Source organism: Callorhinus ursinus, unplaced genomic scaffold (assembly GCF_003265705.2).
Source record: "Callorhinus ursinus isolate GAN/ISIS: 27379988/994484 unplaced genomic scaffold, GSC_fseal_2.0 scaffold95, whole genome shotgun sequence".
Taxonomy (NCBI): domain Eukaryota; kingdom Metazoa; phylum Chordata; class Mammalia; order Carnivora; family Otariidae; genus Callorhinus; species Callorhinus ursinus.
In genome coordinates, this window is record NW_027397157.1 from 2,096,423 (window position 1) to 2,168,511 (window position 72,089).

General features: G+C 38.7%; 1 protein-coding gene and 1 pseudogene across 2 annotated transcripts; one reads left to right on the forward strand and one right to left on the reverse strand.

Annotated features, from left to right (window-relative positions):
• Positions 1-12,675: 12,675 nt before the first annotated feature.
• LOC112817833 (cell division control protein 42 homolog pseudogene) lies at positions 12,676-14,781 on the forward strand (annotated as a pseudogene).
• A 9,104-nt stretch (positions 14,782-23,885) lies between these two features.
• Positions 23,886-53,068, reverse strand: FAM199X (family with sequence similarity 199, X-linked). 2 transcript variants are annotated; one of them, XM_073888785.1, is made up of 6 exons: positions 52,523-53,068; positions 44,254-44,473; positions 35,033-35,182; positions 34,622-34,783; positions 31,556-31,693; positions 23,886-30,135 (listed from the first exon to the last, which is right to left on the reverse strand). In XM_073888785.1, exons 1-6 carry the CDS (start codon positions 52,717-52,719, stop codon positions 29,965-29,967), a joined length of 1,038 nt encoding a protein of 345 aa, XP_073744886.1. In that variant the 5' UTR covers positions 52,720-53,068; the 3' UTR covers positions 23,886-29,964. The 2 variants fall into 2 exon arrangements, with proteins under 2 accessions (XP_073744886.1, XP_025720917.1); XM_025865132.2 differs by having other exon boundaries at positions 31,427-31,693; positions 52,523-53,067.
• Positions 53,069-72,089: the final 19,021 nt, after the last annotated feature.

Here is a 72,089-nt window from a genome sequence, read left to right on the forward strand (position 1 = left end):
CGCTCAGTGGGGTGTCCACTTAAAGACTCTCTCCCTCTGCCCCTCCCTCCACTCACTCTCTCTCTTTCTCTCTCAAATAAATAAATATTTTTAAAAAATAAATTTTTAAAAATCTAAAAGAATGAGAACAAGGCAAGAAGGAAGTTGAGGGAGTTGAACCTATTGTCTCAGTTTTCTCTGTGAAGGAGGTAATGTTCTCTGCCAATGCCCAGTCTTCTCAGTCTATCATTCTGATATTGTTCATTGTTATTGAAGAACAAAGAAGGAAAAGAAAACTTGGCTTTGGGCAAGTAATGTAGAGGCCAATCACTTAATAGCATTGCTTACTCTGCAATGATTCACTAAACATCACTGCCAAGCACTACACATGACATGAGATGCACCTCAAGGATTTCTGCTGTAGTGAGGCAGTAGTTCTCAAACTCTGGTATGCATTCAAGTCACCTGGGAGCTTATTAAAGTTCATATTCTTAGGCCCCACCTCCAAAAATTCTAATTCAGTAGATCTGGAATGGAGCCTGGGAGTCAGAGATTCCATGTTTTAAAAAAGTTTCCCCCAATCCCTGATCCTGACACAGGTGGTTCCTAGACTCCATTGGATAAATACTGTGGTAACGGTTATAAGACATCCTGAGTATGGCAACCTAATTTTGCTGTAAGGGCATTGGAAGACGACGCTCACAGTTTCCTCATGCTTCAGCTTCAGGATCATTTGTTTACAACAGCCTGGGCTGCAAAGACACACTCTTCTTCAAACTTTCCCTCCCCTGCCTCCAAGACAGCACTCTACCCTAGGCTTCCTCCCTTTGCTCTGGCTGCCCACTTGATTATTTTGATAAGGACTGGTTCTCTATTGAGACCTGTGACATTCTCAGAGGAAGAGGCATTTTGTGGATCACTCCCTGCTGAAATCATATTTGCTTCTGCTTCTCCACCTTCTTGGCCTGTACCTTCTCTCCTCAAATTCTGAAGGAGTCTGACAGAGTGGCACCTGCTGTTGGGATCATCTTTTTTTTTTTTTTTTAAGTAGGACTATCTGTGTAGAAAACCATAGACCACATTATATATGCAATTAACACCATTTAAGTCAAAAACAATTGTATGCAGTGAAAAGATACACTGGTAAATTGTCCTAAATTACAACTGTTTCTATCCACATTAATCTGCTTTGTACACGAAAAGTGCAGTTAAAAGAGCAGCATGATGTCTGACAAGCCCTGAAAAGTGGCACTTGCTGGAAGTAATTTAAATTGAGCACTATTATCATTTACAGATTTATTCTGTTTAGATTCAATAAGAAGGAAAGGCCTGAAAGCTTTAAGCTGATGCTAATCACTTTTGGTTCGGTAACTCCTTGCAGTTAAGTTATATATTTTTCCCTCTGTATCAGTCATTGTACCTTTTTGGGCAACTGAATATTTAAATGATCTTTAAATCTTTCACAGTTTCTCCCTTTTTTCCCCTCTCTTTCATCAAATTTAACATCTATAAATTTGTCATGATAGAAAACTTTGGGGAGAGTTGATCACAAACTCAAGGGGGGAAATGCAGCTAATAGAAACAGATCTCAAGAACAAAATAGGGCTGGTACCTAAGGTAATTTTATTATGCCCTATTGACATCCACTACTATCAGCATAGATCTTAGAATGAATATTGGTCTTGGAAGGACACTTAAGGATCATCTGGTTCAATCTCTCCTTTTTTGATCAGAAAATTAAAGCCAAAAAGGGAAGTGGCTTCCCCAGGTCCCAAAGATTGAAGTATTGCCTTTCTTCTTCCCTCTCTTCTTCGTTCCAACTGGCCTTCACTTGTCTCTGGACCAGCCTGGACTCTAAGGTTAGCCATTTAAGTCACATTATGTCTAGAACCCAGGAACCCCAACCCATTTGACCTGCTTTGTCAGTCCCTAAAACTGGGGAACCCCACTTGTTTGCATTTACTGAATCATACTTGACTCATTCTCTAGGACTTACACCAACCTACTGCCTAATCTAGTAATTCTACTTCAGTAGTATTGTCCAAATTAAACCCATGCCTTCCTAATTCCTACTGCCAACAATCAAGTTCAGGTGCTCATCGCCTCTCCCCTGAATTATTGTCACAAGCCTCCTAACTCTTCCCTATTACAGTTTCTCTGGCTCTGACTTCATCTCCCCTCCAACCCCAGCTCCACTCCATACATCTGGAAGGCTAACATTCCTAAAACCAAGTCATTTTATGACTCCTTTCCTTGAAACCTGTCAACGGCTCCCTAGAACGAGCAATATAAAGTCCCAACTCCTTGGTTCGGCATTCAAAGCCTGTTAGAATTAGTCTTCACTTAATTATCCAGCCTTTTCTATTCTCCTTGCTGTTATATTCCCCAAACTAGACTACTAGCCTTTTTCCAAATGTACCCATGTTTTCCCTTTTTCTCACCTTCACTATTAATCTTTCTAAGGACTAGGTTAAATGTTCCCCCTGACGCAGAACACACTAGAAAATCTCCATTCTCTTTCATAGCATTTGATTACAATACGCTTTTAGAAAGAAATATTTGATTCTTACATCCTTCCTACTCAAACTGCAAGCTTCTTGACAGTGTGAAACATCTGCTTAATCTCTCATTCAAGCAAACGTCATGGTTTAGCATGCAGCCACTGGAGCAGATCCGTGCAATGAAAATATGTGAACCACATATGTGATTTTTAATTCTCTAGGAGCCATATTTAAAAAATAAAAAGCACAAGTAAAATTAATTATAATCATATTTTAATTCATATTAAAAAATTAGCATTTCAACATGTGGCTATATAGACATATTATTGAGATATTTTATATTCTTCTTGAAATCAGGTGTGTATTTTAAATTTACAACACCTCTCAATTTGGACTATCTACATTTCAAGTGCTCAATAGCCCCATATGGCTAGTAGCTATTACATTGAACAATGAAGTTCAGGTGTCTTGTTGCCAGGGTTCAAATCCCAGCTCTGTAGCTTATAGCTGTGTGATCTGGGCTAATTGCTTAACCCCTCTGTGTCTCGATGTGAGTATCTGTAAAATGGGAACAATAAAATTACCTACCTCATAGGATTGCAATGAAGATTAAATGAGAAAATGTGATTAGAGAGCTTTGCAGCATGTAGTTTAGCACACAAGAAAGTGTTGTTACTAGTATCATCATCTTCCTCGTTACTGCAGGGTCCAGAGAGCATCCATGGTTGCCAACTAATACATATTTCTTGAATTGAACTGAATTCTGCTCAGAGTTCCTCAAATAGAAGAGCGATTAAAAAGTAATGCTTAAAAAATTAGCCTGAATATATGAGGTGTATTAAACTACAAAATCACGAGATATACTTGTCTTTTTAATGTATTTATTTTTGACCCCTCAAATTCTCTACACTTCTTCCTGGTCCCAGGGGAAAGGACCTGCTATCACTCCTATCACTGCTTATCAACCTTGGCTACATATTGGAATCACCTGAGGAGTTTTAAAATCTGTTACCTGGGTCTACTCCCCAGAGATTCTGATTTCATTGGTCTTGGGTGGGGCTGGACAATTGTTAGTTTTAAAACTCCCAGGGGATGTGCTGCCAAGGTAACCAGATCACCTTACTTTGAGCCCTTTTCTCAGAGTGTTCCATAGACCACTTGCATCAGAAATATCTGAGACACTTCTTTAAAATGCAGATTTCCAGGCTCTATTGCAAGCATCAATCAACAATATCGGGGAGTAGGAACCACCAGTCTACCTTTACAAGTTTCTCGCATGATTTTGCCTTCTTGGTATTCTTGCTACCTGTCCCCAGACACACAACTCTCCAGCTACTGTGTCACGTAACAACACTCTTCCAACTGCACATGCTCAGAGAGTGGCCTATTGTCCTTGATCTCTAGGCACAAAAGGCCCCTTTCCTGTTCAGTGGGGTATTCTCACCCCCACTCAACTCCCCTCCTCCCAAACATGGTGGCTGTGTGGTTGAAATTCTAAATTTATTGCTCTGACCCCTCCAAGGCCTGGGTCTCTCACATTCCCCCATCTCATAGCAACAGGGGGGCTGACATCTGTTAGAGATAGGGGGCATGAAATCAAGGAAGGCTTCACAGAGGGGGCTGCATTTGAAGTGGACAGAATTTCCTCAGGCAAAGATGACAGAAAGAGGCAACAGTTCCAGCAAAGATGTGACTTACTGTGGGAGATTCAAAGCATGGAATTTTGGGATGAGAGGGTCATAGGTTCACACTCTAGTCCTGCCCTTTTTAGCTCCATGACCCCACCCCTCTGACCCCAGCCCCTCTCCAGTCTTCTCTCCTCTATAACATACTTTAGTAGCTACACCTGCTCAGGTAGGTGCCTATGCTCCTTTATCTCTGGGCAGGGAAAGCCCCTGTGAGACTGACAACCATCCCTGCGTACTACGTCTCCCCCTTCTATACATGTGCCATTGTCTAGTGACAGCTGTTTTGTCTGACTTTCCTCCCAGTCTCCCGCGCTAACAGGACTTGCAGTGCTCTTTCTCAAAATGGTTGCCAAGTTGTTGAAATCATTGTTCTGACCAGTGAGTGCCCAGTTTGGTGTATTTTGTTATAGAAGGTTTATCCAGATTCCAGTCCTAATTGCCCCGCCCCCCCGGTTATTTGTATGACCTTAAATCAGGAGTTCTCAGTGTGGCCTGAGGAAGACAAGAATCAGAGTCACTTGGAGCTTTAAAATATACATTCCTAGCTCCCACCTAGACCTGCTGGATCATAATCTTCAGGCAAGGAGCCTGGGGATCTGACTTTTTTCTTTTTCTAAACAACTCTCAATTGCACGTTTGCTTGGGGAAGGAAGGAAGGGTAATGAGAATATGAAGGAGTCTATAGAATAAAAAGGTGGTAGTGTCAAAGAAAACGGTTGCTTATCTCACTCTTTTTTTACTTATTACTCTTCTTTTCCCCCTTAGCCATGAAGGGCAGAGATTCGGCAGTGGCAGAAATGTTGCTGGTTGTTCTGACTCTGCATTTCAAAGCTTACTGGGAAGCCTGGTCCCATGCCCAGGTTGTATAATCTTAGCACAATTTGATCAAGTTATAGTACCGTATTAAGAGAAAGTAATGGGATGGCATATTCCCCTTCCTAGGACTATATGCTTTTTAACAGGGATTCTAGGAAATAAATCTTAAACGCAGGAATGGCCCTATGATTGAATTTCAACCCTGCAGCAGACTGGTAGAAAGGAGAGGGAGCTACTGAAAGTTGGAGATATAGAGGGAGAAGATAAAGAGAATTGGAGCAGTTCTGCTGATATCGCGTTGGCAACTAACTCAAAAAAGGGACTAATTTTCTATGTAGCTCCCTGGAAACAACCCCCTTAGGGAATCACCAGGTGCCACTGGGTAGCATTCTTGTTAAGCCTGAAACCCCTGGCCTAAAGAGCATGTCTTCCCTAGGTAGTGGGAACCCCTGTAGAATGCATTGTGCATACGATTATGCCTCCAGGAGTCCAGCTGGACCTTGGCAGAGCCACAGGGCTTGGTTAGCAAAAGTGGCTGGTGGCCAACCAGATCTATCTGGGGGGCCTTAGCAGTTCTCCCTTCTCTTGTCTTGGTGGGTATTAGGTCAAATCTATTGTGATCAGTTATGTGTTTATATGAAAAGGATTTTTTTGTAATTTCATTTTATTTTATTTTTTAAGATTTTATTTATTTATTTGACAGAGAGAGACACAGTGAGAGAGGGAACACAAGCAGGAGGGGTGGGAGAGGGAGAAGCAGACTCCCTGCTGAGTAGGGAGCTTGATGCCGGACTCAATCCCAGGTCCCTGAGATCATGACCTGAGCTGAAGGCAGACACTTTACCGACTGAGCCACCCAGGTGCCCCTGGAAAGGATTTTTTTAAAACCATGAACTGTTTTGCTTAAAGAAAGAGTCATCACATTTTAACTTAAAAAAGCAATGGTAATGGGCAACCATCCTTATGTGTTCAACGGGAACCTGCAAAGCACCTATTTTGTATTCAGTACTGTGCTGTGCTGTCTCTTTGCCCTAGTGTGTCCTTTTGCCAGGAATGCATGACAGCCTCCTAATCTTGTCTTTTAGCACAAAGCTTAAATTTTTCCTCCTCAGTGTTCCCCAGTCCTAAGTGACCCATTTCACTGATCACTCTCCATCACATTGCCTGATTTTATCTTCTTTGTAGTGCTTTTGAGTACCTGAAATGATCCTATTTCCTTTCTCCCTCTGTTTCTCTCCCCCTGTCCCTCCTTCCCTCCCCATTCCTTCCCTTTCTCCTTCACCCCCTAGAATGTAAGCTCTAGGAAAGAAAGCAGGTCTTGGCTGTCTCTTTCATTTCAATATCCCCAGTGAGTAGCCACTTAAATCATATTTGTTGAATAAATGAGTGAGACACTTGGAAGATGGGAATCTTTGTCCAGGTCTTAAAGGACATGGCCATGGATAAGAAAGAAAACCAGCTTTCCAAGTAAGGAAGAAACTAGAGTAGAAGGATCAGTGGCCTGAGTTGACTGATGGCTGGAGGGGAGCAGCCAGCTCATAGCCCAGGGACCAGGTAGGGGAGTAATGAGTGCTGTCATTGGAGGAATGGGAAGCTTTGGAGGGAATACAAAATAGTGGGTAGGCTGCAAAGCCACAGATGCTGGGATGAGAATGTACATGATCCAAAAAGCAGTGAGAAAAAACTGTTTGGTTACTGAGTAGGAAGAAATGATGAAAATAGTATTCAACAGTTTATCCTAAAAGAACAAACCAGAGCAAAATCCAGTCATGTTCTACAAGTGTACTTCTTCTTCAAGTAAAACCTTGTTGGAGAACACAACCTAGAACAGATAAATGCCTTACCCCTCTCATGCTTCTCTTTTGCTTTTTATAAAATAGGAACTTAAGCAACATCATCAATAATAACAATACAATAATAATTCTATTGTCAGGCACTAATCTATACAACAGCCTTATGAGGTAAGTACTATTATTAGCCCCAGTTTAGAGATGAAGAAATAGAGTTTGGAGAGGAGATTACATAATTAGCCCAAATTCAAACCCAAATCTCGTCCAGGGTTCTATTATCCACCATCTATAACACTGGGGGTTTCAAAGATAAAAAATTCTATTTGTATACTTAATTGGGAAAAGATACCACCTTAAAAAAGGCAAAATGATATTAGAATAGGAGCTTTCTAGACACCAAACCCTGAAATGGCAATGCTATATTTGTACTCTGCTCTGACATGAAGCAGTCTAAATGATTATGAAATACTGCATACTCTAAATGTATTATGAGGTACATCACAAGTGTATTATGATGTAGTATTAAGAGCCAGGGCTTTAAGAATTGGGGACACCTAAATTTGAATCACAGCTTGACTACTTCTCAGGGGTATGATCTTTAACAGGTTATTGCACCCCTCTGAGCTTCAGCTGCTTCATCTATAAAATGGGGATGGTACTAGTACTGAGGTCATGAAGATGTAAAGATTAAGTAAGCTAACAAACGTAACCTGCCACTGCAGAGAACAAAAGCACAAGTTTTAGAATAAGATAGATCTGGGTGCAAACCTAGTGTGTGCCCTTGGGCAGGATACTTTACCTTTCTGAGTACTGGTTTCCATATGTGTAAAATGGGAAAGATAATATTTACAACTCATTCTTCCAACAAATATGTATTTTTTAAAGATTTTTATTAATTTATTTCAGAGAGAGAGAGATAGAGTGAGCACGCACACTGGGGGGGTGGGGCAAGGAGCAGAGGGAGAGGGAGAGAGAAACTCAAGTAGACTCTGCACTAAGCACAGAGCCCCACGCAGGGCTTGATCTCATGACCTATGAGATCACGACCTGAGCTGAAACCAAGAGTCGGATGCTTAACCAACTGTGCCACCCAGGCACCCTTCAACGAATATGTATTAAATGCTTGTAGTACTAGGTGTTCCACTCAGTTTGGACATTAAAAAATGAATAATCTTTGCCCTTAAGGGGTTTACAACTTTGTAATAGGAGACAGCAAACACATAAGAATAATATAGTATTACAAGTATTATGTTACAGTAAGGACCCAAAGAAAGGAGTCTACAATTCTATGTAGAGGAGTTAGGAAAGGCTTCATAGAAGAGATGAGCCAGTTGTGAGAGCTGAATAGGATAGGTTCTAGAGCATCAAAATGAACAATGAATGAAAGTAGGTTAGAAATGGATAATGATGGGGGAGGAGAGTGGAGGGATGGGTTAGCCTGGTGATGGGTATTAAAGAGGGCACATTCTGCATGGAGCACTGGGTGTTATGCACAATGAATCATGGAACACTACATCAAGAACTAATGGTGTAATGTATGGTGATTAACACAACAATAAAAAATTTTAAAAAAAAGAAATGGAAAATGATGTATAGAGATTTAATTTTTTATTATAAAGTATAACATATACAGAAAAGTGCACAGGAAGTAAAGGTACAGCTCAATGTATTTTCACAAAGTCACTATAAATGTATAAGTACCACACACATCAAGAAATAGCACCTCATCAGCACCCAGATGCTCCTCCCTGCCCTCTCCCTATGACTACTTCCTCCTTCTCCAAAGGCTACCATCACCTTCACTTTTTTTTTTTTAAAGATTTTATTTATTTATTTGACAGAGAGAGACAGCGAGAGAGGGAACACAAGCAGAGGGAGTGGGAAAGGGAGAAGCAGGCTTCCCGCGGAGCAGGGAGCCCGATGCGGGGCTCGATCCCAGGACCCCGGGACCATGACCTGAGCCGAAGGCAGACGCTTAACGACTGAGCCACCCAGGCGCCCTCACCTTCACTTTTTTTAATAAAGATTTTATTTATTTATTTGACACAGAGCACGCACAAGCAAGGGGAGCGGCAGGCAGAGGGAGAAGCAGGGTCCCTGCTGAGCAGAGAGCTGGATGCGGGACTCGATCCCAGGACCCTGGGAGCCTGACCAAAGGCAGGTGTTGAAGGCAGATGCTTAACCGACTGAATCACCCAGGTGCCCCCCATCACCTTCACTTTTAACAGCAGATTACTTTTGCCTGTTTTTGAACTTCATGGAAACTGAACCATACAATAGGTGCTCTTTTTGTGTCTAATTCTTTTGTTCCACATTGTAAATGTGAGATTGATCCATGTAGTTATGAGCATACATCATGGTATAGTATACTATTAACTAAAGATAACCCATTTGTAAATTTTCCATTCTGTTGTTAATGGAGATTTAGACTGTTCAATTGGGGATATTGCAAATAATGTGGCTCTGAATATTCCTGGTACACAAATGCAAACATATCTGTTGGTATATACCTACAGGTAAAGTTGCTGAATCACAGGGCATGTATATGTTCACCCTAAGTAGATAATGCTAAGCTCTTCTCTAAAATGGTTGCACCAAAACACCCTTTCACAAGCAATGCATGGGAGTTCCTATTGCTCCACATCCTTTGTCAACATTTGGTTTTGTCAGTTTTTTAATTTTACCTATTTGGAAGAGTACATAGTAGTATCTCATCATTTTAATTTACATTTTCCTAATTACAAATGAGTTAGAGCACCTTTTCATATGCTGATTGTCCATGTGGAGATCTTGTGAAGCACCTGTTCAAGTCTCTTGCTCAATTTCTAGTCTTTTTTCTAAATTCTGAATTTTGCCACATCACTTTTAACATATTAAGGACAGTTATTTTTTATTTCTTTTTTCTTTTTTTAATTTTTATTAACATATAATGTATTATTTGTTTCAGGGGTACAGGTCTGTGATTCATCAGTCTTACACAATTCACAGTGCTCACCATAGTATATACCCTCTCCAGTGTCCATCACCCAGCCACCCCATCCCTCCCACCCCCCTCCACTCCAGCAACCCTCAGTTTGTTTCCTGAGATTAAGAGTCTCTTGTGGTGTGTCTCCCTCTCTGGTTTTGTCTTGTTTCATTTTTCCCTCCCTTCCCCTATGAACCTCTGTCTTGTTATTTTTTAAAAGATTTTATTTTTAAGTAATCTCTACACCCAGAGTGGGGCTTGGTTAAGCATCTTCCTTCGGCTCAGGTCATGATCTTGGGGTTCTGGAATAGAGCCCTCTGTTGGTCTCCCTGCTCAGCGGGGAGCCTGCTTCTCCCTCTCCCTTTGCTGCTCCCCCTGCTTGTACTCTCTCTCTCTCTCTGTCAAATAAATAAAATCTTTTAAAAAATTATCAAATGTCTTTTTTTTTAAAGTTTTGCTTTTGACATGTTGAATTTGAGGTATTTAAGTGGAAATATCAAATAAAATGTTAGATAAATGAAGCTAAATTTCAGAAATGGTCTGGTTGATGATGTGAATTTGGGAAATGGTATTTAGGTAGTATTTCAAGCTAGGACTAGATGGAATCATATAGGGAAAGAATATAGGTAGAGAGCTGTTTCTTACAACCAAGACTTGAGATACCAACATTTAGATGTTGGAGAGAGGGAGATAATTCGGAAGAGTATAGTATAGTGTTTCTACAAACAGACAATGGACGGCCATGTGGAATGCTGCTGAGACTAAGATGAGGTAGGAAAATGGACCACTGAAGTTGGCAACATGGAGATCACTGGTGACCTAAAAGATAAGTAGGATTTTTTTTTTCAATGTTCGGGAGCAGACGCTAGAATGAAATGGGTATAAGAGAGAATGCGAAGTAAGGAAATAAAGATAGCCAGTGTAGAAACAACTGTTTTGAGGCACTGTACTGTGGAAGGGAGCAGAGAAATGGGGGTTAGTTGGAGGAGATATGGGGCCAAAGGAAATACTAGAGCCTGTTTGAAGTTTTTTAAGCAGGGTGGTGACCCCATTAATGCTTTAGGAAGACTGATCATCCTTATCTTCTGCTGCAGAATAGAACTTATGAGGAGAGATCCAGATAATTGACAATTACAGTCTCAACTAAGTAATGGTAATGAGAATGGAAAGAGGGGACAAATGCATTCTCTACTGTGTAGAATTGTTACCTTGACTTATTTCTTCGGAGATTTATATATATTAGCCACCCTTATCTTGATGCATTTCTTTCTCAAATATATAACTCACTTAAGGGACTTTTGTCTTTTCCTATGATACTTGAATTAGCACTAAATGTTTGCTACAAATGATGATTTTTTAAATTTTGTAATAATGTATTACTCAATGTGAATTATTTTGGTAGGTTTTTAACTGGTCATACTCCCTGTGGAAATAAATCTTTTTAATAACTGTCTTATTTAGATATAGTACACTGATGACAAGGCGATTTTCTGAAATGTACCTGAGATAAATGGAGTTAATACCACTAAGCAAACATGATATTTTTGTTGTACTGTGATCATAGATGAGTCATCAAGTAAAATGATTAATGACAAATCAATGTGACTAGGCTCTCTGAGTGACTATTCTTCCCTTGCAAGGCAGTTAGAAGCTCTAAATTGATAAGCTAATGTTTTTATTCTGGCTAGAAGGAGACACAAGCATCTGAGTATTCAGAAAATTTGTGTGAAATTACATAAAATGATGACTACCTTTTATTTTGGCATATTTTTTTTTTTTACCACTCAGGATATTGTACAAATATATAAAATGAAATCAACTACAGGTAAATTTTGGCTAATATAAAAGCAAGAGAACTAGTCATGAATCATCTTCATTTCATCAGTCTGTAAATGGCTTTGCTTTATTTTACAATGAATAGAACTTGTAACCTTAATAGGGAGCATTATCACAATCTAAATCATTTTGAAAGGAACAGAGATTTACAAAGAAACAAACAGTATTTGTGCTTTCAATAAATACTCTCTTAAAACAAGAGAAAATGAAGAATAATGGTGCTTAGATTTTTAAAATAACTCTGCTTATGGGGCACCTGGGTGGCTCAGTCATTAAGCGTCTGCCTTCGGCTCAGGTCATGATCCCAGGGTCCTGGGATCAAGCCCCACATTGGGCTCCCTGCTTGGCGGGAAGCCTGCTTCTCCCTCTCTCACTCCCCCTGCTTGTGTTCCTGCTCTCACTGTCTCTCTCTCTCTGTCAAATAAATAAATAAAATCTTTAAAAAAAATTTGAAAAAACACAGATCTCTTAAAAAAATAAAATAACTCTGCTTAAATGAAATCTCCATTAATTTCAGATTAACACAGCTATTACTAATATCAAATTAACAAAGTTCTTCGCACATGTGCAAGAAACCATGGAGTTGTAAAAATGAAAATGAGAACCAGTGGGGAAAACAAATAAACCTCTCTAATTATAAGGCAGAATAGCATACAAGCAAAATAAAGGTACAATAAACATTTTAATAGTGCTTAGAAAAAGTAATACACCCTACTTGGGAGGAATTAGGGTTGACTTAAAATGCACTAGAACTAGGACTTCAGAAATGCTTGAATGTGACCTATACTAGTCCATAATGAAGTTTTCACTGGTCTATAGCAAAATGACAAAAATGACAGTGTAGAAAAGGTTTTCATAAAGCTTCTTTAGATTATTTCCTTCCTGCTTTCTTGGCATTAAAAATAGGTTTCCTTTGGGGTACCTGGGTGGCTCAGTCGACAGCTGGCTCTTGATCTCAGCTCATGTCTTGATCTCAGGGTCATGAGTTCAAGCCCTGTGTTAGGCTCCATGCTGGGCCTGGAGCCTACATTTAAAAAAAAATTAGTTTTCCTTTAATGAAATGTATCTTGGTCTCTTTTAAAAAAATATTTTAGGCCAACGCCCCGGCGGAGAAGCTGAGGTCATCATCGAATTTGAAATATTTAAAGTGGATACAAAACTGTTTCAGCAATGCAGACAATTAAGTGTGTTGTTGTGGGCGATGGTGCCGTTGGTAAAACATGTCTTCTGATATCCTACACAACAAACAAATTTCCATCTGAGTATGTACCAACTGTTTTTGACAACTATGCAGTCACAGTTATGATTGGTGGAGAGCCATATACTCTTGGACTTTTTGATACTGCAGGGCAAGAGGATTATGACAGATTACGACCGCTGAGTTATCCACAAACAGATGTATTTCTAGTCTGTTTTTCAGTGGTCTCTCCATCCTCATTTGAAAATGTGAAGGAAAAGTGGGTGCCTGAAATAACTCACCATTGTCCAAAGACTCCTTTCTTGCTTGTTGGGACCCAAATTGATCTCCGAGATGACCCCTCTACGATTGAGAAACTTGCCAAGAACAAACAGAAGCCTATCACTCCAGAGACTGCTGAAAAGCTGGCCTGTGACCTGAAGGCGGTCAAGTATGTGGAGTGTTCTGCACTCACACAGAAAGGCCTAAAGAATGTATTTGACAAAGCAATACTGGCTGCCCTGGAGCCTCCCGAACCGAAGAAGAGCCGCAGGTGTGTGCTGCTATGAACATCTCTCCAGAGCCCTTTCCGCACAGCTGGTGTCAGCATCGTACTAAAAGCAATGTTAAATCAAACTAAAGATTAAAGATTAAAATTCGTTTTTGCAATAATGACAAATGCCCTGCACCTACCCACATGCACTCGTGTGAGACAAGGCCCGTAGGTATGGTCCCCTTCCCCCTCTCATTACTAGTTAATTTGAGTAATTGTGTATTGTCAGAAAAGTGATTAGTACTAGTTTTTGTTTTGTTGTTTCATTTTTTTTGTTTTGTTTTGTTTTGTTTAAAAGCAAGGCATGCTTGTGATGACTCTGTAACAGACTAATTTAGGTTGTTGAAGCTGCTCCTGGGCTCCATCCACTCTGGAGAATGATCTGGGACATTTAGGTTTTGTTTTGTTTTTCTTTTTTCTTTTTTTCTTTTTTCTTTTTTTTGCGGGGGAGGGAGGTGGGGTGCGGGGAGTGTGTGTGGGGTTTGTTTTTATTTAGTCATGTTTTTTAAATTCATTAACCATTGGACAGCCCTTAAGGGGAGGAGGACGGATTGATTCCACATTCCACTTCCTAGATCTAGTTTAGAAAACTTGTTCCCCACCTGGTGCTCTTAGGAAGGAGTATAGTAAATGCCTCATTTAATAACATACTCCTTTTTGAAAGTTGCCTTTTCTCTCCACCCTTGAGTAGGCCCAGTATTTGATGAAACTCATGAAAGTGGGTGGAACCTGTCTTGCCCCTCCTCTTTTTCTAGGATGCACTATATATGTGACTGTGACTTTCAAGGAAATTTGTTTGCCATTTGCTGATTTTTTTTTCCTGAAGTTAATTTCTAACTTCTTTCACTGATAAATGAAGAAAAGTATTGCACCTTTTGAAATACACCAAATGGATTGAGTACGTAATTAAAAAACATTTTTTTTTCCCTGTCAGTCATTGTCTTATATGCTTAGCATAGATGTCCAGCTTAATAGTGTATGATACGGTGTTCCTAGAACACAGCTAAAGACCTGGTAAATCGAGGAAATGTGAGGGGTGGCGCTAGGAGACAGATGTCTATGGAATGATGCACATCCTCTTTCAAGTTGGGAGGATGGAGACCTGCTTCATGAAGAAGCTGGGGGTGTGGGTGGGGGTGGGGAGAACATTTAACAACATGGGGACCAGTCAGGGGAATCCCCTTATTTCTGTTTTGCATATGAGGAACCCTAGAGTAGCTGGTTAAGGCTCTCTAGTTTAATAAAAAAAATCACGGAGTCTTATGAAGACTCTTCATAAGTGTTAATAGGGATTTTATCCACTTATTTTGGTTGCAGTTTCCAATTTTTAAAAATGTTTAGGTAATCTCCACCTTCCCCAAATCCTAATTCTTGTAGATTCATTAGTGTTGAACCAATGCTTTCTCATGTCTCAATTCTTTGTATATGCATTCTTTTCAGATGTATTAAACAAAAAACCCTTCACAAAAAAAAAAATATTTTATTTATTTATTTGAGGGGGGGGGAGAGAGAAAAAGCATGAGTAGGGGGAGAGGCAGAGGGAGAGCGAGAAGCAGGCTCCCTGTTGAGCAGGAAACCCACATGGGGCTCCAGCCCAGGACCCTGAGATCATGACCTGAGCTGAAGGCAGACATTTGACTGAGCCACCCAGGCGCCCCTTGGTCTCCTCTTTTGTAAGACTTTGAAAATCAATGCAAAAGAATACAAGTGATTTAAGGGCAGACAGACACTGTGCCTGCTTATTTACCATGTATCCCCTAGTGCTTAATACAGTGCCTAGCATATTAGTAGGCATCCAGCAAATATTGTTGAATAAATGAATGAGTCAGGAGCATCTGAAGATGAGAAGGAGGCAACAGGAAGTCATTTCATTGCACATTAAGTAAGTAATGTATTAGCTATCTATTGCTGCTTAACAAATTACCCCAAAATTTATCAGCTGAAAACAATACATTTATTACTTCCCAATTTCTGTGGGCAGGAATCTGGACATGACTTAGCTGGATGCTTGAACTCAGCCTTGGATCTGTCACAAGGCTGCAGTCATCTCAAGGCTCCACTGGGAAGGAAGCACTTCCCAGCTCACTCAAGATTGTTGGCAGAATTCAGTTCCCTATGGGCTCTTCTACAAAGGCCTCAGTCCCTCTGTGCCTTGCCATGTGGGCCTCTTCACAAAGCATGTCACAGCCTGGCAGTTTGTTTCATCAGAATGAGCAACCGAGAGGACAAGAGTACAAGTGAGATGATATGAGGAATTCTTAATCTCAGGAAACAAACTGAGGGTGGCTGGAGTGGTGGGGGGTGGGAGGGATGGGGTGGCTGGGTGATGGACATTGGGGAGGGTATGTGCTATGGTGAGCGCTGTGAATTGTGCAAGACTGTTGAATCACGGACCTGTACCTCTGAAACAAATAATACATTATATGTTTAAAAAAAAGAAGATAGTAGGAAGGGAAGAATGAAGGGGGGGAAATCGGAGGGGGAGACGAACCATGAGACTATGGACTCTGAGAAACAAACTGAGGGTTCTAGAGGGGAAGGGGGTAGGGGGATGGGTTAGCCTGGTCATGGGTATTAAAGAGGGCACGTACTGCATGGAGCACTGGGTGTTATACGCAAACAATGAATCATGGAACACTACATCAAAAACTAATGATGTAATGTATGGTGATTAACATAAAAAAAATAAAAGAGTACAAATGAGACAGAAGTCACAGTCTTTTGTAATGTAATCACAGAAGTGACATCCCATCACTTTTGCTGTATTCTATCAGAAACAAGTCTCTAGGTCCTTTCCACACCCAAGGGAAAGGAATTCAACAACGAAGTGAATCACCACAACCTTTGGGGGCCACATCAGAAGGTGACTACTACAAATGTTGAGTAGACTGGTTGGTTTGAGCATAAGGTAAATGGAGAAATGCATGGAAGATTAAGCTGAAAAGCAGACTGGGGTCAGGCAGACCATGGAGGCTCTTGAAATGTCCTAAGTTGTCTGCATTTTGTTCTGACACTCGCTGCTCAAAATGTAGTTCATGGCTCAGCAGCACTCCTATCACCTGGATACCTGCTAGAAATACAAAATGGGCCTCTTGAATTAGGATCTGCATTTTAACAAGATCCTATGTACATTAAAGTTTAAAAAGTGCTGCTCTGATTGCTGAGGAGACAATAGCTTTGGTGAAAAGTTGAACATGAAAAGAAAAGGAAGAGAAATTAATCAAAGATGACTACATTTTATGAGGATGCAAGATAGAATCTGGTCTGATAAAGGCATTAGGAGATTTACAGAAGAATATGGTTCATCCTCAACATCAGGGGTCCCCACACGTATTCTGCATTAGAATCACCTGAGGAGCTTTTAAAAAAGAAGTGTCCAGCTCCTTGAAGAAATGCTGATTCTAGGGCTGGAACATTGTGTAATGCCAGAAAATAAAGCACTCAAAATACAAATGGATATGGGTAGGTCAAAGGGACACTAGAAGCAACCTTCAAGAGTTCCAAATGTCCAAATCTGGAAAATTTTGAGTGATATCTTAGTATTAGGTTTTAGGCCAAAGTAGAAAATAAATATTCATGAATCCATACTGATATCAATGGCCAGGTAGATAAATACATGGAGAAGAGGCAAATCTTCCATAGAGAAATCCCAATAATATACGTAGATACTTCTTGCTCCAGGAAGCAAAGCCTATTTTCTCTCTCCTCCTTGAGTGTGAGCTAGACTGCAGGACTTGTTCCCAGAGTTTAGAAAGGGAAAAATAGTAGCTTTGCAGTGAAGAGCCTGGCAACCACAAGCCAAAGTTAACATTAACTAGGGTTAAGTCATATCTACATTATGTACCCTCAAGATAATGTGATAAGAATGGCACCTCACCTTTCTGGTAATCCTCCCTAAATCTCAAAATGCCAGTCTAATTGTGAAAAAAAACATTGGGCAAACCCAAATTGAGGATAACATTCCACAAAATGACAAATTCTCCTTATATTTGTCAAGATCATGAAAAACAAGGAGAGACTGAGAAATGGTCACAGACCCGAGGAGGCTAAGGAGACATGATGATGAAATACAATGAGGAATCTTGGACTGGATTCTGGAATAGAAAAGGGGTGAAATTAATGAAATCTGAATAAAAAATAAATAAGGAAATCTGAATAAATCTGCAGTTAACAGTAATATACCAATGTTAATTTCTTAGTTTTGACAAATGTACCATAGTTATGAAAGACATAACATTAGAGGACTAAGTAACAGGTATACAGGAACTCTCTATACTGTCTTTACAATTTTTCTATAAACCTAAAATTATTCCAGAATTCAATGCTTATTACAAAACAATAGATGCCCAGGCCTCACCTCTGAGATTGATTTGTCTGGGTGAGTAAGGATGGTAGTAATGTTTAAGAGCCATTATTTTCTAAAAGTTCCCCCAGATAATTCTGATGTTCAGCCAGACAATCATGACTCTATACTAGTGGTTCTCAAGCTTGAGTGTGCATCAGAATCTTCTGGGGGAGCTTGTGAAAACACAGAGTGCCAAGCTTCACACCAGGAGTTTCTGATACCATGGGTCTGTGGTGGGGCCTGAGAATTTGCACCTCTTACAAGTTCTCAGGTGATGCTGATTTTGCTGGTGTGGGATCCACACTTTAACCCAGTGCTCTATGCCAAAATTTGAAGGTGTTTTTCACAAACCACTGTGGAAAGTAGTAGCATGACATAAAGCAGTGTGATACAGTGGAAAAAGCACTAGTCTACAGCTCAAGAGACTTGGATTCTCATCCTTCATGTATCATCATTCAGCTATAGGGACCTGAATGAATCACTTCACTTCTCTTGGCCTCAAGCTTCTCACTTGCAAAATAAAGAGACTGGTTTAATGACCATTATGTCAAAAAGTCTATACCTCTTTCAAGTTTTCAGATTACCATCTAGTTCTGTTATCTCAGATTTGATGAACAAGTCTGTGAAATCTAACCCGATATTTCTAAAACATTAGTGGAAGATTTTTCTCTAGAATGCAAGTTATGATTATGAGGAAATGACTATTTTAATCAATAAGCCAGAGCTAATACATCCAAATCAATAACAACCCCATTCCATGTCATCACCATATATACACCTAATCCAATGATACTGTCATTGCCCAAAATATTTCTAGAACTCTTTTCGTTAATATACATCAAAGCCCTAGTTTTTAGGCCACATGAGAAGAGCCAGTCCTTACTTTTAAAATCATACCTCATTGACCAAATGTAGCAATTTCCAGGTTTCTTACACACATAAACCACCAGACAGCCTCCCAAAGGACCCTTGGTTATTTCTAAAAACCAAAATGGCTTTAAAGGACAGAATCTTAGCCATTAAGGGGAAGAAAACTCATTTGAGAACTTGATAAAAGATATGGAGCCCTCCTCAGAAAAATACATTGGCATGTAAAAAATAATTGCCAACAATTTTAATTCTGACACTCCAGATCTGAGAAACTCCAGATCTAGGGAAATAAAGATTTACCAGTATCAAGAAAACCCAAATGTTCAGAAAAGACTTGGAAGGAAGAATTTGGAGGCAACTACTATGAAAGAAACAAATGCACAATAAGAAAAGCATTGGACTTTTCCAATGTGAATAAGGCACCTCAAGATTTGGATTCTGATTTGGCCATGTCACTAACCAGTTTTGGGCAAAGCAGTCACTTTCCATTTAGTGTAAATTTCCTCATTTGCAAAAATAGAGGTAAGAGAAAAAGGGATTGAGCTACATCAGTGGTTCTCCTTGTGTTCACTGGACCAACAACATCAGCATTACCTAGGAACTCATTAAAAATGCAAATTGAGACTTACTGAATCAGAAACTCTGGGAGTGGGGCCTGGCAATCTGTGTTTTAACAAGCTCTCCAGGGGATTCGGATGCACACTCAAGTTTAAGAACCACCAAGCTAAATGATCTCCAAAGTCCCTTCAAGCTCCGAAATTCCAGATCAATGAAACTAGAAGCTGGTTCTTTGAAAGAATTAATAAGATCAATAAACCCCTGGCCAGGCTTATCCAAAAGAAAAGAGAAAGGACCCAAATTAATAAAATCATGAATGAAAGAGAAGAGATTATGACTGACACCAAGAAAATACAATTTTAAGAACATATGAGCAACTATATGCCAACAAATTAAGCAAACTGGAAGAAATGGATTCATTCCTAGAAACATAAACTACCAGAACTGAAACAGGGACAAATAGAACACCTGAACAGACCAATAATCAGCAAGGAAATTGAAGCAGTAGTCAAAAATCTATCTCCCAACAAACAAGAGTCCAGGGCCGGATGGCTTCCCAGGAGAATTCTACCAAACATTCAAAGAAGAAGTAATACCCATTCTTCTGAAGCTGTTTCAAAAAATAGAAAGGGAAGAAAAACTTCCAAACTCATTCTATGAGGCCAGCATTACCTTGATCCCAAAACCAAAGACCCCACCAAAAAGGAGAATTGCAGACCAATATCCCTGATGAACATGGATGCCAAAATTCTCACCAAGATACTAGCCAACAGGACCCAACAGTACATTGAAAGATTATTCACCACGACCAGGTGGGATTTATTCCTGGGCTGCAAGGGTGGTTCAACATCCACAAATCAATCAATGTGATACATCACATTAACAAAAGAAAGGACAATAACCATATGATCCTCTCAATTGATGCAGAGAAAGCATTTGACCAACTACAGCATCCTTTCTTGATTATAACTCTCCACAGTGTAGGAATAGAGGGAACATACCTCAATGTCATAAAAGCCACATACGAAAAGCTCACAGTGAATATCATTCTCAATGGGGAAAAACTGAGAGCTTTACCCTAAGGTCAAGAACAGGACAGGGATGCCCACTCTCACCACTGTTGTTCAACATAGTATTAGAAGTCCTACCCTTAGCAATCAGATAACAAAAAGAAATAAAAGTCATTCAAATTGACAAAGAAGTCAAACTCCCACATTTCACAGATGACATGATACTCTATGTGGAAAACCCAAAAGTCTTCACCCAAAACTGCTAGAACTCATACAAGAATTCAGCCACATGGCAGGTTATAAAATCAATGCACAGAAATCAGTTGCATTTCTGTACACTGAGACAGAAGAAAGAGAAATTAAGGAATTGATCCCATTTACAACTGCACCAAAAACCATAAGATACCTAGGAATAAACCTAACCAAAGAGGTAAAGGATCTGTACTCTAAAAACTACAGAACACTTACAAAAGAAATTAAGACACAAAGAAATGGAAAAACATTCCATGCTCATGGATTGGAAGAATAAATATTGTTAAAATGTCCTACACATTCAATGCAATCCCTATCAAAATACCATCGACATTTTTCACAGACCCAGAACAAATAATCCTAAACTTTGTATGGAACCAGAAAATGCCAGAGAAATGTTAAAAAAGAAAACCAAAGCTGGGGGCATCACAATGCCAAACTTCAAGCTATATTACAAAGCTGTAATCAAGACAGTATGGTACTGGCACAAAAACAGACAAACAGACACATAGATCAATGGGACAGAACAGAGAACCCAGAAATGGATCCTCAATTCTATGGTCAACTGATTTTCAACAAAGCAGGAAAGAAGACCCAATGGAAAAAAAGACAGTCTCTTCAACAAATGGCATTGGGAAAATTGGACAGCCACATGTAGCAGAGTAAAACTGGACCATTTTCTTACACCATACACAAAGATAAACTCAAAATGGATGAAAGACCTCAATGTGAGACAAGAATCCATCAAAATCCTAGAGAAGAAGAGAGGCAATAACCTCTTTAACCTTGGCTGCAGCAATTTCTTGCTAGACACATCTCCAAAGGCAAGGGAAACCAAATAAAAAATGAACTATTGGGATTTCATCAGGATAAAAGTTTTCTGCACAGCAAAGGAAACAGTCAACAAAACTAAAAGGCAACCTATGGAATGGGATAAGATATTTGCAAATGACATATCAGATAAAGGGCTAGTGTCCAAGATCCAAAAAGAACTTATCAAACTCAACACCCAATAAACAAATAGTCCAGTCAAGAAATGGGCAGAAGACATGAACAGACATTTCTCCAAAGAAGACATACAAATGGCCAACAGATGCATGAAAAATGCTCAACACCATTTGTCATCCAGAAAACACAAATCAAAACCACAGTAAGATACCACCTCACACGAGTCAGAATGGCTAAAATTAACAAGTCAGGAAATAACAAATATCGGTGAGGATGTGGAAAAAGGAGAGCCCTCTTACACTACTGGTGAGAAGGCAAGCTAGTGCAGCCACTCTGGAAAACAGTATGGAGCTTCCTCAAGAAGGTAAAAATTGAGCTACTCTACAACCCAGCAATTGCACTACTAGGCATTTACCCGAGATACAAACATAGTGATATGAACGGGCACATGCACCCCAATGTTTATAGCAGCAATGTCCACAATAGCCAAACTATGAAAAGAGCCTAGATGTCTATCGACAAATGAATGGATAAAGATATGGCATGAGTGCCTGGGTGGTTCAGGTCATGATCCCAGGATCCTGGGATAGAGTCCCGCATCAGGCTCCCTGCTCAGTGGCGAGTCTGCTTCTCCCTCTGCCCCCACCCCCTGCTCGTGCGCTCTCTCAAAAAAATAAAATTAAAAAAAAAAAGTTGTGGTATATATATATGTACAACGGAATATTACACAGCCATCTGAGAGAATGAATACTTACCATTTACATCGACATGGATATTAGTGGAGGGTATTATACTGAGTGAAATCAGTCAGTCAGAAAAAGACAATTATATGCTTTCACTCATGTGGAATATAAGAAACAGCACAGAGGATCATAGGGGAAGGGAAGGAAAACTGAATGGGAAGAAATCAGAGAGGGAGACAAACCACGAGAGACTCTTAACTATGGGAAACAAACTGAGGGTTGCTGGAGGGGAGGTGGGTGGATGGAGTAATTGAGTGATGGGCATAAAGGAGGGCACATGATGTGATGAGCACTGGGTGTTATATGCAATTGATGAATTACTGTTCGCTACATCTGAAACTAATAATGTACTATATATGTTGGCTAATTGAATTTAAATAAAAAAATAAAATTTATTAATTTGAAAAAAATGTTTAAAAGTTAAAATAAAAATAAATAGTAGGTATTCGGATCTTTACCATGTGTGCCAATTTTGGCTAACAAAGAGCATTCTTGAACTCAAAGGTAGGTGAGACAGAAAATAACCTTTCAACTCATCTTTAACAGTTATTTCCCTCCCTTCCTGCTACCCAAATTATTTCATGGCTTACCAACATAGTAAGGAAAACAGCTGGGTTTTTATCTAAAAGCGATATCTCACTTTCAATAAAAATGTGGTGAAGACATACTGTCAGGACTTACCCAAGCAATAACAAAAATTATTCTTATACCTTAGTGCTAACAAAATGCAGAATGATTTTGAAATTAAAGTTATGGTTTTGATTTCAAGTTAACCAGATATTTGATATTAAGGAATTATTTTTATTTGTGGAGGTATATGGCTGTATTTATATATAAAATAGGAGTGTCCTTATCTTTTAAAAATCTGATACTGAAACATTTAAAAATGTAGTATCATCTGGGGTTAGCCTGAGCAACATTGGGAGTTCAGGTAAGGTGTCTGGGGGTAGAGGTTAAAAAAAACAAGATTGGCCATGAGAGAAGAGTGGAAGTAGATATGGGTATGTGGGGATTCATTTTACTGTTACTTGACAATCTTTATAAGACAAACCTGAAAATATATAAATTCAGTTATCTGCTGCTTTTAAAAAAGAAAAGGCATATAATGAGATCCTGGCAACCAAATGAATAAACTGAAATGTTAAAAATGTTATTTACCCTTTACAAAGGGAAATAACATTGTACCTAAATCTAGTATCTATCAACCTATTACTAAAAAACACAAATAATGTAATATAAAAATACCACTTAACCATGAGATTCAAACTGATTGGGAGAGGGCAGAGGATTATCAGTCCCAAGTAACAGTGGCCCTGTTAAGGCTCTCACATCACAAGAATAAAAAAACACTCTAAGTAGTTTTGAAAAATAGAGTCTTTAAAAAATCTTATTCACAGTCAAGTGAAATAGTATTTGAGAAATTTCTCTATTAAACCACCAAGTTCCAACTTTGGTAGTGGCTTTAATTAAGTAGAAAAATGAAGCCCAGCTTGCTCTCCCCCTCACACAAATCACCTACAACAGTTAACTGTAGGAAGCAATTTTGAATCACTGATTACTGTTCACTGGTAAGATGATGACAGCGGGCACCACATAAACCATCAAATCTCTAGTAGAACTTCCTCTGTCCAGTAGACACTTCCTGTGATGGTGGAGGTGTTCTGTATCCTGGGGTTTCCAATATGGTAGCCTCTTGCCATATGCGGCTACTGGGCACTTGAAGTATTGCTAATGGGACCAAGGAACTAAATTTTAAATTTTAATTCATTTGAATAGCCACATGTGGCTAATGGCTACCACAGTGGACAGTACAGTTCTAAAGTACCTAAGAGAAGAAAAACACACACACACACGTTTCACTTAATAGCTAACAGACGTTTATTAAAAATTGAAGATTACAGAAAAGCATAAGATTTGCTTTATTAAACAAGCTCAATTAACTTAGCTTCCACTAATCAATGAAAGTATTTAATATCACAAAAGGAATTTTGAAAATGAGGTTGATTTCAACCTCTGAAATTAAAAACAAAAGAAAAGCAGCTAAGACATTTTCAGAAGGAGAGCAACCACAGACCTCCCTCTAGTGGCAAGAGATAAAGTTGCTGTTGAAAGTTGAGTTGCTTCTGAAACTATATAAAACTGCTCACAGACATTTCTTTTATATAATTATAACCTAAAGACTCTAGATTAATATATAAGGAAAACAGATAGGATTTTTGTAAACAAAAGTTAGACCTAATTTTCACTTGCTATGAATGCTATCTCTCTAGAAATCTGATCTCTCCAGAAAAAAATGATTTGCCAATGGAAATCGTGGCTTTCAACAAAACAAAAGTTTATGGAGCCTTAACCAAACTGTGAGCAAAAGAGAGGAGACCTAATTCTTCTCTGTTGATAAATGTGCTGGGATGGAACATGTAAAGGAGTGAATTATGAAGTATAAAGTAGTAAGCAGCAGTGGGGTTTGTAAAAACTCACTGTACATCAAAAGAAACAAAATATTACAAGAGATTTTAATACCCAAAACAACACACTGTTCAGTCTGATATTCAGCTTCAAAAGACAGCTCTGCCACATTGCCAGTTTTAATTACAACCATACATACACATTCAGATTTAACTACAGAACTACTACTTCCAAGTACAAGAAGGAACTCAAAATAGAAACGACCTGTGTTACAGCTATTGTCTTTCCCTTACAGCTTTCAGGAAAAACAGCTTTTATATACACTGTAGTAAGTACAGAATGTACAGAAGACAGTTATATATACAAAAGTGCATTAATATAGTAATACATTTAGCAGAAATACAGGAAAAAAATCCTGGTTAACAATCTGATACATTACAGTATTTAAGACTACTTGAAGATTCTCCAAACCAGTCAACTTCCTACTTGCTTTGGTTATGATATTGATGCTACATAACTAACCTCTGAAACTGAAAAAAAGTGAAATTTTTAACCATCCGTGAAATGAAATGTTTTACATATACTTGTGTTTATCTTTAATAGCTTTTGACAATAGTCCTATTAAACTCCCAACACAAAGATTTAGAATGGATAATAACTTTACCTAAATTAGAGTACTCAAAGAGGAAATTAAATTGATCCACTACAGGAACAGACATAGTCTGATCCATTCCTAAAAGCCTCAGCTAGATAACCTAACCCCAAAGTCCAAACTTAAATCCAACTGGTCAGCTACTATTGAAGAGCAAGCAGCTCCAGAAAACAAGCCATGGCTTCAGGCCACTGTTCCTTAGAACAAGTCAGAGTAGGTAAGTGTTAACTTGTCATTTATACATATTAATTCTACAACTACCTTTATATAGTCAAAATGCATATGTATAATCAGAGCAATTCTCCTCTTTTCTACCCCTAGCCCTCACCACAAAAAAAGAACACAGATTTCCACAGGTTCCACTGACCACAAAGATGTAACAAACCTGACGATAAAGAAAAAATACTATATACTGAAATCAGAGAAGACTAAACCAGTTTTTCAGAGTTCATTATGAATGTCAAATTAAAAATTAACTTACCATCATGTGATCTAGGTTAAAACATTAATAACTTTAATTTAAAATAAAATTGTGAGGGGGGCTTAAAATAAATAATTTTAATATTAGAAAAAATATGAAAATAAAATTTTAGTGAGTCAAGTTAGATCTGCAGCTATAGCATGCAACTTCTGTACTCTATTAATAGCCAGTAAATTAGAGGAATTTTCAGGGTTCCTTCTAAGCCTTTGGAATAAGTAAATTATTTTCCAAAGAAATGAGAATTAAGCTAGAATTCTAAGGAGCTATGTTCCAGATACTATGCTGACAGAGACGCCTAGGTCTAAATATCTCTCCGATGTTTCTCACCCACTTAGCATAATTTCATTGTAAAGATAGAATTTATCTTACTTTGTCAGACTTAAAATGAATCCAAAGTTACCACAATACATGTGTATACAAATACTTATTTTCTAACTAACAGTCCTTTTCAGGATTAGATTTACCTCTAAGTTTAGACATGTTGAATGTCAGTGTGCTCAACACCAATACCATATTTGAAATACAACTGGGAATCTTCCTATCAACTGTCCCAAACTATAAACTGACTTTAAGTAACCCCCTCCCAATTCTAAGCAAACATTTCTTGAAGACTGAAGAGCTAACAGGTAATCTGTTAAAGGGAAGGGGAGTGTTCCAGCTATTACACAAATGAATGCAAAGAATCCCTAAAGTTCTAATAAGAGAATCAAGCTGCTATATAATCTCTGTTCTTGACATACTTTTGTCTTTAAAATTATCTTTCCAGATACTAAGAATTACCTGGCATTAAAAAAGCATTCTGGCTTATGACCTTTTTCAGGGGAAAAAATGAGAGAATACATTAAGCTCTACTTAAGGTAACTTTCAGTGTTCTTCAATGACCTAGCTGGGCCAAAAATGAAGTTATGTAATGAAATTTAAGATCTGAAAGGTCACTGTTTTGTTATACACTATTACCACTGATTGGTTCAATTTAATGTTTTTGCTTACTGATATCCAACAGATGGGGATTTTATAAAACAAATTACAATATTTAGATTATTTTTGAGTTTGAAAAAGACTGATATTGAGAAAAAGTACAGAGTTCACCTTTAAGGCACATGAGGCTATAAAGTAAGCCATGAACAAAAGTCTCTGCTACAGAATCTGGAAACAAGACTTCTATATTTGTCAAGTACTAACATTTTTGGCTTAAATATGAAGATACGTGATAAATTTCAATTTTTAAAGCTCATCAGAATCTGGATACCTTTATACAGTAGTTTCTAGGAATTTTTCCTAAGCACTTCTAGGAGCTAAATAAAATGAGGCCTCCACCCAATTCATAAAGTCATTAAATTACAAGTCAGTTTCTGGGATTAATTCAGCAATACCTATCTATAGTTAACCCAAAGGGCTAAGGAAATGGACAAAACTGCCCCAACCTAAGAAAAAATGAGACAAGTCTCTCTCATGAAAAAAAGCGTTATTTTATTCTATGTTCTTGTTAGGGCAGAATGAATTCGCTCTTTATAGTCCACTAAACATTATACTACTTTGCCATACTTTAATTCAGTTGTAAAACTGTAGAAAAAGACATGCCATTTTGTTTAACTCAAAGTTCATACATGTGGTGGGCACTGACAGACTTCTACAAGAGCTCCTTTTTTTTCCAGTTTTATTGAGATATAATTAAACTTACATAAAGATCTCTAATGTTTTTCAAAAAATCTGAGGGAACGTGATCATGCCCTAAGTTAACAAAGGTTATGTTTAAAGGGGGGAAGAAACTTATTTGCTCCAGTGTCCATTCTCTACAGATGATAACTGACACTGGAGCAAATAAGTCTCATGTTTTTATTAATTGGTTAGTTTAGGTTTATATTTAAAAAGAAAAAATGCTGAGTTGGATTTGTCTTAAACTCAGAGATATACTAGACTGAATAAATTATTACTTATTCCAAGAAAGAAAGAATTCCAACTTGAATTATCTACATGAGATATTAAAACAGAAAAAAACAGTATAGCACATTAACAAAAACGAGAGAACTTTTTGTTTTACTGCTTTTTTTTTTTATGGGGGGAGAGATGGAGAAAGACTTTGTAATCTCCCTCTTCCACATCACAAGCAAACCCAAGTTGTTTTAATTTTTTTTCTTTTAATCAGAGGAATTACTTTCAATCTCCTCTAAACCAACTTTATGGGCAATCTCTAATTTATAGTACTGTAAAGACAGTGCATCCAGATTTACACAAAATTTCATGGCATACTTTACTATAAACACTCAAATCTTTATAAACTTTTAAAACTGGCTTTGTGGTGCTTTGGTAAACTTGTTTAATAGTGACTTAAGTTAAATCTAAGGTAATAAGATTATGTGATTGTTGGGAGAGTGGAAAAATTGGTCTTATTTTATCATGACCCCGTTAGGACTTTCTTTTACTGGTCATTGTCAATTGTTTCCAAGTATTTAACAGATAAATGCTGCTCTATGGTCTCCAAAAGTGGACTGTTTTCCTGGAAGAGTAGGTAAAGAAAACAGACAAGTCATTCTCTGGGATTTTGCTTTTGCTAAGAGCAGGCAGAAAATTCAGCTTTATTTGCTCTTCTCTCCTTTTACTCCTCCTATACTTGGAAGGGAAAACACAATGAGGTTGACCCTTTCCACCTTCCTCAAAGTATTCTGGGGTCTAACCCCAAGCTCTCTTTGGGCCCTCTAAAGGTGGTTAGGAGCATCAAAGAAAGGGTAAGAGGAAAGTCAGAGGGAGTAATCCAACTGATAACCATATACACATACCTTCATTTTAGGTAAAATTTTTAAGTATGAATTTGGTAGTCTTCAAAATCTACCATACCACAGACCTCAGCAAAGCTGCAATACATCAATTTTTATCCTCAGTTTCAATCCTTTAACCTTCAAGGAACTAAAGTAAAATCAAGTTTTCAAAACACATGATTGTAAGCCAAGGTTAAGCCTTTATATCAACTGAGAATTAAGAACTTAAGTCTATCTCTTTCTTAAGGAGTCACTTGATATGATAGTTAAAAAAAGTAAAAATCCTATCAACCTGATTCTAGAGTTTAAAAAAACATTGATTACAACTCCTACAGAATCATGATTACCTCCCAAGTTATCCACAATAAAAAGAAAATTATGAAAGTCAGCAGCTTGATTGTCAGTAGTATCAGTTTCCATCTTCTTTAACCCACGTGAATGCTTAAAGACATGTGGTAGAAGAAAAGGAATTACACTACTCCTAATGTTCATGATAACAAACTCTCCATGAAAACATTTAAAGAAATTCCATGATTTCACATCTAAAATTGACTTCTATTAATAGCCAACAAGCTACGGTTTTTTTCTACATCTCACTGTTCTGTGTATTTCTAGTGATTTATAGAGAAGTTTAGGAGAACTTTAAGGGTTTTCTTTAGTTAACTTTGAACATTAACCTGTTCACATGCCAGAAGCTTATACCAAATATTTAAAAATTAGAGCTGTGCTGGAAAAAAAAACGACCTACAAAAAGAACTTAAGACATAGTTTCTGCCTTTGAGACAGCTTCACAGCCTAAAATTTCAAAAAGCAGTGGAAAAGCAGAATCGGTTGTTTTGCTTAATTGCTTTCTCCATTTGAATATTAATCAATATAGCATCAAGTCTAAAGTTCAGCTACTAGTAACATTATTTCCTCAGTAGTCCTCACTTACAAAAGAATTCTGAATTTACATAAAGTGAAAAACAAACCTAACAGGAAAGACATTAGGGCCTGTTATTACACCTTTAAGTTAATAACAAATGAAAACAGAACTAAACCTAATGAAGGCACTATTGTAAACAGCAATCCACACCCCAACCCCACAACCTCAAAAAAGGATTTTCACTAGGAATTGAGAATACTATGGCCCTTTAGAAAAAGCAAACTAAGGAACTGTAACATTAAAAAGGAAACTGAATTATGATCGCTACGTATGTACCTATACTGACATAATAAACTACTTGTCAGCAGTACCTTGAAATCCTCTAAACTGTAAAAGTACTACTTCTTGAAAAAGCCCACTTAAACCACCCTAAAGTCTAAATAGTCAAAACATTTACTAAATTAGTGGTTCTTAAAACAAGAGCTGCGTGCAGCAGAATAACCTGGTGCTTGTTAAAACACAATGCTGGGCCCCTCCTCCAGGGTTTCTGATTCACTGGATCTGGAATGGGACCTGGTAGTATGCATTTCTAACAACTTCTCAGGTGATGCTGAAGCTGCTGGTCCGGGGACCACCTGCTGAGAACCACTGGCCTAAATTATTAACGGTACATCAGCACAGCCCTAACCAAAAGTTTGGTCAAGATGCATGTAAACAAATAAAAGGACAGAATACTTAAATGCTTAGAAAGAATGCTGATAAATTCATCCTTATTACATCAAAACATCTACATCTGCTTCGTGGTCTTCCTCAGTCACTTTCAAGGACAGCACTTCTTCATTAAGGAAGAGCCCACTGAGCCTCTCCTTCCGAGCCTGCCTCTGTTCTTTCAGCTGCCTCTTGCGTAAAGCCTTCTGCTGTAACTTCCGCTGCTTGGATCGCTTCTGTCAAAATACAAATTTCTAAATCAGTAAGGTTCAGTTCTGGCATATCCACCCCAGAATATTTTATGGATCAAATTCTATATTTTTAGAATCTCTGGAGATGTTCAAATTCCTCTGCAGTACGATCCTGGTTCCAGTAAGTGAGCCATTGGCTTAGACTTGGAAATGATTCTTCAAGATTCTATTTTTATGGTATTTGACCCGTGAATCTTAGGAAGAATTGAAACCCGATCATTCTGCCTAGTTATGGATAATCAGTCATTTCAAAGCTTTTTTTTTTTTTTTTTTTTTACCAGATTAAGGTACATTGGCGTCACTGCGGAGTGAACACATAATAAACAATACTGAATACCAATGTAGAGAACATTGCCAAAATCTCTAATGCTTATGCTTTTAAGGTGTCTTTTATCCAAACGCAGTAGCGATTTTACAACGGCTGGGAAAGAATCATGTCTTTTCCATATTAGGCAAATACCATCTTAAAAGCCCATTAGAAACCCAGTGGGTACTCCATTCCTTGTCACTGGTGAACTGATGCAAAAAAGGAATGACCACATATCCAGAGGAATCCCCAGGCAACCAACAAAGCTGGCTATGTTTCTGCTACTTTGGTAAGAGCCAGGGAAGGAATCACTGTCTATCTTCTAGTCACCCACTGGGTTCCCAAAGAGTTATAGAGATACCTTTTTCTTCCTTAAGTTGGCTCCAAACTGTCACCACCGCAAGGAACCGAACTTACCTAAGCATCACAAAACCATTCTAAATACACTTACACCTCCCTATTTTTTTTTTGCCCAAAAGTATTACAAAGAATTCTTCAGCTGTGAATAGACAGAAATTAGAGGTGTTATTATAATTTAAAAGATCTAAGAACATTCAAGATTAAAACATTAAGAAAACATTTAATACACACACACACAAGACATGCAGAACATTCTTAGGAGCTAATAGACAGCAACATCAGCAACATAGTGAGATCCGCTCAGTAGTGAGTTGCAGTCGATACTGCAATCCTGAGACTCACTCACTATTTCCATCAATTTATCTTACTTAAAACAGACACAAATATCAGGTAAAATTGAATGTGATACGGCTGTGGGTCAAAACAATATTTCAAAGCACTCAGCCTAAAGGCCTCTACTCAACAGCAGAATATCCTGCTTGTTCACTTAAAGCCAAAACCCAAAGGCATCTAGAGAGCAAGATGATTTGACCTCTTCAAGATATTTATATGAAGGAGTACTAATGTTAATATTGAAAGGTAAAGTTTTGTATTGATTAGACATTTTACTTTTGAATCCCGAATCCGCTCTGCTGCACTTGCAGACAAGTTGCTGTCACTGTGTGCTCGACTCATGTTGGCACTGGAGTTTGAAGCAGAGTTTCCAACACTGGACCCACTGCTGCTTGCAGAACTGACCATGCTGGCACTGCTGCTGCTGGCGCTGGCACTGGCCCCGCTCACTCCACTGGTGCTTGCGCAACTAAAGTTGCTTCTCTTCCAGGCCTCTCTTGCAGGCCGTTGGCGAGGGCTATGCTCCTTGATATAGTTTCTGACCTTGGAACACACAGACAAAAACTGGTCAGTGTCGTTCTTTGACATGCTCCCTCAAAATACTGGCAAAAAGAACACTGTACATAATGAAAGACATTATCAGAAGTGCTACAGATGTACTCATCATCAGGGGAATGCAAATCAAAACTACAATGAGGGGCGCCTGGGTGGCTCAGTCATTAAGCATTTGCCTTCGGCTCAGGTCATGATCCTGGAGGCTTGGGATGGAGCCCCGCATCCAATCCATTGGGCTCCCTGCTCAGCAGGGAGTCTGCTTCTTCCTCTGCTCCTCCCCCCGGCCCTGCTCATGTTCTCTCTCTCCCCTTTGCTCACTCTCTCCCTCAAATAAAAATCTTAAAAAAAAAACTACAATGAGATACCACCTCACACCTGTCAGAATGGCTAAAATCAACAACACAAGAAACACCAGATGTTGGTGAGGATACGGAGAAAGGGGAACCCTCCTGCACTGTTGTTGGGAATACAAACTGATGCAGCCACTCTGGAGAACAGTATGGAGGCTCTGCAAAAGGCTAAAAATAGAGCTACCCCATGATCCAGCAATTGTACCACTAGGTATTTACCCAAAGAATAAAAAAATACTAATTCGAAGAGATACATGCCCCCCCCATGTTTATACCAGCATTATCAACAACAGCCAAATTATGGAAAGAGCCCAAATGTCCATCAACTGATGAATGGATAAAGAAGATGGGGTATGTATATATATAATAGAATATTACTCAGCCATCAAAAAGAATGAAATCTTGCCATTTGCAATGACGTGGATAGAGCTAGAGAGTATTATGTTAAGCGAAATAAGTCAGTCAGAGAAAACAAATACCATATGATTTCATTCATACGTGGAATTTAAGAAACAAAACAAATAAGCATAGGGAATAAAAGAGTGAGAGAGGAAAACCAAGAAACAGACTCTTAACTATAGAGAACACACTGATGGTTACCAGAGGGGAGGAGGGTGAGGGGATGAATTAAATAGGTGATGGGGATTAAGGAGGGCATTTGTGAGGAGCACCGGGTATTGTCCATAGGTGTTGAATCACTAAATTGTACACCTGAAACTAATATTATACTGTATGTTAACTAACTAGAATTTAAATAAAGACAAAAAAAAAAGGTTGGATTGGATCCTGGGATAAAACAAGACATTAGCTGAAAAAATGGTGTAGCCTGAATACAATCTGTAGATTATTTAATAGTACTGTATCTATGTTAACTTCTTGCTTGATTAGTGTACCAAAAAAATAACTTTAATAGATGCTTAACAAATAGTGAGAATAAAATACAGTAATTATAAAGAAATAAAAATAACATTTATTGAATACAGATTTGTAAACGTGGATTATAATCTAGGTTGATTTCTTTGGCTCTTTCCTGAGTTGTAGGCTCCGTGAAGACAAGGATCATTTCAAAACTGTTTTGTATCCTAATATTTAATAGACAATATTGTTAAATAAATAAATCAAATAAAAAAGTGCTAGAGATGTACATAAGTAGACTATAAGGATGAAAGAAATCTCTAAATGTAGAAACAATACCAAAAAAATTGACAATGTTCAAAATTCTAGAATATATATTATGGAGCTATATATTAAAAACATATAGGGGCGCCTAGGTGACTCAGTCGTTAAGCGTCTGCCTTGAGCTCAGGTCATGATCCCGGGGTCCTGGGATTGAGTCCCACATCAAGCTCCCTGCTCCGGAGGAGGCCTGCTTCTCCCCTTCCCACTCCCCCTGCTGTGTTCCCTCTCTCACTGTCTCTCTCTCTGTGTCAAATAAATAAAATCTTAAAAAAAATTAAAAAAAAAACATATAAAATATAATCAGCAAATGGAAGGCTATGAGCCTCCAGAATTTAAGATTATAGGGAAATAACATTCAGAGGAGCCTGGGTGGCATAGTTGGTTAAGTGTCCAACTCTTGGTTTCAGCTCAGGTCGTGACCTCAGGGTTATGATATCAAGCCCTGAGCTGGGCTCTGCACTGAGCAGGCAGTCTGCTGGTTTCTCTTTCTCCTTCTCCCTCTGCCCCTCCCACGGCTTACTCTCTCTCTCTCTCTCTCTCTCAAATAGTCTTAAAAAAAAAAAAAGAAAATAACACTCAGAGAAATGAACAATAAAACAAATCAGATTAGGCATTTTTTAAAGGTCTTAATATGATTTAAGTAAGTTGCTGATTATATCTAAGATTAGGGTGTTTCCTAAATCTTAGCTAGGGGCCCATGGTACCTGTCTTCAAATGCAAGGCACAATTTCAATACTAATGAAAAACGAGCTGGAATGTAGAAAATTATAGTATGTCTGTTGAGAGAAATAGTGAAATAAAAAAATTTTTTAAAGTGATGATAAAGGCAAAAAAAAAAAACTTAAAAAATGAAAAGAGAACATAAGTATTCATTCAACTATGTACCGAAAAAGAGCAGTAGAGACTATTTAGAAGATACCAGAAATGTGTATTTCAGAATAGCAGAAGGAAAATTACATTTTACCCTAGCCAGGCTCAATCACTCCATAAGACTACTCAAATCCCCCATTCAGATGTTCACTCAAGTATAGATAGTCCTCAATAATCAGTATTTTGATTCTGTCAATTACTCTTTTTTAAGGTGAGTTAGAATAAATAAATTGCATAACCACCCCTTAAGTGGTAAAATTAAGTTGCAAAGCCTACACAACTAAACAGGAGGTTCTAGAACCACATGATCCCAGAAAGGCCCTGCCAGGTGAGATGTACCTAAAACCTTACAACCATGTGCTCTCAAATACTGCCATCATTTTTTCTAATATTACATTTCACAGCAGTGATATGGACCTTAATTATTTGTGTATTTTAAAATATGATTATTCAAGTCTACATACTATAAACTAATGGTTTTCTTCATAGCTGTACAATCTGTATTTTCTTTACATACCTGCTTCAGTTTTTCATCTGTGAGACAGTTAAGTTCAATAATAAACTCACTGTCTGTAGGGGAAATTTGAGCAGAAGGATCAATTATTTTTATAATATCAAGTTGCTCCCGAAGACCCATCTCCGTACTGACTTTACGACTCAGATACTCAATATATTCCACCTATGTGATGAAAAATTATAATAAACAAGATCAGTGCCAAAACCTCTGATATTTTAGTGTGTCATTTATAATGTGTTTCAAATATCAAAAGCACTTAACATGATAGGTGTTCCCTGCAAAACAGTTAAAGCTCCCCCTCAGATTTTACTAAGCAATCCACATTTACCCAGTAGCTTTAAACAGGCAATACATTGAGTTTCACATAGTCCCTACATGTATGCTTTCAATTAAGAACGTCAAGATCCCTACCTGCTCATCGTTTGTCATTGCACTCCAAGGAAGTTCATCTAAATTCCGGTGCTTATTTTTCTTTTTAGGAAGCAGGCAAGGTGAACTGGGAATACTGGGTATGACATCAGAAAGTACATCACTCCCACTGGCAATGTCACTGCCTGGTAACTTTATAAAAATAAGAAGGGGGTGGGAAAAGCAAAATTTTTCAAAAATACATTTTAAATACAACATTTTTCATATTGACTAAAAATTACTTTTTAATGACAAATACAGAATGAGAAGACATTAATTCTGATTCACTATTTTAGACAAAGCAGCAACATCAACATATTCTTTGTATACAGTCACTCAATGAGATACTTTCCAAAAGCTGAAAATCATAATCAAGACTTGTTAATAAAATGCTAACTTAAGAGTCAATCATCATTAGCGTTTTTAATTCACAGTGTGAATGTAGGCTAGGGCTCACACAGCATGATGAATAAGGAACACTGGTCTCCATCTCAGGAGACAGGACTGATCTGCCATTACCTGGCTCTTTGCCTAACATTATGCTGGACATACTGTCAATATAAGACAAATAAGCCATGGTCCTTGTGCTCAAGTCAGTATTAACAAGGCAATTAAAATAATTTAAAATATGCTGTTAATATAGAGCAAAACACTTTAAAAATCAGAAGCATTATAAAAGAAAAATTAGAAAAATGCTGAGACAATGTGTAGACAAAGGAGAAAAGCAAGCAAGCCTAATACACAGAAAATCACTTTAAAGTGAGATGTACACCAAAAAATAATGTGCTATAATTTTATACTGCCTAATAAAAATAGAATGGATCTCATTTTTTAACAGCTATCTTGAGTCATACGTGATGCAAAGAACAGTACATATCTAATACATATAATTTGAGGACTCTGGACATAAGCATATGCCCATGAAACCATCACCACAATCAGGGTAATAAATATATCACCTCCAAAAGTCAGAATGGTTTTGATTTTAAATAAATGTGTTTAGGGACACCTGGCTGGCTCAGTTGGAAGAACATGCAACATTTGATCTTGGAGTCATGAGTATGAGTCCCACATTAGGTATAGAGAGATACTTAAATCAACTTTTAAAAATAAACAAACAAATAAATTTAAGTCATTCACCAGAAAGATAATTTCTTCTACAAGGAGTACGTAATTTTCAAAGATAATGCTTTCATTTTTACAAGGTACAAAATACCACCTTTTTGTTGTTGTTGTCCTTTGCAATTGCATCTGAACTCTGGAAGATTACTAGGCTTTTGAGGTTACCAAAAGAGAAAAGCTACTTTTGCCACAAAGATTATTGCAATCACACACATCTGGCCTCCTACTATACCTGAGCATTCTAATAGGTACAGGGGATTCAAAGGATTTTAAGTCATGGTGCTTATACAAAAACTTTATACTCTACTGGGGAAGATAGTAACACAAACATACAATTATACAAAATAGCAAATGACAAATGCTAGGTTTGAAATGACAGGTCATCAATAGAAATATCTAGCAGTGAGTTAAAGCTGCAGGATTAAAGCTTAGGAAAGCTACAAGGGGACAGGCAATGGGGAGTCAGCTGCACAGAAGAGATAAACGAAGATACAAAAATGGGGTTGATCACCATGCAAGGTGACCATGATGCTTAGAATGAAATTGTCTAAGTTAGCTACTCCTGTTAAAAACCACATTTTCATTTTAACAGTCACTGATGAGTCCAAGTACATAAATGACTACCAACAATTTGTATGACTTCCGTTAAAATCTCATTAACTAACACTGCTTGAATTGTTCATTCACCCTTAGCTTTGATGTTACCTAGTCAGTGTCATGAAAGAATAATTGCTGAATGCATAGATGAAGGCCACCTTTCAGTCTTTAATGTCAAAAAAAAATGTTTTGCTATTTTCCCTTTGAAAGACTTCAAATACAACACTACTACATTAAAGATCTCCCTGGGGTTCCTAAAACAAAATGAAACAGTCCTTATCAGATGAAAGGCCTCCCCTACTTCAAGCTCCTTTGATATATTAGGTAAAGGAACTATCAAAATATGTATACTCTCAAAATTTAAGAACAATTTCCATTTAAATCTTTAGTGAACATCCGCTAGGTAACAGACTATATGTTAAGCACTTAAATTTGTGCCTTTGGTTCTATTTATGTGTTTGCTGGGGGTGGGGGGTGGGATAAAGAAGGCAACTAGTGGTTCTTCAGCTATTTTTTTTTTCAGGGAGAAGTAAAAAGATGCCAGAGTTTAAATCCCAGTTCTGCTGCTCACTAGCCATGTGATCTTGTAGAGGTTAGTTTGCTTCTTTGAGCCCCAGAGTAATGGTTAATGCCATCCATCTCAAAGGACTGTTGAGAAATTTACATGAGGTGATAGGCCTGGCACAAGGCAACACTCAATAAACAGATATGTCTTCCTTTTTCCATCTCTTTCCATGGTTTTGTACCCTTATAAAAGGTAGCATAAGCCATCAGAGAATTCCACATGTTGCTAAAGTGGGTGAAGTTTCACAAGGTACTCTCAGAATCACAGAATGGGGAAAAGGAGAAGGCATTCAAGTAAGAACACCTTGGTAAAACCACAGATTTAAAAAAAAAATAGGATGAGGATAAGGAGACTAATATAATTAAAACAGAAAATTGGGGCACCTGGGTGGCTCAGTTGGTTAAGCGTCTGCCTTCAGCTCAGGTCATGATCCCAGGGTCCTGGGATTGAGCCCTGCGTCCAGGCTCCCTGCTCAGCGGGGAGTCTGCTTTTCCCTCTGCCCCTCACCCCGCTCTCATGCTCTCTCTCACTCTCTCTCAAATAAACCAAATCTTAAAAAAAATAGAAAATCAGTGTTATGGAATTGAAAACTCAATGGATGAACAAGCTGTTATATGATATGCAGAAGTAGGCCAGTAACATTTTCTAAGTAGAAGTAACTTGATGAAACTAGTCTTGAGGGAAGATGAGTTAAAAAGCAGTACAGGGACAAAACAGAGTGAGGAAAGACTAGAATCAGACAGGAAGTTCTTATTTGATCTAGACTTGGACTAAGATAAAAATGCAAAGAAAAATGGGAATAAATAGGGAGAATTTCAAAAGAAAAACAATTCACAAGGCTGTTTTTAAGATTTTATTTTTAAGTCATCTCTACACACAACATGGTGCTCAAACTCACAACTCTGGGATCAAGAGTCACATGTTCCTCTGACTGAGACAGCCAGATGTTTGATAACTGAATGGATGATAGATGACCATTTGTTGAAACCAGAAGAAAACTGGCCACATTTCACAGTCATACAACCCATCCAGGGTAATGCACTTAAAAGACCTCAATTTTTTATAGCAAGAGACCGGAGGCAATATTATAGATCTTCTAGTCCAACACCCTCATTTTACAAATAAGGAAAAATGATGTCTAGGGAGGGTCATATGGCTAGTGCCAGTATCCAAACTGGGACACAAGTCTGGTGCTTTCAGCTATGCTGGGCTGTCTTGCCTTGCAGGTAGTTTGGAATGAGAGAAGAAGGCAATTTAGAATATGGTAAGTTTGTAGTGATAATGAAAGCAGCAAGTGCAAATGTCCTTCAAAATGACAATAGTCATTTTTCACTACACTGTAAGACATGTCACAAAGCGGAGTCTATTTTTTTCCCGTGGAAACACTGTAATTGGAAGCTACATTACTGATCAAGGACTTGGCATCAGATAATAGGTACATTAAATAATAAGGTCATCCAAGTGGAAATGTCAAGTAGTCAATTGGAGATATAGGATTAGAGTTGCAGATGTACATCAGAATTAACTGTATGAGCTCCTGTATATTTATTAGATGAGCAATTTTCCATTTTATATCTCAAGCTAAAAATGCTTAATAATTCTTATTCCATATTTTTCATGGACAAAAATATTTAGTATATTTCTATTATAATCAGTAACTGTGACAAGTAGGGAGAATTAAATCAAACCTCTGCCATATTTTCTGCAGTATGCAGCAAAATTTCATGAGTAAGCTCATTTCTGTAACAAATGATGTGTAATTTCAAACTGCACCTTTAGGTTTCAAGTGTGACAGCTGAATTACTCACTCTTTAAATTTTCTATGGTTCCCTGCTCAACAGTAATTTCTCAAGCTCTAACACTAATCAAATATAGCTTTAATAATAAAAGGACTGCAAGCAAAGAAGACTATCAGAAAAGCAAAATGCTTTGATGCTAGTTCACTGTAAGGTTAAAACCTTGCCTTATCAAGTAGTATTTCTCTTCCCAGAGAATCTATGAACCCTTTATATTTACTTTAGTAGTAACTGAAACATGTTAAAAAGATTTCAACAAATGTAGTTTTTAATCACAACAGAGGTAACAGGAATTTTTAAGTTATAGTTAATGATTTTAACCTATATTAATCCCAACACATAATTTTTAATTATCTTCTTGGATAATTTACTGCTCATCATTGCAAGGTCCCACAAAGACAAGAGAGCATTTTAAACCTTTCAGAATATATAAATAGCAAACATCCATGGTAACAGAATACCCACACTCCACTTTCAGAAGTGGGGAAACACATTACTAAGGCAGGCCTCATTTTTGTTCCAATGTCCTAGTCAGTCATGTACATTTTTAGTGAGTAGTTAGGGATAGTTTTCCACTCTACTCATGAAATGAGTGAAGTCAGCAATTAAAATTAAAAAATGCCTGCCACTTTGCAACATTATGGATAAAAACTCTAAATCAAATAATCAGAAAAAATAATTCTCAGAATTATCAGAACTCCATCCGATTATACTTTATTAAGAATCCTTATAGTAGTCTGATTTTAAACACAAAGCGTACACTGAAGAAATGAAGCACAGGGGGCGCCTGGGTGGCTCAGCCGTTAAGCGTCTGCCTTCGGCTCAGATCATGATTCCAGGGTCCTGGGATCAAGGCCCGCATTGGGCTCCCTGCTCCACGGGAGGCCTGTTCTCCCTCTCCCACTCCCCCTGCTTGTGCTCTCTCTCACTATGTCTCTATCTGTCAAATAAATAAAATCTTTAAAAAAAAAATGAAGCACAGAATAAAAAGGTACCCACACAAAGATGTTTACTGCTGTGTTACCAATAGTAGAAAAAATTTTGAAACAAATGTAAAAGGAATGGTCTCACAAGTTCTGGCACCAGGAATATTATAGTCCCAGGAATAGTACCAGGAATATGATATAGTCATTAAAAGAGTCATTATGAAGATCATGAAAAAGTTTATACCTTAAATGGGAAACTGTATTACAGTATGTTATCAAGAAGAGAAGGGAATACTTCCTAACCCATTCTATGAGGCCAAAGCAATACAAAGATATCACAAGAAAACTACAGACCAATATCCCTTATGAATGCAGATGCAAAAATTCTCAGCAAAATGAAATCCAGCAGCTTATTAAAACAAATATATACCATGACCAATTCAGATTTATTCCAGGAATGCAAGGGTGGATCAACATACAAAAATCAATGTAGTACATCATACTAATAGAATAAAGGGAAAAAACTGCATGATCATCTCAATAAAGGCAGAAAAAGTATTTTCACAAAATCTAAATAGTTCTTTCAGATAAAAACACCGAACAAACAAGGAATAGAAGGGAAATTCCTTAATATGATAAAGGGCATTTATGAAAAACCTACAGCTACCATTATGCTCAATGGTGAAAGACTGAAAGCTTCTCTCTTAAGATCAGAAAAGACAAGGATGCCCATTTTTGCAACTTCTATTCAACACTGGACTGGCGATCTAGCTAGGGCAATTAAGCAAGGAAAAAAAGAGCTACCCAGACTAGAAAGGAAGAAGAAAACCTATCTCTATTCACGGATGACAAGATTTTAAACATAGAAACTCTAAAGAATCCACACAGAAAAAATAATCATTTAAGCTAACAATTGAGTTCAGCAAAGTGGTAGGATACCAAATCAATATATAAAAATCTAGTTTTATTTCTATACCCTAGCAACGAACAATGCAAAAATGAAATTAAGAAAACAATTACATTTTCACCAGCATCAAAGGAATAAAATATGTAGGAATAAATTGAACCAAGGAAGTACAAGGCTTGGACACTAAAAATAACAGATTCAATGCAATCCCTACCAAAATTCCAACTGCCCTTTTTGCAGAAATGGAAACCTGATCCTAAAACTCATGTGGAATTGCAGAAGGGATCCCCAATAGCCATAACAATCTTAATAAAGAACAAAAGAGAACCTCATGCTTCCTGATTTCAAACTTTACTACAAAGCTAGAGCAATTAAAACAGTGTGGTACTGGCATAAGGATAGCCATATATATTAATGGGATAGAATTGACAGTCCAGAACTAAACCTACATATCTATGACCAATTCATTTCCACAAGGGTACCAAGACCATTCAATAAGCAAAGAATATAGTTTTTTCAACAAACGGTCTTGGTACAACTGAATATTTACATGCAAAATAATGAATCTGTACCCCTTATACATTTGTTATTTGTATCCCATATACAAAAAGGAACTCAAAATGGATAAAAAAAAAAGACTAGATGTAAAAACTTAAACTGTAAAACTCTAAGAAGGAAACAGGTGAAAATCTGCATGACCTTGGATTAAGCAATGGTTTTTTAAAATATGACATAATAAGCACAGTATTCAAAGAAAAAAATAAATTGAACTTTACTAAAATTAAAACCTTTTGTGTGTCAAAGGACAGTATCAAATAAAAAGACAACCCACAGGAAGGGAAAGATCTTTTGTAAATCATGTATAAGGGTCTAGTAGCCACAACATATAAAGAACTCTTACAACGCAATAAAAGACAATACAATTTAAAAATGGGCAAAGGATTTGAACAGACCTTTTTTCCAAAAAATACCAATCAATGAAAAGCAAGCATATGAAAAGATGCTCAACATCATTAGTCATCAGGGAAATGCAAATTAAAACCAAAATGAAATACCCCTTTACACACAGTAGGATGGTTATAATCAAAAAGACAGACAATACCAAGGTTTGGCAAGGATATGGAGAAATTAGAAGTTTCATATATTGCTGGTGGAAATGTAAAATGGTACAGCCACTTTGGAAAACATTTTGGTAGTTCCTCAAAAAGTTAAACATAAAGTTATCACATGACCCAGCAATTACACTCCTAAGTGTGTGTCCAAGAGAATTACAAATATACATCCATAGTATGTCAACTATACTTCAATAATAAAAAAGATACATCCATATAAAAACTTTTATCTGAATGTTCAAGGCAGTATATTCGTAACAGCCCCAAACTGGAAACCACCCATCAGCAGATGAATGGATAAACAAAATGTGATGTGTCCATATCTATTCAGGAATGAAAAGGAATTGGTGTGGACTGAATGTGTGCACCCTCCCTTCACCACCAGCACCAAATCCTTATCTTGAAGCCCTAATCCTCAATTAGGAGGATCTGGGGGTAGGGCTTTGGGTGATAATTACATTTACATGAGAGTAGAGCCCCCATGATGGGATTGGTAATCATAATTATAAGGGGATGAAGAGACCACAGCTCTCTCTCCCTTCTCCATGTGAAGATAAAGCAAAAGGCAGCCATAAGCAAACCACAAAGAGGATCCTCACCAGAACCCGCCCACAATGGCATTCTGACCTTGGACTTTCAGCCTCCAGAACTGTGAGAAATAAATGTTTGTTGTTTAAGCCACCCAGTCTATGGTATTTGTTATAGCAGTTTGAGCTAAGACAGAAATGAAGTACTGTCACACACTATAACATGGATGAACCTTGAAAACATGCCAAGTAAAAGCAGCAAGACACAAAGGCCACATATTATATGAGTACATTTATAAGAAATGTCCAGGAAGGCACATCCATAGAGAAAGTAGATTGGTGGATGCCAGGTGATGGGGGCAGGGGGGAATTGGGAGTATCTGCTAACAGGTATGTATTTCTTTTTAAAGTGATGGAAATGTCCGAGTTAGATAGTTGTGATGGCTGTACAACACTGTGAATGTATTAAAAATCACTGAATTATACACTTTAAAATTATTAACATGGCAATTTTATCTCAATTTTTTAAAAGCTGAAAATACTTTATAATTTTTATGCAAATCATATTTACAACTGTACATAAAACCGAAACATCTGAAATAATATAAAAAGAGGGGTTTTAGATTATCTTTTCCTCTTTAAAAACTCTTAAGTGTCACATTTTTATAACAAAAAAAACTGAAACTAATCTAAATATCCATTATTAGGGAATAGATTAAATAAATTATGATACAGCTATAGAAAAGAATGAGATATTAGTTGAAAAAAAGCAAAGGGCCAAACCGTGGCTGAAGTATGATCCCATTTGTGTGTTTTTAACACTGTGCAAACATACTTGTATCTGCATAAGCTCTTACAATGGTAACCACAGCAGAGTGGGATTTGGAGAATTATTTTTAAGTTCATGCTGGTCTGTTTTCATATTTTAATAAGAAAATGTTTGAAATAAAATAATATTTGATTCCTCTTTTGGAATATAAATTCAAAGATTTGATGGCTTTCAAACATAGCGGGCATTCAAGTATCTCTTGAATATAACATTTGGTTTATGCAAGGAAAGCTTCCTCAAATGTCACTGTCTTTTACAATCAGAAAATGGATGTTGCAATAACATGATTTACATTTTCTGATAGACTGCACTCATTATATGGCAGAATTCCCAAACAGTTTGCCACAAAGCCATTTTACATGGTATATATGCTATACACACACACACACACACTGTAGGGCAAAAAAACTCTACATATTAAGAGATTACAAAATGAGAAATTGTTATATTTCTGACAACAGAACCAAAAATTATGTTTTTATGATAACAGTGGTTTGTGATCTTAGATATATAAAACATAACCCTGATGCAAGGATATTGTGTCTGTAAGGATACAAAGGCTATTTACTATAATGTAGAAAGAATACATTTGCTTGGATTCATGCATAGAAAGTACTGATAATATATAATAATGAGAATATTATACAAGTATTAAATTACACGAAAATCCACAAAAAGGTATCTGTAGCATCAGAAGCCTAAATGGTATGTCAGCAAAAATAAAGGATACATATTCCATCTAATTCTTAATGTTGTCAGAGATGAAAATATCAAAATAGAAATTCATTATTCTATTTATGGAGTAATGATGGTAATATAAGGGAAAAAAAAAAACAAACCTACCTGCCATTCAAACTCACTATCTGACCAATCCCAGTATGTGCTAATAGAAGAAGAGACATCACTGCAGACACTCCCCTCAGGGAATAAATCAAAAGAAGTGAAGTCTTGGTCATCTAACAGTGAATAGCAATCATCTTGATCTCCAACAGAAACTGATGAAAATAGCTCCTCACTGCATTCTGAGCTGGCAACACTTGTTCCACAAGAAGTTAAGTTCCACCTTAAAAACAAAACACAAAAGAAATCACAACAGGAACTTCAGAAGCCACACAATTTTAAGATATTCATAGGAGACAAATTCAAGACACTTATGAAGAATGTAAATATATTTTCAGGTATGACAATGATATTGTGATTATTTTCAAAAGAGCCCTTATCTTTTAAACATGTATACTAAAACATTTATGAATGAAATATATTTGGGATTTTTCACAAAATAGTAAGGGTTTGAGGAATGAGTAGTGCTATAAAACACATTGCCATATGTGAATAATTGTTGAAGCTGGCTGATGGATATATGACGCTCATTACACTATTCCCTTTACTCTTGTATTTGTCTGAAATTTTTTATAATAAAATATTTTAAAATAAAATTGTATCTAGGGCTGCCTGGGTGGCTCAGTCAGTTAAGCATCTGCCTTCGGTTCAGGTCATGATCCCAGGGTTTACGTATTTTGATAAATAATTATAAATAGAAAGGTTTATCTCAGTATTATTTGTAATACCAAAAAAATGGAAACAGCCTAAGTATTATTGAAGGAATAAAGTCAAATAGATCACGAGACTTTTTAATTTATAATTTATAATTAATTTAATTTGATTAATAAAAGACTAAAAAACAAAAACAAAACACATAATCTTTCAAGATAGATTACTTGAAAGGAAAGTACTAAGTCAAAGAATATGAACACTTCTCAAGGTCATATCATACTTAGTCAAATGCCTTTCTGAAAGGCTGTACCAATTTACACTCCCCAAAGCAGTATATAAAAATTGCTCATTTCACCACAACCTTAACAGCACTGGAATTTTTTTTAAGATTTTATTTATTTATTTGACAGAGAGAGAGAGACAGCTAGAGAGGGAACACAAGCAGGGGGAGTGTGAGAGGGAGAAGCAGGCTTCCCGCTGAGCAGGCAGCCCGATGAAGGGCTCCATCCCAGGACCCTGGGACCATGACCTGAGCCAAAGGCAGACCCTTAACGACTGAGCCACCCAGGTGCCCCTGGAATTTTCATTTTTAAAGTTTGACCTATCTGATAGGGGGAAAAAAACAACATTTTTTTTTAAAGATTTTATTTATTTGTCAGAGAGAGAGAGAGAGAAAGAGCACAAGCAGGGGGAGTGGCAGGCAGAGGGAGAAGCAGGCTCCCCACTGAGCAAGGAGCCCGATGCAGAACTTGATCCCAGGACCCTGGATCATAACCTGAGCTGAAGGCAGACGCTTAATTGAGCCACCCGGTGTCCCGAAAAAAAATTTTTTATATCAATTTTTATTTCTTCAAATACTGCCAAGATCAAATTTTAAAATATTAATTAGCTATTTTGCTCTAGTGTTTTTCTATGTTAATGTTTTCCTTACTGATTCTATGAGTTCTTGATGCATTAAAAATATTAACATTTTGCCTGTGGTATTTGTTGCAGGGTAACTTTTTTCTTGAAATCTACAAATCTATTTTCTTTTGTAAATTTCCACTAGCTTCATACTGTTAACAAGATAATCTTCATTGCTTAAGCAGTAGCCTAGGGAATTAATCCTTAAGATAATGATTTCGTATATCCGATACTAATAAGATACTGAAATAATGACTTCCTGAAGAAAAGCCTGTTACTTACCTATTATTAGGTTGTTTCTCATCATTCATTAAACCCATTTTTTTCTTGAACCATGTTTTTCACTTTTTAACTCCCCCCTTATTTTGTATTATTAATCTTAATTTCAAAGTTCTTGATTTACAAAATTTGGGCAATCTGACAATTTTATGGCACTTTTTCCTTTGAGCTAAATGTAAAATACTTTAAAGGATCAAAACACACACAGACACACACTCTCTAAACTATTATGGTTCAGTAACCATCAATACAGATGTCAACAAGCTTTTATAAATAGGTAAAAATCTAAAATTCATCTAACATCTTAGAATACCTTGTAATATTACCTAGTTTCATCACATGCTTACTAGACAGGCAGTATCCTCATTTTTTAAAAAATCAACAAACCTAGTAGAATTAACCAAATTGTTCAGGATGTACAATAAGACAATATAAAAGCTAAAAAATGGCAATCACTCTCCTAGACCTAGTAAACCATTATCTATGCCGTATTCTGGGCAAATTGTTTTTTTCTTTTGTGTCTTCAAATTGCATGTGAGCTTTTTCAATCTTTATTCATTCATCCACTCAACAAACAGTATCTTCTACAGGCCAAGTACTGTGTTATCTGGTAGGAAAAGTTGTTAGGTAATTTTTTTTAATGAGAACTTTTTTCTGAGCTTGCAAAAATTCAGTAGAAATGTATTTCCCTCCATGACTAGTAATGACTTTCCTTTTCAAAAAACTATGCTAGATTTAATAACCTAATGGTTAGATCACTGACAAGACAGGAATTTGCTTGGTTTTGTACTCTTAATGTAGGGCAAAATCAGTATGTTTCTCAGTTTTCTAGGTCCATGACTTTATAACAGATTTAACAGGATTCTGGGTATTCTTAGAAGCTTTTGCTCTTTTTTTTTTTTTTTTAATTAACAGTGGTAAAAAATACTGGGTTCATACTTGAAACCAATCATTTACAAAATAGAAAAATAATATTTTTACTACTAGAGATTTAAAAAAATTCTATTATCTTCTAATTTCCAAATATTATTATTACTTTAAGGCAATCTGAACAAAAACAAAGTAGGTAGTACTTTTATTCATTGCTGGTGAGAGTGTTAAATTAGCATAATCTTCCTGAAAAGCAATTTGCTACTGTATATATATCAAGAGCTTCAAAAAAGTTCATTCCTTTGGACTCAGTAATCGCCCTTTCAGGAATCTATCACTTCCCCAAATAGAAATTGGGAAAAAATGTATGTCCAAAATATATCATTTGTAATAGCCATCAAAGGGAAAAGAAATGCCCCCCAAAATGGGGAATAATTAAATAATATATCTAAATAATGGTGTTTTTTAATCATTAAAAATTATATTTTCAGGGGGCACCTGCGTGGCTCAGTCGGTTGAGCGCCTGACTCTTGATTTCGGCTCAGGCCATGATCTCAGGGTTGTGAGATGGAGGATGCCCCCCACCCTGTGGGGCTCTGTGCACTGACTCCTTGTGGAGTCAGCTTGAGATTCTCTCTCTCCCCTGCCTCTCCCCTCAACTCGCGCATTCTCTCACATTCTCTCTCAAATAAATAAAATCTTTTAAAAAAATTATATTTTCAGGGGCGCCTGGTTGGCTCAGTCAGTTAAGCGACTGCCTTTGGCTCAGGTCATGATCCCAGCGTCCTGGGATCAAGCCCCACTTGAGTCTCCCTGCTCGTCAGGGAGCCTGCTTCTCCCCCCACCCCCCCGCCCTGCCCCAGCTCGTGCTCTCTCTCACTTGCTATCTCTCTCTCAAATAAATAAAATCTTAAAAAATAAAAAAACTAAAAATTATATTTTCAGACTATTTTTTGGAAAAGAAAAACACTCACAATGTAAGTGTAAAAACCTGGTCACCAATTATATACCCTGATTTTTAAAAATTACATATGAACATAAAAAGAACATTGAAAGTAACAACATCAAAATGCTGACAGCTGTCATCTTTACTGAAAGGGAGCATGAGTGATCTTTACAATTACAGTTTTGTATATGCCAATTTCTAAAGTAAGCTTTTGTAATAAAAATTTAAGTGTGATTCTTTTAGACTGTTCTGTTGGTTTCAAATGTGTAATGAACGACCACTGTGTACATGTGCTCAGCACTGAACTACTCAAATCTACAAAGCCCTGACATCTTATTCCAGTAGGAGAAAGCTACCTAACACTAAGATCCTAGCTATAACCATAAAATTATTCACAAAGGAGACTTTCTACCTTAAAAGAAAAATGTTGAAAAGAATCCTAATGAAATGGAGTTTAATGCAATAACTAGGCTTGCTGCCCAAATTTTAATTAAAAAAAAGTAAAGCCAAGAACATTTATCTGCAAAGCTTATCTGCCAAAACCCGCATATAGCCACCCCTTCACCTCTGCTACAATTTTGGAGCACAGTAGGCCATCAAGATCCCAAGTTAGAGAAGATGACACAATCCCCCCACTCTACTCAAATTCCCAACTCTCCTCCTAGCGATCTCAACTGTCTTGGTATCATTATCCATCCCTCTTACCCTCTCTATAGTCTTGGAAGTAAAAAACATTCCATGTCATTTCTAAGAATAAATATTCCATTCATGTTCTGAGTTCATCCCAGCCATCTCCTATCATCCCACACTCTCTCATATTTTCAATTTCTCCCTTTCCTGTGGGCTACTTCTAAGGAGCTAAAAATATCTGTTCTTGGAAAAGAAAAACTAAACAAGGCAAACAAACAACAACAACAACGAAACCTTCACCTTTTTTTTTCAATTACCACATCTCTTCTCCTTCCTTTCCCTGCTAAATTTATTGAAAAGTTTCTTCTTCTCTCAACCCTTGTAACCCACAGTTCTACTCCTAACATGTTATTGTTCTACTGTTCTTTCCATTCTGAATGCTCCCAAATCCACATTAGGCTGGAAAGCTCTCCCAAGCCTGATCCCCGTTCTTAATTTGTCTGAACAAGCCCCCAAACCAAATTCTTCCTGCCTCTATAATCTGTTATTTCATGGACCATGGTTCTCCCACCTGTAACTCACAGCTCTGCTGCAACTGTTAATTCTATATTGAGATAGGAAAACTGTGGGTAGTACAAAAGGTATATAGTAGTCTCGGGGTTCTTCTACTTAACAATGATTGAAATAGGGTTCTAAAATCACATAACCGAGTAACTGCTTTATACAATAGTTCATTTCCTATCCTGCCAATAGGGTGAACAAAAGTGAGACACTGTCCTCTCACATACTTTTCACAATTGTTCAATGTCAAAGTACTGATGTACTACTAAAAGATGAAGAGAATAACACATCCAGTAGTTCGTATTAATCTCCTTCATCTCACAATTTAATTACAGAACTTACCAATATCATTATAATTATTTCAATTTGGTAAATGACTTCCCTTTTTGATAATGGTGGAGGCTGCCATGGACAAATGCTAAAAGAAAACCCACAATTACATCAGAAACATCCTGTGCCAAAACCAAAGAAAAATGTCTTAAACACCACATATATTCCATATTAACATTTAAATTAAAAAATAATTGGGGCACCTGGGTGGCTCAGTCGGTTAAGTGTCCAACTCTTAGTTTTGGCTCAGGTCATGATCTCAGGTTGAGATTAAGCCCCGCATCCGGTTCAGCACAGAGTCTGCTTGAGATTCTCTCTCTTCTTTCTCATTCTGCCCCTGCCCCCTCTCGCACATGTGCACTCTTTCTCATATAAATACATCTTTAAAAATATAATTAAGTTTCTTAGTTTATTGAAATTTGTTTTATTCTACCAAACTTCCAGACAAACCCAACTCTGTCATAAAATCCTAAAAGATACTCCTAGGAATGTGTGAATTCTTAGGAAAGTGGTTGTGTTCATGTAATTTTCCACTGAACCTAGGGTAGTGATATGCCAACCTCAGTCACAGGTGATTCTAATATGAACACTATAAACATTCAAACTTAGGGATCATAAATTAATAGTGCCCTGAATCCCCTGGTTAAGGAAGATTACAAATACAGCCCAGAGTCCAGTAAATGAGCAGGCACAAAACTGCCATCATCATAAGGCTCTTATCAATGGCATTAAATAATCTCAATAGTTTTATCAGGTAACAAGGAAGATGCAAAATAAAGGTAAACCAAGTATCTACCAACTGACAAGCATTTTATTTCCAGTAAAATGTGTTTTATAATGACTAAACCCAAAGCAGAACATCAATACTCAACTATGGAGATCTGTCTTTGAATTGCTGCTTGAACTGGTGATGTGAAGAAAAGATGTGACACGTGCAAATCCAAAATAAAAGAATTATGTAAACTAAACTTTGCCTACATACATGACTTAGCTGTTTGCTTCTCCCTGAAAAGGACTGACTGGCAGTATATGGTCCTCTCAAATGCCATCTTGAGGAAGGGCAGGAAGGAAGAACATTCCAGAATGAGAAAAGATTTAAAAAGCAAGGTAGCCTAGGGCAGAAACATCATCTGATGTAAATATCGCTGCTTCTGTTTGCCCTAATCTCTGTTGAAAAGGGTACAAATCAAAATACATTAGACATCCTAGTGCCATTCCAAGCCTTTGGAAAAGTACGGTAAGAGATGGAGGTTTTTAAAAAGCAGGCAAAATGTTTGACTTGGGAAAACTGGGGCTGAACAGGAACCTCCTCTATCTTAACTGCCCCATTCTGGAAAACAACCTTGGCCTTACCTCGGTCTCTAAGAAAAGGAATAGAAAAACACAAGAGAAAAATGGAAACGAGAAAAAGGAATAGAACAAGCTGTAAGAAATGTATTCTCCTTGCTTCACTCTTCATCATCCTACCAATTTTGGCAATGCTTACCCTTAGCCTTTTTCCCCACTCCCTTGCCCTCATCATCAGAGCAGGTTAATTCCGAAATCATTTCACTTTCCTGTTTATAGGACTTGCTCCAATGCTGCAAAACTTACATACCAAATATGTGCAAAAGTATTCTTTCATATTGTTTTCCAATGCAAACAATCCTAAGCACACTTGATTTCATAAATACATTACACTCATGTTAAAATCACATCATGGGTTAAGTAAGCTTCTGTGAGTCAGTCTAAGAAACTATAACAACCATTTATAACATCTGAGCCATTAGTTCTGTTCCAAGTTTCATCACTGACTCCAAAGAAGTAATCTTGGCTTTGCCTAACTCAGTTTTATGACCTTGAACTTAGTCTTTCCTCTCTAGGCCTCAGTTTCCTCATTTTTGCAGTGAAGATTTGGAAAAGTAACAAATTTACTACCACTTCCTTTTCAAATGTGTTATGCTGATCTTCTATTTAACTACAACACCTTGTTTCCAGACTCTTAACTTTCTTTTAGGGAAGAATGGTGTTTTATACACTCCTTGTACCTGGCAGAAGCTCAGTAAATCTGTAGACTGATTTAAGAGGTGGGGGAGGGCATGCAAAAGACATTCAAGTGTGGAAGGACTTATTCATGCTCATATTGTGGACCAGAAATCAGAACTAAACTCCTTAATTCAATGCCAAGATTTTCCATAGTTGAATCCATCTCCTCACTTGTTCTCCACACACCCTCCCAGGCCTTGGTATGTATCTCTCAAATATGCACCTCTATTATAGGTTGGGGCTATGTGTACAACATCTTCACATCCCCCATAATACTCAAATGCTTGCATGAGAGAATTCTCCAGAACACTCTAGCTTCCAATAAAATCGGTTAGGAGGTGCACCCTCTGAGTAAATTTGTATAAGCAAGCCCATCCTAAGCTTAGCTCCATCCCTCCACTGGGGGAGCAAACCAAGGGATAAGCTACATGAAAGAACCTTCCAGATCTAAGCTTATACATTTTGGCAGGGCCTAAAGCGGTAAAGCAAAGAGTTCATAAGGAGGGGGGCGGGAAGGACCGTCTGGTTTCCTAGAGCTTCACCAAGAAAAAATTGGGGTGGGAGTGGAAATGGGGCTGTGAGGCAGATTAAAAATCGGGAAATGGAAGATTCTAGCTTTAAAAAGTGCCATCTTTCAAAAGAACCAGAGATTGGTTTTGAGTCATCCGAAATCTACTCTAGAACGTATGGAAAATGGAAGGGGTTAAACTTTTCAGGTGAACGGAAACAGGGATGCATCTTAAAATTGAGGATGCGAATTTGAGATTCTCCGGGCACAGATGAAGCAGGAGGGGAAAGGCAGGCATCGCTCTGGTCAGAAGATGAATGGGGAAAAGGGAGCAAGTAAAATGCCGACCGAAAGGAAAATCGGAGGGAAGGGGTAAAAATAGGGAGGGGGACAGGGAAGGAACAGGGAAGGAGCAGGGAAGGAGCACTGGTCGGAGGAAGGTGGGGGAGGGGACGAATGGAAGCGCAGACCCGAGGCGGAGTGCCAGGTTCGGGAGCGACCCAGCGTTCTCCCGTTTGAGGCAGGGGTGTGGACAGTTCGCCCCTGCCCTAAGGGGCGGTTCATACCTGTTGGTGTGGAAGCGGTGGAGTGGATCCGTGCGATGACAAGAGGAAAGCTGGCAGCCGAAATCGCTGATGTCCAGGCAGCCTGGCTCCTCGCTCGGGCAGGTGCCCACCCCGCGAGGGGGTCCCAGAAGCGGGAAGGGCTCCTCGGGGGTTAGAAACTTCTCGTACGAAGTGGTGGCCGACGTCTCGTCGGACATGGCTGGAGACGGCCTGGCTTTGGGCTCCCTCTCTGGCCCCGGGCTGCTCCCGCGCCTGCCCCTTCCCCCACTCTAACCTGTCCGCGGCCGCCGCCACCGCCGAGGCCGGGTGTGCCCACCGCAGCTCACTAGCAGGCTGAGCGCCGTGGCCAGATGCCGCCGGGCCAATGCCGGCCGCGCTAAGGGGCTGCTAGAGGGCACAGCAGCGGACTGGCCACCCGGTCAGCGCCTCAGTGGCCTCGGCAACCGTCTCCGTCGCCGCCGCTGCCCGGCCCAGCCCAGTCAGCGCAGCGCAGCGCAGCGCAGCGCAGCGCGGGCGCCGCCGCCGCCGCCGCCGCCCGGCCCGCCCACCGCGCTTGTCACTCGCTACTGCTGCAATCCGCCGGCGCCCTCCGGGAGGAGAAAGGCGTTTGAGAAGCCGCTCCCTGTGCCCCCTGCTGGAGCGGAGGAGGAATTGAACCTCCGCCCGCCCGCCCTCCACGCGTCGAATCTGGGCTTCCTGGCGCTGGAACGGCCCTGCGCTTCAGGCCAACCACCTCTGTTTTTTCACCCACGGCTGATTAATAAGCAGCAAGCGGCAGCCCTGAGAGAAGGGACTTGGCCAAGGTCACACTGCGAGTGCGTGAGAAAGAATCCAGATGCCCTGGTTCCCAGCGTACTGACCACCCTGTCCCAATTCAATGAGTATTTAGTTATATTGAACTCCGGCAGTGTGTGCGCCCAGCACTGTGCAATGAACTGTAGGGGAAATGAGCCAAGTAAGAAAAAAAAATAGTCCCTGCCTCACCCTTGATCTTCTAACCCTGAGAACTCTACATAACAGCCACCAGGCTACTCAGAGCTGCTAGACACGCAGTGCTCTTTTGTGCTCTGTGCTCTTGCTCGCATTATGCATTCTGCTTGGAATGCCCTGCGGGTTCTCCCCTGCTAATCCTTAAAGCCCCAGCTCAAAAGTTACCTCCTCTGTGAAGCCTTCCCTGACTCCCAATGAAGTCTTACATATTCCTGTCAGTGCTCCAGTAGAAAGTACATTATGGCGTTTAACTTGTGCAACTTAAGTCAACTTACTAGGTGTCACATACCATTCTATCCTCCTGTCTCATTCTCTTTTCTCTGCTTTCCAGACAAGTGGTTGCAGATATTGGACATGTAAAATATTTTTTTAATATTTGGAGGAAAACACAAGATTTCCAATTTCTTATTTTGCCAAATGAAGACAATTTTTTAAACTGCTACTACTTTATAAAAGGAAGCACATTTTCATATAAAATAATGAGGGAATAATCTCTTAATAAAAACATTAAATATATTTAGCTCTATGGAAAAAATCATTACATTGAACTTTGAGGGAAACATAAAACTTAGGTGCAAAAAAGAGGAAAGGTGAAAGAACCCAGGAGGAAGGGAAGGAGAAAGGAGGCTGGGAGAAATGGGGAGTTGTCACACACCAGCCCTAAACAGTCTTAATCTCTGTGCCATGTCCTACCAATGCAACTTATAATGAAAACAACTCAACCACTTCTTTAAAATGTATATATGGTCTTGCTTCAGTTATTTGGTTACCTGACTGTTGAGTGTGCCTCTCTTCTTTCATTGAATTTAAAAATCATGGATGTGAGGGTGATGGTGGTTTGACTTGTGGTCCCCAATGCACCATTCCCAGTGAGCCTGAATGGGCAATGGCTTAGTCCCCACTAACAAGACTCAAGGGCTGCATAATAATGTAGGTACTCAGAGTCTGCGAGTTTTTTACAAGTATGTTTTACTTTTACATTTAATTTTAAGCATATCCTGGAGTATCTGGATGACAATGGTAACTAATTAGGACATGTATTTGACAAGTTGGCAACAATACTACTTTTAACTGTCATGAGCTAGTAAGAAAATAAATTAGGTGTACCTCCTACTTCATGGCTTACTATACAGATGAAGATTGGTAGTCTGGAAAAGGAAAGTGATGGGAAAGCAGGGTCCTCACAAGACTCACATACAAGCATGTTGAAAGCCAAGAACACATGCTGGCCAGTCAGTAGTTTGTTCAGGTTTCTAAGAGCAGTTTTGTCTCAGTAAACATCATGTACCACATTAAATTAACATTTTTTATTTGTGCACAATTTGTAAATTTACTTTGATGTTAAATTTGTATAAGAACGTTATGAACAGCAGTTTCTATTTCATTGTTTGTTTACATTTAAGAAATACTATAAAAAGAATTTACATAAATGCTTGAGTCTAAGAGAATGTTTTTCCTTTAAAAGAGGTCCCTCCAATATATTTCTCAATTGAGAAACACTAATTAGATAATGAGAGCAGTAAACAGGGTATGTGCACTGTGTGTGTAACATTTACTTAAATATAAGGTAATAATGTACTAATACATCTTTACCAAGCTCTTCGCCACTAGGAGTTGATGACTGCTGTGCATCCTTCCTCCTTGCCCCACTTTAATTTGTTTGGTTTGTCCCTTGGGTGTACCTAGTCTGAATGCATTTACCCAATTCACCCTTCCCTTCCATTCTCCAACAAGATCTTTCCTAATTCCTATTTCTCTGAAAACATGGATATAGTAGTTCCCTACCTTCTCTGACAGTCTGGGCCTAGAAAGAATCCCTGGGGTGACCTGTCTTCAGATGCATAATTTACCTCCCAGAGAGCTGATGGGCTGCAAGAGGGTCATGGAGACTAAACAAGATTGAGAATTGTCAACCAGTCTTTATCATTTGGGTTACTATTGGATAGAAATATATTAGACTTGACCCAATGATCTAACCCCTGTTAATGTTTTCATGTGATTGATGTGTATGTATGTGTGTGTATGTATCTATATCTACATCTAGATACACAAAGTGTTATATATAAAATGTATATATATATAATGTATATGTGTGTGTGTGTATATATATATATATATATATATATATATAAAATTAACTCCCCAAAGATCACCAACACAACCTACTGATAAAACAAAGCTTGAGTGTATTACTTATTACAGTTTGTGGTTCACTTTTCAGCCAGGAGCCAAGTGCCCATATTAAACCAAGGGAATAGATCTCAGCCCCAATCCAAAGACTGTCAAACCAGGTATGAAGTTGTTCTCCAAATTACCCAGTCTCTGATTTATAAGGACATTTGTCTTTGGACTGAGGGCCTACCCAGATAATCCAGGATAAGGTCCTTCTCTCAAAATCCTTAATTTATTCACATTTTTTGGTTTGCCATATATAGTAACATTCGCTCTTTTGCCATATTAATAGTCACATGTTCCAAGGATGAGGAAGTGGAAATATCATTAGGGGACTACCATTCAGCCTGTTGCAGTGGCATTGTCTAAACTACTTGCTATGCTCTGAACCACAGCATGTAGGACTTGCTCTACTTTCTGGACCTCTTATAAACCATGAAACCAAGAGGGCTGAGGAGAGAAAAAAGAAATCCAGAATTCCTCTAAAGTAGTTAGAGTTTCAGTTCTCAAATCAGAGACCCCTAACTTCTTTTCCTTTCTTGAATTAAATTATCTGCTGATCCTTTTTGCTAGAGTGGGCTAGCAATGGGCCCAAATGTATGATATCAGAGACAATCCCAATAATAAAGCCAATTCCCAAAGTTTTAGAAAAAAATATCTATAAGGATTACTGAGCCTATTTTCAGCAAAGATAGTGAATATTACCTCCTTACAAAAAATTAATGAAAATAACTTTTATAAAGGAAAAAACTTGAGGCTCCTGGGTGGCACAGTTGGTTAAGCATCTGACTCTTGGTTTCAGCTCAGGTTGTAATCTCAGGGTTGTGGGATTGAGCTCCTGCATTGGGCTCCACACTCGGCATGGAATCTGCTTCAGAGTCTTTCTCCCTCTCCCTCTGTCTCTCCCGCTCATGCTCTCTCTCATTAAAATAAATAAATCTTTAAAAAAGAAAAAACTTAAGATATAACATATAATAATACAGAGATATAATGTATATTCTATACTATGAATATACCAAACATACAGGAGAATACATATTGGTAGAATATGAACAATATCAAATAAGGTGATTCAGTAAGTCTGGAACAGGTACAAAATTCTATATTTTAATGGAACTCCATAATTAAGTCCGATGTGCATCCTCAATTAAAAACCACTGCCCTTGAGGGTGGCTCAGTTGGTGAAGCATCTGCCTTCAGCTCAGGTCATGATTCCGGGGTCCTGGGATGGGGCTCCACATCTTGGATTCCCTGCTCAGAGGGAAGCCTGCTTCCCCCTTTCCTGTGCCCCTCCCCCTCTACACATGCTCTGTCTCACACTCTCTCTCAAATAAATAAATAAAATCTTTAAAAAAATACTCACCTTCAGATGCTAGATTCAAATTCATAAGATGTGGCCAAGTAAAAGTTTATAATAATAACTGAAATTATAACTGGTAACACCATATTGCTGTTACATAATATTCTCAGGAAAAGCACTACTAGGACTCTGATAAACAAACATCATGGAGATGAGGGAATTGAGAAATCTCTAGGTACTTCCCATATAGCATATAATTTCTGAAATTTTTATATTAATAACATTTTCTCCATACAAATTTAATCTGGGGAAGTCTGAGCATCTCTTCTGATTGGACAACTCTTCCCATGCAACTCATCAATAGTAACATTGAATAAAAATAACAGTTTCTAGCACCTCTCTTTTTATAAGGTGAAAGAACAAGTTTTTGATTGTCCAGGGACCCTCTTGAAAATGTTAAAGATAACTACAGGTGCAAAAGATATCCTGAAAGTTATTTTATTTCACTTTACATTTAGGATTCAATTTTAGAAAGGAAAAAATCAAAAGTTATCAAGAGATTTGAACACTTAAAATAGGATAGTTGGTGCTAAGAAACAATATTTGGCTATTCATATGAAGGGAACAATAAGACATTTGAAGATAAATATAGAAGGTAACATGATTGTTAAGAATCTTGGTCCTTACATAAATAAGGAAGCTTTGTTTTCTTAAATAATTGAGGACATAATAAAGTCAACATAAAGCACAAAAAATTGTTCTGGTAAAACATGGAATCTTTTCTATCTACGCAGACTACACAGAATAACCCTTCATATTGTAGGTGAACGAAATAAACAGTAAACCACTGAGTGTCTTGTACTATGCTAGGCTCTAGAAATACAAAATGAATGTGACATGTTCTAAACCTTCCAAGATTTTACAATCTAGGTAAAGAAACAGATATGGTAAAAAAAAAAAAAAAGTGGGAAAATGTGGCAGAGATTGCTAGTTGTCTATCACATAACCTATCTCTTCATTCTAAGTGATAAAACCTGATTTTGTTGAGGCTGACTATGTATTCAATGGGGAAAAATGTAATTTCTCAGCCTTTCTTTCAGACAGGGGTGCCCATGTGACTATATATGGGCCAATGGTATGGAGGTTGAAGATGTTGATTGGGCCTTTCTAGAAAGATTCATAATTTTGTCCATATGTATGTGTGTGTGTGCATGCATGTACTGGGGTGGGGGAAGAAGAGAGATGGTGCTTATGAGGCTGCTAAGGTGGGAGGCCATTTTGTATTACTTTCTTACTCATCCTTCTCTAAGACATCGATGTGATGGCTGGAGATACAGCAACCATTTTGTTACACTGAGGAAACCTCAAGCTACAAAGGCAAAGCCTAAGCTTGGAAAATAGAGCAGAAAGATGAAAGCAGCCACCATAACAATATTGAACTACCTACCTTTGGATTTCTTTCATGGGATAGAAAAATAATTGGTTTCTTAATGACAGCCAAACACAACTCCTAACTGATGCAACATATAATACCTTGGGATGCAAGGTCTGTATCTATAAAGACCTATGAGTGTACATTTAAGGAAAGGATGAACTCTGTCTGGGAGAAAGATTGGGAAGGGCTTCACAGAGGGAGTAACATTTGGCCTGGGCTTTTAGAATATGAGTAGTTTGGATGGAACTGGAGGGGATTATGCTAAGTTAAATAAGTCAAGCAGAGAAAGACAATTATCATATGGTTTCACTCATATGTGAATATAAGGAATAGCACGGAGGACAAAAGGGGAAGGAAGGGAAAACTGAAGCGGGGAGGAATCAGAAAGGGAAACAAACCATGAGAGACTATGGACTCCAGGAAACAAACCGAGGGTTTCTGAGGGGAGGGGCGTGGGGGAATGGGGTAACCGGGTGATGGGTATTAAGGAGGGCATGTGTTGGGGCTCAGTTGTTAAGCATCTGCCTTTGGCTCAGGTCATGATCCCAGGGTCCTGGGATCGAGCCCCGTATTGGGCTCCCTTCTCGATGGGCCTGCTTCTCCTTCTCCCTCTGCCTGCTGCTCCCCCTGCTTGTACTCTCGCTCTCTGTCTAATAAATAAATAAAATCTTTAAAAGAAGAAAAGGAGGGCATGTGTTGTGATGAGCACTGGGTGTTATATGCAACTAATGAATCACTGAACACTACGTCAAAAACTAATGTTGTACTGTATGGTGGCTAACTTAACATAATAAAAAAAAAGAATATGAATAGCTGTCTGCTAGGCTACGAAAGATGGGCATTTTACTTTTTAAAAAAAAGATTTTTTTTATTTATTTATTCAGTGAGAGAGAGAGAGAGAACGTCTGTGAGCAGAGGGAGGGGCAGAGGGAGAGGAAGAGAGAGAATCTCAGGTAGAATCTGTGCTGAGAGCAGAGCCCGACATGGGGCTTAATCCCACCACGCTGAGATTATGACTTGAGCTGAAATCAAGAGTTGGATGCTTAACTGACTGAGCCACCCAGGCACCCCAAGGTGGGCATTTTAGATAAAACAGTGCGACAATGAAATTCAGTATCATTTCTGTGGTGAAACTGGTGAATTTGAAAGATAGATCATAGACTTAGAAAACTGATTAAAAATGGATGATGTGAGGGGCACCTGGGTGGCTCAGTTGGTTGAGCATCCAACTCTTGGTTTTGGCTCAGGTCATGATCTCAGGGTCGTGAGACTGAGCCCCACATCGGGCTCTGTGCTCAGCAAAGAGTCTGCTTGATATTCTCTCCCTCTTCTCACCCCCCACCCCCAAGCACTCTCTCTCTCAAACAAATAAATTTTTTAAAAAAAAAGAAATGGATGATGTAATATTAATCATATACAACCATGGAAACCCTTAAGGGTTGATGGCCAGAAATACTTTGAGAAATACCAACAAAGGGGACCATTATAATAAAATTTACCTAGTTGCCCTCATACAATTTTCTCCTTACTTTTGAAAAGGAAGTAAGATATAATCTTCTCCTGTATAATTCTGTCCATCCTAATGTTCAAGTACTTTAAAAGTTTTAATGAGTGGATAATTGTCCATTCTTCAATTGCTCTTACCAAACCTTCATTTAAACACTGTTACAGAGAAGTTCTCAAAGTCATACCTCCTCTTCAGTATATGTCTGTGTTAAGCAAGTATAGCACTCTTTCCTATGTTATATTGCAAATCTTGCACACAACTAAAATACTGTACAAGACCTATAAATATTGAGATTTATTTGACTAATGCAGAAAGTGCTTTTCAGAAACAACAAACATTTCTCAGATCAGAGGAAATTTTTAATTAATATTTTATTCTTATGAAATAAAGAATGTTTATTTCAGTTACTAAATCAAAAGAAACCATTTAAAAGACCCTCCATAATTTAAATTTTTTACAGGGAAGAGATGATCAATATATTTTGCTAAATAACAAATGAAAAAGAATTAAAATAATAAATTATATATAGATATATGTAAATAAATGAAAACAATAAATAAAAAGGGAACTAATTATGAGAAGTCACACCAAAAGGAATATATTCAAATATACACAGATATAGGTTTTCAGATACATTTGGGTCCTAATTTTGGGAAGTAATTGAGAAGATAATCCCAGTGAAAATTATTGTCTTGACACTTTTGTTGTAAGCCAGTAGAGTGGATTTATTTTTTTTAATTTTATAAAAGATTTTATTTATTTGACAGAGAGAGACATAGAGAGAGGGAACACAAGCAGGGGGAGTGGGAGAGGGAGAAGCAGGCTCTCCGCTGAGCAGAGAGCCCAATGTGGGGCTAGATCCCAGGACCCCAAGATCATGACCTGAGCCGAAGGCAGACGCTAATGACTGAGCCACCCAGGCACCTCCAGTAGAGTGGATTTAGTCAATTGATACTGGTATTGGTGGCTATACAAGGGATACATAACAGGATATATATATTGGAGGAAAAAACTGAACAAGATGCCAGATGTTATAGAATTTGCATCTTTGCAAATGTAAATTTTTAAAATCTGGTCATTTTCAATCTGAACATTTTTTCAACCTGAACATTACTCTTAACTAATACCTATACACTTCTACAATATCAAGGTTTATAATGATGACCCCAATATGTCTTCTGAATCATAGAATTATTAAATTAGGATATATTTTTATTTTTTGCAAACTGGTAATCTGGTCTGTTTTTTAACACTTCTAGATTAAGCAGCACATCTTTATCAGGTATCCAAACTTGGGCTCATTCTTTGGCCATCTTAACAGTTTACAGTTAACAGAAATAAAACAGCCAACAGCTGACACATAAATTTAAGAGTCACGCTATTATAGCAAGAATATCACAAGAGAATTATAATCTAACCAAATTTTTAACCAATGCTACATAGCTCTAATAATTTAAAAAATTTTTCATATTCTGTAGTGAGAAAGAATTACAATGAAGCATGAACGAATGTACCTTTATTTCTGATTGATAGAATGTGGTCTGTTCATGTCAGCAAGACAAAAAATATTAGGGGGCACCTGGGTGGCTCAGTCAGTTAAGCATCCAACTCGATTTTGGCTCAGGTCATGATCTCCAGGTCCTTGGATCCAGCCCCGCACATGGTGCTCCCTGCTCAGCGGGGAGTCTGCTTGTCCCTCTCCCTCTGCCCCTCCCCACTCTCGTTCTCTCTCTCCAATAAATAAATAAAATCTTTGAAAAAGATATTAGGAATTGGCTGGGCCTGGTCTTCATCTGAATTAGGTCATAGGTCCAAGTTTGATTTGAGGGGCCCTGCATCTTAACTCACCACTGGCTTCCCCAGAGATGGATGCCAACAATGGGGGAGGGAAGGGAGGACTACAGAGGGCCTTCTTTACTTAGTCCTCTGATAAACCTAAAATAAGAATGAATCTTAGAGAATGTTGTTTGAAGCACAGCCTTAGAGGAGGTGGTTCTTATGCAAGTCATTTATTGAGGAAGTGCTCTCAGGTAAAAGGAATTTCAGAAGGAAGCAGGACGGGGCAAGGGGGAAAACAACTAAGCCAACTGGAGACTAGCTTTAGCCTGACCCCACAAGGAACACTGGAGTAGGATTTGCCCCACAGAATTGGTTTACCTTGAGACAAAGTGGCTGGCATTATGTACCCTCATCATCATTCAGTCATTGACTGCAGGTTGCAGGGGTGTGTAAGGAGAGGAGGTGCTGCAGAGTACTGAGGCTCATATTTTGCAGAGTGCAATTCTCCAGAGAAGGAAGCAGCTGGAGTTAGCAGCTAAAACCCAGAGCTGCAGGGGATGGGTCCATCTGCCCTATAAAGGGGGCCTGAACTGGTCACCAGCAGTGTACATACACTACAATACAGAAACACTGTCATTTGCATGTTAGGACCCCAAATCGGCCATTAAGAAACATGTAACTGAAACATACTACAGAAAGCATTGCAAAACTTGAACACTTAAACTATGTATGATGGTGTTTCTAAAAATAAGAAAATAATTACAGATGCTGGGAACACATCTAGCATTGGGTTTAGGAATATCCTCCCCCCTCACTTATTCTCTTCGCTAAGCCATCACAACTGGTGGTGGCTTCAGTGATCAGGACAAGATGCCCAGCAGTGAAAGGACCAGGTTGATTAGGATTTAATGTGGGTGAAGTCTCTGGAACGGTGATATGTAGTTTAGGGTGAAAGGAGCTATAAAGGCAAGGTCTCTTGTCTGTGTCTGAGATCTGCACCCCAACATCCCCCTTTTCTTTATTTCTACTGGCCCTAGAGACACCCTGGTCTGCTTGTCTGTCTTCTGACAACGCTTCTGCCTTGCACCAAGATTTCTATCTTTCCTAGCCTCTGGAACTGAACTTCTTGCAGCTTTACCCCTACACTGACATTTTCTAATAGCTTCCTAGCTAGAAATAATGAAGAAGATTAAGTAAAATGCCTTCCCCTGCTATCTCTCTTCCTTTTTCTTTTTAAATTTAACCTCTTTAAGTAGAAGACCACGCCCGGTCATGTATGCTATTATGGGCATTGGGGGGGAAAAAAAGACAAGAAGTTGATTCTTCTGTAATTCAAGCCCAGAGGTTTCCTGGGTGTACAGAATAATGGATTCTGAAGCGCCAAGAGGGATTGAAGAAGGTCAGGGATCAGCAGAAGTGGTAGAGGGTGGGGACAAGGCAGTACTTGGTTTACCTTCAGGAAAATCGGGAATTTACCTTCTCCTTCCCCAGTCTCTTTACCGTCACCAGTCTGTCTGCTGGAAAAACCATTATAAACTGCCTGAGGATAGATAAGTTGGGAAGCAGTAGTAGGTGGGTGTGAAGCAAGAATAACAAGACCCTGTGTACTGGAGGCTCTTGAAAGAAAGGAGGTAATTCCTTTTTTGTTTTAATGAGGGGAAAGGAGATTTCCCCATGCTCTTGGGCTGAGGCAGAAATACCTGATTCTATGAATTGCAAATGTGGAAATAACTACCACTTTGGCTGGAGTCAGAATAGTATATTACAGTCTCTTGGTGCTGTCCTAAAACAAGCATGATCTTTGATAATATCCAAGCTTTACAGGATGGTCAGGTGAGGTGGGGATCCTGCATCTTTATCTCTGGTGGCTTTAGGCAGTAATGGGGCCTGTGTAGCACAGTGGGGCACAATAAGTGAGCTGGTTATGACTATTGCTATTTTGCTCATCTCCTTTGCTGCCAGCTTTCAAGAGAGAGACCCTTGCTTTATTGCCTGCTGCCCTTCTACCTCTGAAGAGAACCTAGTCTTCCTCACCTGCACAGATATTGAAGCAATTCTTAGGGGAAAAAAGAGCACTCAAAAATACTTTATTGCCATATTCTCAGTGATATTTGAAAGGGACATATATATTTGAGTTTATCTGAGTTTAAGTCTTGGCTCTATTTATTACTGACTCTGTGACCACGGGAAAGTTATAGAGTTATCTGCTATCTCACTGACCTGAATTTTCTTAGCTGCTTTAGAAAAACAAAGAGGAGGAAAGGGAAGGATAATATTTGTAACTACCACCAATAATTACGAGGATTAAACAACAACAAAAAACCCAACAAAATGGGTTTAAAGCAATTAATACAGTACTTGGTCCATAGATGCCCACACGTTAACCATTATTATCATTTAGTATTTATTAGCTAGAAGGCCTTAGCTGAGATGACATCACCCTCAAAGTCAATAATTAACATTTCTATTTCAATATACTGCTTAACTCTGTGCGAGGCAATGTTCTAGGTGCGGCTCACATGCGAACTTATAAAATTCTCACTACAACTCTAGAGGTACGTACTACTCATATCAATCCTACAGATGTAGAAGCCAAGGAATAGCGTGCTTAAATCACTTGCCTAAGATTCCGCGTTTGTAGAGTGAGATTCAAACCCAGAAAGCCAGGTTTAGAAAGTACCTGCTCTTAACCATTGAGGTAAGCAGTTAAACAATCAAACCAAAGGAGATGGGGAACGTAGGATAGAAAGGGCACAGGTTCAAGGTGAAAAATCATAAACTACAAAGTTCAAGTTTCAGCTGGTCCGGAAGCTTAAAGGCATCATTATGAACTATTCAGGTTGTAAACAAGTAAATTAAGCTCCTATTTAAAAATGACTGGTAAACTTACAGGTCAATTTACAAGCAAATTGAGAAAATGTTCAATGGATGACTATGACTAAGAGGACAGGCCTGGTCTTTTATTTCTTTTACCAGATAAGTTACCTGTATCTCCCAGCAAAGGAATCCGCGCACAAGAAGGCGTCGATGGGACAATGAGCTCAGACACGAAAGGGTTAATGGTTAACCCCTCTTTTTTTGCGGGGCGGGGGGAGAACGGATGGGGAAAACGAAGGCGAAGAGGATTGTGGGAATCCCGTTTTACGTCGCCCCGTGGGCTCCTGGGAAATATCCTGTGTGTGTGTCTCTCTATTATGACCGACTCGTAGTGAAGGCCACGGCAAGCTGGGATCTGGTTAATGCCGCCGCAGTTGCTCTCCGGGGCCGCAAGGCAGGGGCCGTCGGCCGCTGCCTGGAGAGCGGATGAGGTGGAGGTTTGTAAGCACTTCTTTTCGGCTGAAGGCATAGGCACATCCTGCCTCCAGCCGCACAGGGAGAGGGGAACGGAAGTGAGAGGGGACAAGGAGTAGGGGGAACTGACAGATTGACGGACCAGTGGCGAGACTTGATTGCGTACTTGTCGGAGAGGGAAGTGTAATGTGTTGTGTAGTGCTGTTGAGACGCGTGAATATTCTGGTTACTTGGAGATGGGGGAAGCGGCGAACAGATGAATGGGGGGGTAATGTAAATTACCCAGAATTAATGTAATGTAATGTAAATTACACCAGCATTCATAGATGCTGGTGTCCAGCCTTCTGGACCTATGTTGAATCGTACCTATACGGGATGATTTTATGGAATTATTTTAATGGATCTATGAATCGTACCTATACGGGATGATTTTATGGAATTATTTTAATGGATCCCTGGTTTCAGATTTTACTTTTGATGGGTTGATTCCCTTTAACAAATTACCAAGTACCCAGTCTGTGCTGGGTACTGTACTAAAGGCTCTGGATGAGGAAAGGAGTTAGCCATTATTTTCGACATTTAAAGCCTGCTAGTTAACGATATGTATTTGGAGATAGTCAATTGCAATATAAGAAGAGAGAGATACATCAAGTGTTTTGAAAACCTGCTGGGGGCCACCAGACTTACCTGAGGGTGCAATCCGAGACAGTCTTTGATGTGATGATTTGACATATACTTTGAAGATAATATAAGTGGGGCAAAACTAAAATTTTCCAAGCCTATTTAGTTCAGGAGCAGCAGCTACCTGGAGAACTGAGGAACACTTTTAAGGCCCAAGCTAGTTCATTACTGGTAAGAGCAGTTGTCCATCACAATGGCACTTCCAGGGCCCCTGCTGGAGAATCAGTCTTTCTTGAGAACAGGGCCTCCCTTTGCACATGTAGCCTGCAAGCTCTGGGTAGAACTACAGTGCAGGACACAAGGCCTCTCTGCCCTAAGCATTTGAAACATCTCTGTGCCTGTTCTTTGGTTTTCCAGCAAATTCAGTTCACAGAATTGTGCATCCACCTGGAATCCTAAGCAATGTTTTAAGACTTCCGATTCATTAAACCTACTGCTTTGTTTACCAGAGAAACAAAAGTGTAGCGGACAATCGAAGTCAGTGGTTGTCAAACTTTCTTGTGCATCTGAATCCGCTGGAGGGCTTGTTAAAACACAGATTGCTGGGTCCTACCCACAGAGTTGCTGATTCAGTGGGTCTTGGGTTGAGCCCCCCAATTTACATTTCTCACATTCTCTGGAGATGCTGATGCTACTGGTTCTTGAGACCACACTAGGAGAACTACTGGTCTAAACAGAACTAACATTAAACTGTAAAGGACATCTCTAGGGAAAACCAGAGACACTCCTAAAGGTTAGACATGTCTGAGTTAACTCTCAGTAGATACGAAATGGATTTGTTTTTGTTGTTCATTTGTATGCTTTCAATGAAGGAACAAAGATGAATCTTCCTGAACTAAAAACAAGGCTGGCACCAGTTTTTTTCTTCCCAAATAAGTATAAGATTCCCTTGTACCATAAATTGTTTAAAAAACAACGTAGCTAGGGTGCCTGGGTGGCTCAGTTGTTAAGCAACTGCCTTCGGCTCAGGTCATGATCCTGGAGTCCCAGGATCGAGTCCCGCATCGGGCTCCCTGCTCAGCGAGGAGCCTGCTTCTCCCTCTAACCCTCCCCACTCTCATGTACTCTCTCTCTCCCTCTCATTCTCACTCTCTCAAAATAAATAAATAAATCTTAAAAAAAAAAAAAACAACGTAGCTATTTTCAGATGCCTTGCTCAGTTATATTCAGGTACTAGGTATTACAATGGAACTCACACCCCAGCTTGTGTCATCACCAAAATCCCTGAAGTGTTCCTAATTTCTCGTAATAAACTATGTTTGCTTTTAAACATTAAAAAAAAAGTGACAATCTAATCAATAGAGATTAGTATAAGGAGCTAGAATTGAGGTTTGATGAATAGTTGTTTTTTTTTTCATCCACAATGAAACCCCACCATTCTCAGAAGAAACAATCAGTTTATTCACTGTAAAGTGCAGATAGAACCAGAAATCTTACTGTGCCAAAGCTTAATTTGAAGCCTTCCTTTAGGGAACGGCCTAGACAGGCTCTTGGAGGGAGACAGTCCACATTTCTACCTAATCTCCAAACCCCTCCCATGAGCCTAAAAAAAGGCCAAGACACATTTTTAGGAATGACAGTAACCATTCTAGACCCCTAGCAATGTTGGATCCCACATCTCTCCCCAGGCCAGTTATGAAACAAAACTGCAAAACCAAACATGCACACATAAAACACCCAAAAAAATCCAAATGCACTGGCCTGAGTCTATTATGAGTCTTTGTAGGGACCAGCAAGATGCTAGGATTATCAGTACTCTGGATGTTTCAGCAATCTAAGGATCTGTCATATCCACAACCCAAGGCAGTCAGCAGTACACTGTATGGGAGGAAAAAATTTTCCTCTACCCTCTTAGGGTTCCTCATTGAGTCTTTAAATTGACAAAGATAGACTAACAGGAGAGAAGCATACAAGTGTATTTAAGTTTTATATGACAAAGGAACCTTTATAAGGAAATTAAGACCCTAAGAAACATACCTAAATATTTTATGCTAGGTTTGATGAAGAGTGGACAGTCATGGAGGAATATGATAATGAGTATGAAGCAAGCATAGTAAATGGGAGGAAACTTAGCAAGGGCCTGTTGTTTTTTTTTAAAGATTTTATTTATTTATTTGAGAGAGAGAGAATGAGAGAGAATGAGAGATAGAGAGCACGAGAGGGAAGAGGGTCAGAGGGAGAAGCAGACTCCCTGCCGAGCAGGGAGCCCGATGTGGGACTCGATCCTGGGACTCCAGGATCATGACCTGAGCCGAAGGCAGTCGCTTAACCAACTGAGCCACCCAGGCGCCCCCAGCAAGGGCCTGTTTTTTAGGATTCTCTCAGCATCCCTTTGTCTTTGAAGATAAAGATACACTTTCCTTCATGCTATCAGGAGGCCACCTCTCACGTGAGTGTTTTATGACCTGTTTCAGAGGACAGGAGGTCAAAATGAGCTTTCTGCTTCTGCCATTTTTTCCAAATCCTTTAGCTTAAATCATTCAATATGCCAAAGTGCCATATTTTGGGATAGCATTTCCTGAGCCCCCTCAACACTCATATACATGACTCTTGAATATTAATCAAATTTTGCAGGTGGTCAGTGAGACTCTCACTTATTATATTTGTGCAATGATTCCTCCTCTCCACACCAGTTCTCATCTCTACTTAATCACCTAAACCTACAAGAGAGTATAATTTTCTATGAAATGAAGGGGTGCCTGGGTGGCTCAGTCAGTTAAGCGTCTGACTCTTGATTTCGGCTCAGGTCAGGATCTCAGCGTTGGGCATGGAGCCTGCTTAAGATTCTCTCTTCCTCTCCCTCTGTCTCTCCCCCTTACTCGCACACATGCTCTCTCTCAAAAAAAAAAAAAAAAAGAAAGAAAGAAGAAAACAAACTTATGTTAGTTTGAACTATGCGTCACTGTGTCCTAAGTGATTCCTAGGTAGAAATGATTTAATTTTGTTGCTTGAGCACTCAGTATTTCACAATCTCTGAGAGTGGACAGATAGAAGGGAATTTTGGGCCATGTAATACATATGATTACTCCACAATTCAAATTCATATAGGACTGTTTCCAATTCAAATTTCCTGGTTGCTGCAGCTGATTCTCTAAACAACTTTAAATCAGTAAGTGTCTCTAACCTGAGTTAGAGTAGGGTTTCGGATCAGGCACTTAACCACAAGGCTATGGAGGTTATTTGGAATTGCCTTTCTAAGGATGAGAGTCCCTACATAAAGTGAGTGAGAACTGTAAAATAAATTAGAGAAAAATAAAGAACTCACTAGGAGGAGGAGAAGGAGGCAGAAATATATTCTAGAGTCTGGCATCTGAAACTGAAAAGCGAGTTGGCAGGTGCATACCTGCTTAGCTTTTCCCACAGCAGAAGCAGAGGCTTAAGCACCTGTAGCCTGCAGCCAGGTTGTCCTTAGATCCTGTGACCATCATGGGGACAGAGCAGCTATTGCCTCTGTTATCATGATAACTTTCCTGCACTTGATAAGGCGATGAGGAAACCTGGAGGACTTAATCTCATGTAAATATAATTTTTAACTATATGGTCATTTTAATAGCTTTTGGAGGTCTGAGTAATGCATATAATGGTCTTCCAAAACTGCATTGTAAAAGAGCCAAATCCAAAGTCTAACTGAAAGCTGGAGTTCAGCAGATCAGAAGTGACCTCGCGAGAAATATGTTCTCTAATTTCAAGGTCCTCAGAGGAGTTGTCAGTGCCCTCCAGCTAAAGACCACCAGAAACATACCTGTGGTTGAATAAGTTGGGTTGATTACTCACTACATCGAGGGAGAGTGCCAATCATTGGGAACTTGCAGCATGTCTCAAAGGGTGTTAGAAAGGATTTATTATAGGTTTTGGACTTGTGTTGGGTGATTTTGGGGAGGATTTAAAGAAGTGAGGCTTTGCTCTGGAATGGATTCTGTTAGGAAGTTGCAGAATATAGGGGTAATGCTATAATTGGGTATCTTCGTTAATCTTATCTAGAGGGAGGCTAGACTAGAAGGAGGCTAATTGGTAAAGTAGCAGTGGTGGCCATTAGCCAGGATAGAAGGATGTTTGGTCATTTTGTGGTTTGGTCAAAGTTCATGTTCTGCCTCTTTTCAGACCTAACTATGCAGTGGTCTTGCTTTTGTCTCGGTCACAGTGATGACATAGTGGCCTTGTCTGATGTCAGTGGCCCATGAAATTGTTTTATGCCAAGAACACCAAGGCCTAGCTGTGAGGACTAGGCCAGCTGCTTTTTGTCAGTGGCTGCTTTTCTCCTCAGAGTGATCAGTGCTGGGCCCAACAGCCTGTAGGGAACCAAATTCCATTTCTGCCAGGAGCTGTATATAGCAGGAAGATGGTTAGATGTGCTGAAGAGGAAAGATTGAGCAGTGGATGTCGATATGGATGAAAGTCTCTGGTTACCCTCTAGTAGAACTTAAAAGCCTCAGTGAAAATAATAGTCTCCTGAGGTGGTTTTTCCTTAAACAAACAAAAATATCAGATCAGAGTACACTTAAGCAAGAGAAGTAGATGGGAGAATGTAGCAGAATTTTTCAAAGATGGCCACAACAGTATCTCCCATTCCACATTCTTCTACAATGTGATCTTGCCACCGTTCCATTGAGAATTAGGGTTGATGTACCCTCTGCTTTGAATCTGGGCAGACTTTGATTGTACTGACCAATAGAATAGGGAGAAATGAGACCTGTGACTTCTGAGGCGAAGCCATAAGAGGCAGTGCAGCTTCTGCCTTATTTACAAGGACGTTGACCTGTAGAGTCCTGAGCTGCCTTGTAAGAAGTCTGACTACCCTGAGGCTGCCATACTTTGAGAAAGTCCAGGCCCATGTTGAGGCCACCTATAGGTCTTCCAGTCAGCAGTCCCAGCTGAGGTTCCACCTAATAGCCAACATTCACCAGGAGACCTGTGAATAAAGATACCCCTAGATGATTAAAGCTCCCAGCCATTGAGTCTCCCACTGAGGCCCCAGAGAGCATGGAGCAGAATCAAGCTATCCCTGCCATACTCTGTCTGAGTTCCTGAACCACAGAATCAGAGAGGAGAATAAAACGATTGTTTTTTAATGCCACTGTTTTGGATTGGTTTATCGCAAAGCAGTAGTGATCCAATCAGAGGTAGAAATTTTGGTTAAAACAGAAGGGATGGAGTGAAAGGAGCAAAGAAGGTAATTGGTAGAGGGAACACAGGATAGTGACAAAGCATTTAGCTTTGCTAATGTTGCTGGGCTCTTTGGTCCCAGAGACCCAGAGTGTCCAGAAGTGGACAGAAGGAAGCGTAGAACAAGAGGTTACCCAGTACGCTAAAAGAAGCTTCTGCAGATAATTTGCACCTCCTTTTAAAATAATATCTTTTTTTAAAGATTTTATTTATTTGTCAGAGAGAGAGAGAGCACAAGTTGGGGGAGCGGCAGGCAGAGGGAGAAACAGGCTCCCCGCTTGAGTAAGGAGGCAATGCTGGGCTGGATCTCAGGACACTGGGATCATGACCTGAGCCCAAGGCAGTTGCTTAACTGAGCCACCCAGGCGTCCCTTAAGATAAGATATTGAACTATTTATTTAACTGAAATTTTTGAGTAAAATTAACGAAGTGTGTGTGGGTTTTTTCCCTAAGGAAAAAAAGGAGTAATATTAACACTAGCAAACTACTCGATGAATAACAAAATTTGATATTATAATCGCCTATGGTAACAATCCTTTGAAAAAAATCCCACTAATCATTTTCAGTCAGTCACGTGTTATTTATACAAATCATTTTGGGGACGCCTGGGCGGCTCAGTCGGTTAAGCGTCTGCCTTTGGCTTAGGTCATGATCCTGGGGTCCCGGGATTGAACCCCACATCGGGATCCCTGCTCAGCAGAGAGCCTGCTCTTCTCCCTGCCCCTCACCCCACTCATGCTCGCTCGCTCATGCTCTCTCTCTCAAATAAATAAAATATAATAATAATAATTTCAATTTTACTGTGGTTATATGAAGGTTTGCTTCAGTATACTTTATTTGAGGTATTTAGGTAAGACAATTTGATGGCATTAATGTTGAAACTGTCTGTGACGACTTAGCTCTTTAATCTTCCTTGGTAACAGTACTTAGTAACGAAGGGGTAAGGGACATTTGCTCTTCTCTATTTCATTGTATGAGGTCAGATGAAAACACAAACAATATTGTTTCCAGTGACATGTATGGAAGTTTTATTCTTTTAATTTGGCAGAATCTGGTTCACTTTTAAAGCCTCCATATGTGTCTATATGTTACACACACAAATAGCTCTTGCTGGGTAAGTCAATCGGTAAGTTAGAATAGAAGTCCCAGTACTGTACTGGAATTATGTAATCAGTGAGCACTCAAAGATACTGATTATAAATGTTGAATACAGTTGTCAACTGACCTCATGGTTATGGGCCAAATACAA

Bases quoted from the DNA above. Each gene is read 5' to 3' on its own strand.
- FAM199X (XM_025865132.2), bottom strand. From the start codon at position 52,719: ATGTCCGACGAGACGTCGGCCACCACTTCGTACGAGAAGTTTCTAACC. The intron at 35,183-44,253 runs GTAGGTTTGTTT...ATTTTTATAAAG, and splicing joins ATAGTGAGTTTGAATGGCAG to TTACCAGGCAGTGACATTGC. The intron at 30,136-31,426 runs GTAAAATGTCTA...GTATTTTGACAG, and splicing joins AGCGGATTCGGGATTCAAAA to AAGCGATCCAAGCAGCGGAA.